Here is a 72,089-nt window from a genome sequence, read left to right as displayed (position 1 = left end):
ATATGGTTCTTATAGACAGTTTTCATAGAAAAATACACAATTCTCATAGAAAAATACACGATTTTCATAGAAAATACACAGTTGTCATATATAATACACAGTTCTCATAGAAAATATACAGTTCTCATATAAAATACACAATTCTCATATACAATTCTTACAGAAAAATACACAATTCTTATAGAAAATACACAGTTCTTATGGATAAATACACAAATCTCCTAGAAAGTACTCATGAACTATGGTTACAAGAACTGAGACTATGAGAGCTATATTTTTAAAATCAATTCCTGAATCATATTATTTCAGACAAAAATACCATTAGATATGTGAACTGGCTATGAGAACTGCCAAGTCTCATAGTCAGTTCTATGAGAACTGTAGTTCTCATAGAGAACTGGCCTTGTGAGCTGAACTATGAGAACTGGCTATATAAATTGTCAATTTTCATAATCAGTTCTATAATAACTGCTAGTTTTCATAGTGAATTATATGAGAAGTAATTATTCTCATAGAGAAGCTTTGTAAACTGGTTATGAGAATTAGACTATGTGAACTGGCTATATGAACTAAAAAATATATATTTCACATAGTCTTACGATACACTAAAATACACAGCTCTCATAAAAAATATATAGTTCTCATAGAAAATACATTATTCTAATAGATAATTCTCATGGACAATATACAGTTCTCATAGAAAAATACGCAGTTCTCATAGAAAAATACGCAGTTCTTATTGTCAGTTCTCATGAACAACACACAGTTCTCATAGAAAATATACACACGAATAAAAATTGAACAAAAATAAAAAGGTAATCAAATCAAATATAGTTATAAATGTTCTCACCGTCATGTCTTCAAAAAAGTAATCAAAGTAAAAAAAGTAATAGTTCACATAGGTAATAAATTGATTTAGAATTGAATTTTTAACTGTCAAGCCTCATAGAAAAATACACAGTTCTCATAAAAAATACACATGTTTACATAGTCTCACCACACACTAAAATACATACTTCTCATAGAAAATACATAATTCTCATAGAAAAATACACAGTTCTCATAAACAGTTCTCATGGATAATACACGGTTCTCATAGAAAATACATAATTCTCATAAACAATTTTCAAAGAAAAATACACAGTTCTGATAGAAAAAATACACAGTTCTCATGGACAATACACGATTCTCATAGAAAAATACACAGTTCTCATAGAAAAATACACAATTCTTGTGGACAATATATAGTTCTCATAGAAAATACATAGTTCTCATAGATTGTTCTCAAAGACAAATACACAGTCCTCATAGAAAAATATACAGCTCTCATAAAAAATACACACGAACAAAAATTGAACCAAAAAAAAATAATCAAATCAAATATGAGAGGTTGAAAATACATAAATTTGACATTTAACAAAAAAAACATCAACAAAAAATTGACTGTCATTGATGGATGGTCCAGCATTCATCAAAAAAATCGACTGGCATTCAACAAAATATCTAATCAACAAAGATTTCTACCCTTGCTCTGGCGTCTCCGACGTGGATCTCAAAAAATTTGGGTTCTGAAATTAGATCGGAGAAATACCAGTGGGCCTCCGTCTCGTACGTCATCTTCATGTTCATGCTTCAACAAGAACCATGGGCAAAGCGATGATGAACTACGTACAGTTTGTGAAATTGAATTGAAACGGATCTAACGGTCGATCGGAATTGGAGAAGACGGCCGGAGTGGAGTTGATTCCTGGAGAATACGGATACGTGATCCTTACCCTCGTCCTCTACTGCTTCCTTAACATCTGGATGGCCGGACGAGTCCTCAATGCACGCAAAAGGTATGCAACTTTCTTGATCTAAATCATATCAATGGTACTATTGATTTGATAATGAAAAATCTCTTTATCCTATTGCATCAATTCAATAGAATACAGATCGATGATGGAGAGAGAGAGAGAGAGAGGAGGTTTATCAACTTCAGAGGGAGGGAGAGGGAGGAGGAATGATTAGATTGAGTTGACGATGCGGACTAAAATGAGTAAAAAAGTCATAAGATAACATATCCAAGCCTATGCAGGCTTGGGAATAATATTTTGGGTTGGGATCAAACCAAGCCTAAAAATCAGGACCGGCCTCTAATTATCTATTAAATTAAGGCTGCTGATTTTGCTACTCCTTTTTTTGTTAACTCCACTCCCCTGCAAGTGTATTTTTTCACCAAAAATACAATTGCAGGGGAATGACGTTAACAAAAAAGAGAATGGCAAAATAATTTACCTAAATTAATTATCACAAAGTCAGCAACTTACTACGACTCAGTTCTCATGGTTCCGGAAAAGAGTTGTCCAGCTTACCACCCTATCAATGTCAGCCTCACTGTGCGTTGCATTTTACTGATGATCCTATTCATCTTGTTCGGACATTGATAGATATATAAAAAATTAAATTTGTATAAATAAAATGGAAAGTTAGTAAATATAACGTTAAAACTATCTATGACTGTATATTTTACAAAATAAAATTCAAGTTCTGATGTATCTATGATCAATATCCGATTAAGTAAAATTTCTCGATGGATATACTACTCTATGGGCAATACAAGATAAACAATTCAAATTGAATGCATATATAGTGAGAACCACAATGGTGTTGGAAACCGTGGGATTTCCAACTTAGGTTAAAAGAATTTGAAAGGTGGAAAAAATTTAAACTCTTCGAAAAAATATTTAGCGTCGCAATTGTACCGGACATTTGGTTATTGTCTGCACCATGTAAAGCTTGTCATCATACCCTTATCCTTCATAATTAGTCACTCTTTTTTCTGCCTATCCTCTCACGTTATGAGAAAAAACTTCCGAAAACTGAGTTCACATATATATATATATATATATGTGTGTGTGTGCGCGCGCGCGCGCGTGTGACCGCCACATGGCTCGTGATAAGTGAAATCCGTCGCTAAACACTATCTTCATACCACTAGTATCCAAAATTAAAGGGGTAACTCCTAGATTTTAGTTCAGTAGTAATGGTAATCAAAACGTAAAGAAAATAATATTTTTGACATGAAATTATATATAAAATAAACAAATTTTTTTTTGGTTGAAAATTAGTTAGTCTTAAAGTATTTAACTTTGTTGAGCTACGTTATCTTGTACTCACAACTTTTAGTGAATTTTCTTTTATTTTGGTTACATATGAATAAACGATGATAATATAAAAAACATTGAAATACATAAAAGAAATATCGATCAACTTATATGATTTTTTTAAAAAAAAATGGTAGTGCATTTATTGAGCCCAAGTGTCGGTTTGAGCCCTCAACCTGTAGTGCGCCTGCCCCTGAAAAATTTAATCATTAAATATGATTACTCTTTCCATTGGTAATGCATTCTTTAATTTGAGAGTGCGACATATTTGATAAAAACTTATCCACGTCGCCACGTCGCTCAATGCGGGACCTTTGTCAAAAAAATATTGATCAAATGTGCATCCTGTTGGAGGAGGCTCTCTCTCTCTCTCTCTCTCTCTCTCTCTGTTCATCCTGCTGGAGGAGGTTCAACCGGGGGTGTTCTTTCTGAGTGCTGCTATTGGTACATATAACATGTACATATAATGTACATATAGATTTTGTGGGGTCCAATTCGGGTTTCATAAAGATGATTCGAACCGCTCATTATTTTTAAAACATCTTTTTATGGAGCCCTGTAAAAAATCAGCTCAACCCGATATCGGTAAGGATTTTTTCTGAATTTGTAGGGGCGAAACTAGGCAGTTAAGTAGTTTCGCCTCCACAAATTAAGAAAAAATCCTTATCGATATCGGGTTGTGCTGATTTTTTACAGGGCTCTATAAAAAAATGTTTGAAAAATAATAGGTGGTTTGAATTATCTTTGTGGAACCCGAGGTGGGCCCCACAAAATTGATATGTACATAATATGTACATTTCATATGTACCCCTAGCATTTTTGGTTCTTTTTTATTTGTTCTTTGTAGGCATATATGCACCATTATTTATTTTGTCGATTCGTGTAGATTTTTTTGGCTATCATTCATTGCTTAAGAGCAGCTCCAACCGGAGCTTTTAACTCCTTAGTGACACCAGCAACGTTTGAAGTGGAAGAATGCTCTAATTAAGCCAGATGCTAAAAAATTTGACACCTCCGAATTCACAAAGCAATGTCAAATTTATGTGGCATGCCATATCGATGAATTGACATTTCAATTAACTCATATCATAACGTGAAATTTGAAATGTGAAAAGATGTCAAATCTTTTCTTTGGAACATTATTCGATACAAAGGTGTGTATCATACGCATCTATTTCTGTAATTCTTACTGTGCCACTTGATAATAAATGATAAAGAGAACCAGTCAATTAGTAAGTTATCTATACAGATTCACAACTTTATTACAAGGAATCAAAAATATTTTGGTGTGTTTCAAAATAAATTGGTGCGCGTCATGATTTGTGTATATTATTGTGCAGTACTTTCAAAGCTGAAAAAGTTATATAAAAGCAAAATATTACAGATTTATGTTCGTTGAATATATTAAAAAAGAGATTTTTATGACTACTTACGGTAGGTCTATTTGCAGTACTTTCAAAAATGAAAAAGTTAAAAAGCAAAATATTATTAGATTTATGTTCGTCGTACAAAATTTATGATCATATTCATTTTGTCCCTTGTAAACTCAAGCTATGTGTATGTAAGTACTAGAAGCAAGCCACCCGCATCATCAAGATATATATTAGTTCCTCGCACAAAACTTAGGTTTGACTCTCCATAGGTACTTGTTGGGGCTGTACATACTCTTTTCGAGCACAATGAGATCACCGAATGACAAATGGCTCTATGGTATTGAGGGCAATAATTCTTGACACTTATCTGCATATTCATCTTTTTAGATAAACACGAAAGAAGCAGGCCACGTACCCACATCAAGTAGCTAGGTGGACCATTTCAATTATATATAATCTCTAGCTACCACCTTGAGTTTGATTTGATTGCCATCGTCCAAACTTCATTAAATTCGCTATTTTAGGAAGTGGACAAAATAATATCTATTTCTAGACATGAAAAACCAGTTTTTCCTTCTTCTTTTGATTGAGATATGTCAGTTTGGAGTGATTAGCAAATGATGGGAGAAATTATTGGGGCAAATTTGACTTAAACCCCGTGGTTTGATCGATGTGCGAATGGACTCCCTTATCTTCATTTATTAGCGTAGAAACCCTCGTGGTTTGTAGACCTATGTGCACCCACTAACATCTATTTTGCTTATAAAATGATCTTAATTTACTCACCTTCTTCCTCTCTTACACCCCAACACTAATACTTCTATATAAAATGTTGGTGTTATTGGTGTTTTTCAGATACTGATGACAAACCATTGGAGTATGTAGTTTATTCTCTTATTTGTACATCATGTAGTCAATTCTTGATATCTTTATCTTCTTGCCAAATTCGAACATCACTACAACAAAAAAAACCTTTGGTGACAAAATCCAATTTTCGTCACCAAATGGTATTCATGGGTGATGAAATTCAATTTCATTTAGGCGAAATTCAATGTTTCTCGCCAAATGTACCTATTGGCGACAAAATTCAAATTCGTCGCCGAATAAATGGTACTCCCTCAATCCCAAAATTTTTAGACTTTTTCAATATTCGCACCGTTCTTTACACTTTTATATCTCCCAATTTATGATATTTTTCATAATTTTGAAAACTTTGTATTATAGATCTAATTAAGAATTATCAAACAAGATCTATATTGCGTATTTTTGAAGATTCATATTGAAAGATATAAGAGTTCAAAGAACGGCACCAATATCGAAAAAGTCTAAAAATTTTGGGACGAAGGGAGTACCTTTTGACAAGGCACATTGAATTTCGTCGCTGAAAAAGTACCTATGGGCAACAAAATGCCAACGTACTAAGACTAATTAGTTTTTTATTTTCAAATATTCATATATTTTAAAATAAATAATCTACGTCGTCATATATTATACATAGATTACTTAAAAATTGTTAAAAAATAATATATATTAAATTTTGCAATGTAGTAAACGCACGGAATGTTAGTGGGAGTGGTGGTTTATAAGATTAGGAGGTTCTGAGTTCGAGTTGGATCAGTAACAAAGTGCAAATAGTTTTTCTACATGGCGGGGGCCACCTTTAAAATCTGGTACTAGCAGACTGATTGGGCTGCATAGAACTAAGTGCCACACTATGGCCATCAGGGGAAGGTTAATGCTGGGCCAATGCAACGAGGGCGTTGCATCATAAGATGGGGAGATTGTGAAAACTCACTTTGGTGGGAGAGTCCCACATTGCCTAGTAATAGGAAAATGATATGGTATATTATGAAACACGACTAGCTACTCTATAACTTAGGGTTAACCTTTTGAGCCGCATGATTAGACGATTGGTTAGCAGGTCAGCTAGGACAGATCGTTACAGATCGATGCATCAGCAGCTCACATCGATTAATTGGTTTCTCCTCCGCGCCACACCACACCTGGATAAGACGGCAAGTACTCCCTCGCTCCTTCCTCTCGCTGTAATCTGTGTGTTTGTGTGTTCTCTCAGTTCAATTGGTTCTCCACTATAAAAAAGTTGGTCTATGGTGACGAAAATTATTTTCGTCGCCAAAGGATTGCTTTTGGCAACGAAAAAAAATTTCATCGCCGAAAAATTCGTCGCCATAGGGGCATCTTTTAGCAAGGAATCCAAAATTTGTCGCCATAGGAGTAGCTTTTAGCAAGGAAATTTCAAAATTTATTGCCATAGACCAACTTTTTTGACTAATTATTTTTTTATTTATAAAATCCAAATTATTTAGCATATAAAATATACTCCCTCTGTCCCAAAATAGATGTCATTTTTTACGCTTTTTGCCATCCCAAAATGGATGTCTATTTTGAAAAGTAAAAGCATGAAAACACTTGATTTTTCCATTTTGCCCTTGTCTTAAACTATTCAAATTACTTTAACAAAAGGCCAAAAAGATACTCCCTCCGTCCCAATTTAATTGTCCTTTTGGGAGTTTGTGCCACTTTTCAATTAATTATATCTTGTAATTTATAATATTTTATGTAATTTCGAAAACATTGTATTTTATAAAACTAATCGAGATCTATCAAATAAGATCTATATCGTTATGAAATTTATTAGGGATCTTAAGATATAATTCAATTTTTAGTCGGTTAAAATAGAACGAGAAACAATTAAATTGGAACAGAGGCTTTGCTGCCAAGATTTTCTTACTCCTTGGATTAATCCGGGAGTTTACTACTCACAGTTTGGTTGCCAAATGTGAGTTGTTTTTAAAATGAAAAGGTATTTTTGGAAAGTTTTATTAGAAATGGTGTAATCATTGTGTTTGCCCCCAAATTTGCCATCCAATATGGGACGAAGGGAGTATATAATTATATATTAAATAAAACATGCGTATATTAATTTAAAATTTAATCATAAAAAGGTAATATATATCAAATTTAGGAGTATAAGTAATGAAGTGTTATATTGCATAGTTGGTAGAGGCTGTGTAATGAATACCCAATGTTGTGAGTTGGAGTGATGGAAACTATAAAGCGCAAATAATATTTTTCGTTTTGGCATTTAGCGACGAAAAAATTCGTCGGCAATGAGAATGCTTTGGCAACGATTTTTTTTTTTGTCGGCAATGCTTACAGCAACGAAAATGTGCTAGTTGGAATTCGTCACCATAGAACAAGTGGGGGACCAAATTTTTTCCTTTATAGTTAATTGTAAGTTCATACAAATTTCAGCGGTAATGTTGGAGTATTTTTTATTTAAATTTCAAATGAAATAAAAATTAGGAATTTATTAAAATGAGGTGGTCCTTACGGGAGACGGATTATATATATATATATATATATATATATAGAGAGAGAGAGAGAGAGAGAGAGAGAGAGAGAGAGAGAGAGAGAGAGAGAGAGATGTGTACGAGTATTTTTATTTCTCGAATGAGAAGACTTGATACAATGCATAGGTCCGAAAATAGACAAAAAATTATAAAGAAGGAATGGTGAGTGGTGGACTATTTGTTGGAAAGTAACTAGAATTTTTTATTGGAGTCGGTTTAGGCTTATGTGATCACTGGAATTCTATGCTAAGTCTGTTTAGAATTATTTAGTACTTTCCTATAATAGGGACCTTGGGGGTTCCTGACTTCCTGAGTTCCTAGGATTTGTCCCTTTTGTGTTTGTTAAGGAGAGACTCCTTTGCGAAGCTTTCTCCTTGCCTCATAATCTGGGGTGGCTTTGCTTCTTTGGGGTGGAGTCTTGGTGGAGTGTGTCTTGGTTTTTGGGTGGGTGGGGTTTCTTTGGTTTTGGTGTCTTTGTTAGTGGGTGTGTGGGGGTATTTTTCTATAGTTTTGGTTTCATCGGGTCCTTTTGGGGGTGGCCCTGTTGGGCGTTGTTTGGATTATCTTCTTGTCAATCCTTGGAGCTTAATTTCTTTTTTAATATAATATCCCTTTTTCGCTATTAAAAAAAAGAGAGGAGAGACTCCTTTGGGTGTTATTGTGGAGTTTTTCAATCTTTTTGTTGTTGGGACTTGATATTAGAGTTATGTGTTGTCTCTTTGGGTTCAACGTACAACGGTTTGTGCTCTCTTTCGGGTTTCACCAGAGAATTGTCTCTGAATATCGTTTGGTGCTTCATTGGGAGTTATGGATATAACCGGCTCTTTGTAATCTCTTGTTCATAGTAAATCCTCTCTCGCTCTTCATCCGTGAAGTATGTTCTTGCTTTGTACTTGAGCGAAACCACTTATATATTTGTGTTCTTGTTTATCGCTTCTTGGTTTGTTGTATTCTCACTTTCGTGTTTGGCACAGCAAATTGGTACATGCAAATCTCCATGATACCGTAAATCCTAATGAGCAGAGGCGTTCAGTAGTAGTACACTTTGCTGGAGTAATTTTTTTTTTTTGACATGATACCTGCGAAACATTGAAACATACAGTTTGCTCCTTGTGCTTTAAAAATTAAAACATTACCATCGCTCATGGTATGCGCGCGAGATTAACACAAAGTGAAAACCAAAAACAGATAAATACAAACCATACCCTCACAGATCGATGATCGAACTACTACATTGACTATCAATCTGAAAGGCATAATCGGATATCCTCCATTATTGATACATATTTTAACTCGGTGCACGGATATCATCAACAGCACCTAACATACAATCTTAGTTGCCACCTCAAACACCGCCACCACCACGTCCGCCTCGGCCTCCCTTGTGTCCACCGCCGCCTCCTCCTCCTCCTCCTCCGCGGTTGTAACCCCCACGTCCGTCTTCATAACCGCCGCCACCACGTCCGCCTCGGCCTCCCTTGTGTCCGCCGCCGCCTCCTCCTCCTCCTCCTCCTCCGCTGTTGTAACCACCGCGTCCGTCTTCATAACCGCCACCACCATGTCCGCCTCGACCTCCCTTGTGTCCGCCGCCTCCTCCTCCGCGGTTGTAACCACCACGTCCGTCTTCATAACTGCCACCGCCGTTCTTGGCGTCATCTACCCCATTAGTCTGTTCAGCTGCACAAAGGATGTGTATGTTTGAAAAGTTTATAGGTGATTATAAACTTAAATGCCAATTGCAATCAACATAAACCATTTGATCAGTCGTTTTAGGTTTACTGGTACTCCACCTTTCAATTATAGTGGGCATGGCATGGACCCATAATTGATGCTTTTTGGGCATATATAAGCAGGGTGCATATTAATGATCAGAGACGATCGGTTTGTATATATAGCTCATCCTAAACAGTATGTGTCACCAATTATAAAATGAACCATGCTCCTTTTATCTCATTAAATTTTCTGTCCAATTATAGCCGAAAAACAAGTTGAAATATGACACAGATTGTGAACGAACCAAATTAAGGCAAATCGATCTATGCATTAAATAAAAAGTCAATCTATGTAGTACTTAGTTTAAATAAACTCACTGGCTGTGATCACCTCCGAGGTAATGAGAAGAACAACGGCAAGAAAAAGGCCAAGGAAAACAATTGCTTTGGAACCCATTTCTTTCCCTCTTTGGTTGATTGGATTATGGAATGATATTGATGCTAAATTTTGATGCCTATTTATAGGCTCAGATGGGAGTGGATATATGTGACACGTGAGTCACGATGTGATTGGCTGTTGGATTATCTCTAAGTCAGTAACTTTCTACTCGAGTGTGAATCCTTCTTCCAAAAGTTTCAATTTCGCCTATCATTTTTCAACGTCATGATAATTATGTATTTTCACAATTATATTTGTGGTTCGGCTATGATTCGATTCCGGTGCAGTTACGTATCATATGAAATCGAAACAAAAACTGAACCACCGGCCGGCTTTTTCAAATCAAAAATCAAAATAATAACCACAGTTAAATAATTAGTTAAAAACCGTCTCCATTGACTCGGCTCTATTCGGTTTATTTAAGCTCAAGCTATCTTTATGTATGTTCTAGAACCAAGCCACCCTCATCAATCACCACCAAGATGTTGGTTCAATGGGCAACTGTGCAAGTATTTGGGTTCCTTGCTCAAAGCATAGGCTAAGTCATCATAGTCGCATAGTGGAGCTAAATATACCCTCTATCGTACCTATAACATGCGATCAGAATATGATGTAGTAGCCAAAGAGGAGGAGTTCCACTTTAGGCATTTCAGAGCCTATTTCCACTAGTCGATATTTTCATAAATAATTGATCGAGGAATTTGGCTTTGGGCTCGCTTGGGTTTGATCTGAAATGGCCCGATGGTCAGGACACAGAGTCCCGGCCCTGTGCCACATGTTTTTTAGCCTTCTGAGGCAGTTCAGGCCTCCAAATGGGCCTTCGACCGTTTTTGGGCTATTTTTTATTTCTCTTATAAGGCATCCGTTTCAGCCAATTTTTTTTCCATTATTCTTATTTGTCGCTCTATTTTATGGGTCTGTAATAATATTAGTATGGTGGCTCTATGTTTTCTAGGGTTAGGGTTGCGTCCTATTTATTGAGTTGTTCGCCTATTGGGTTGACGCAGTTGATTATTGATAAAGAAAAGAGTCAGAGAGAGTTTTCTCTAAACTATTGCGTTTGTGATTGTCCTTACTGCTCCGTTTTCAATTTTTTCATACGCTTCCCTGCATCGGAATATTTTACATTCGATCTCAGCATAGAGACGATGAGATGCCCGGCCTACAAATATCTATATATAGTGTTGACAGCATTAATCTTGACGGATTAACTAGGGAGTAATTTAGAAATAAGTGTGGTTTTGTTTTTTTTTGGGAATCTTTAGGGGAAACTATTTTGGACTTGCTCAAATGTTCATGTACATCCAACACAGTGGTCCCGCTGGACTATTAACCATGCATTTAATTTTGACCTGTTTTTTTTTTTATAGGCAACAAAATTTTACTAAAACTCGACAAATGGTACATCGAGAGAAGACCAAATACTAGCCCCATAGATTGAAGCATAATTTCGACGTGTTCTGCCAAAAGAAAATGAATCTTCCCATGATGTGAGTTCGTGTTCTGAATTGTTTGTGGATCTTGCTAATTAGTAGTAGTACATGATGACTTCCTCTTGTGGCTTTCATCTTTAATCTCTTTATGCATGTGGCCATCCTTGTAGTCAGATTCAGATATTAATGCATGTTTTCCTGATATAACGTACTTAGACTCCTGATCAATTCACATTATGGTGATGAGAAGCTAATCTAAACCTTCCACGGGTACCCATTACAAAAATTGATCCTAAGCAAAAAGATAATCCTTGGCCCACCTTCAAGCCCAGGACAGCACCCAGCTCTATGTTGAACTGTTAATTCCAGGTGACACCACTAACATAAGTACTAAAAAAAAAAATGATTCGATGGTGACAAAAAAGTTATGACTGAGTTGTCACTAAAATTGTGTAGCTAAAAAAAATTAGTGATAGTTTTTCACCTATACTGACAGTTATTTATACTAACAATTATCTGTCAGTATAGGTGAAAAACTATCACTAAATATTTTTAGCTACGCACTTTTAATGACAATTATTTTAGAGTCAGTTACAACTTTATTGTCACTATAGCTCATTTAAGCTTAGAGCATTTTTCTGCTTTGATAGCACATCACATAATATCACCCTCTTTTACAAAAATGATTGAACCCCACACGTTTTGCACACAAAAATGCACATCAGACTCAAAAACACTTACGGAGTAGCATTCTTCCACGCTTTGCACTTGGGTACCCTTGTGAGTCTGCTGTGCATTTAAGTGTGCAAAGCGTGTGTGGTTCTAGAGTAGATGCCTGGTTTAATTTGACAGTTCAACATATGGATGAAAACCTATCCACGTCGATCGGATATAAGCATTGCATGTACGTGAAGAACAGTGCGGTAAATCTGGATACATCCTGCCATCCTGGTGGAGAAGGCTTCATCCGGGGGTGATGTTTTTGGGCACAATTATTTTCTTTTGTTTTCTTGAAAGGCAAAAAAAATTACTCCCTCCGTCCGGATTTAATTGTCTATCGTTCTATTCTAATCGGCTAAAAAATGAATTATATTTTTAAATTCGTAATGAATTTCATATCGAATATGGATCTTGTTTGATAGATCTTGATTAGTTATATAATATAATGTTTTCAAATCACATAAAATATTATAAATTACAAAATACAATTAATTGAAAAGTGATACAAACTCCCAAAAAGGACAATTAAATTAGGACCGAGGGAGTATTGATCTTTGAAAATAAATTACAAATTAAAGATTAAACGGACCATAAGTAACATCAAGCCGAAGAAAGAGAAAATTCACAAGGAGAAACAACAAATTCCAGCAATCATAAGCAAAGAAGGACCCAAAGGGAGAGAATAACAAACCAAAGTGGGCAAGAAGCTAACAATGACAGAGCAACACCAATCCCAAATGGACACCTGACGCCTAAGACCCAAAAACAACACCTTAAAAAGATACATCCAAAGATCCCAAAAAGAAAACACTCCAGCAATTGCCTAGGTGAGTTGATAAGTGAAATTACCTTCTTGACCTTCATGAAAAAAAAAAAAAAACACTTCAAACAACACCGAAAGAGACAACTAAGAGTCAATCAACGTGTTGAGAAGCATGACCATTTGTCCTTTCCTCATCTTTGGCTTGTATAATCGCGATTTCTTGATTTTTTTGGGGGGGGATATAATTAACGGAGGCTCCGTGAACAGGTTGTTCTATTCACGAAGCGGCGCAATCTCATCTATTCATTCGCGCAACGATGGTTGACATTTGTTTTCAATTTTAACCGATCATAATTAATTTTCAATCTGAATCGTTCAAAAATATTTTTGACGTGCGCGATTGGCCTCCGTCTTTACAAAATGGTCCACAAATAAAATTTTCTCTTTTTTGGGGTACATTTCTTCAGGTAACATCAATTGTTTAGGAGCAACTCCAATCGGAATGGTTAATTCAAGGTTACACCGTTAACCTGGGCAGTCTAAGCACTAAGCCATTAAAATTTGGGTTGAAGATCTCAAATTTTGAGATGTTTCGCTTTCTTTTTTCTTTTCTTTTTTATGTAAACTGATGATTCATTAATAAACCAAAATTAAGTGCTTATAAATCTGGGATATTTCATCCCAATGAAATCTACATTAAAAAAATAGAGGCAATACACCTAGGAATAGAAGGGTAGATATATAAATCTTCCACCGAAATCGGGGCATCCTTTGCCCATGTTGGATTTGCTTCTCGATAAATATGCTTGATGGACACGGTATCATATTCTTTCTTCAAGAACCTGCAATCGAGTGAAATGTTACCCATGATGATTAATCGAATTATTATCATTAATCCATATGGCTACCCTAGTCTTAATCCAATCCACAACCTCAATTTCATCCGGAATCTTGATATTGAACACAAGATCATTTCTTGCAAACCAAAGAGATCGACCAGAGTATAGCTAGCAAAGAATCCAACCTTCCACAATGTTTCTCCAAATTGCAAAAGCCATTATCAAATCAAAGCTAATCGGGAGATCGACAAAGGGCTCAACATGCAAGTATTTGGATTCCATCTTTCAAAGATTTGGCTCAAGTCTCTATATCTATAGCCACTTCGTGGGCTAAATATACCTGTAAGATTGATACAGTAAAATCTTAGCTATGGTCCTTGCATAGGGCGGTGCGCTTCCTGCAAATGACTATAAAGTGTTGAGAGCAATAAATCTTGACGGATTTATGGAGTATTTTTATTTTTTATTTTTTTTATCGCATATTCAGATTTTAGATAAAACCAAAAGGAGCAGGCCACCCACGTGAAGTTGGTGTATGGACCATTCAAGTAGATTGCATATTTAAGAGTATTTGGTAACTTCCGACACAAAGGTCCCGGTACGTGGATTATTAACCACGTGTTTTGGACATGTGTTGTGTTTTGGCAAATGGTCCCTTAGAGGATCCACAGTGAAATAATTAAAAATGAATAATCAAAAGTTGCCACATCATTTTTTTGATTATTTATTTAATGGATTGCTAAGATTAGTAATGTAGAGATCCACAATGGTACAATCAAAATTGAGTAACCAAAACTTGCCACATCATCTTTTTAACTTATAAAAATCTAAAAATTGTAACTTTTAAAAATTTAGAAATTGTGACATAGAAAATAATTTTTTTTAAATAGCTTTCAAACTAATAAAAATAGGTTATTAGAAAAAGAGAAAATAGTTTTTTGAAAACTTTGATTAAAAAAAAACTTTTCGGGAAAAAGTTAAAAAAAAAAAAAAACTTTTCAGTTTTTGAATAGAAAAAAGTTTTTTTTTTCAAAAATAAAAAAACTGTTTTGAAATAAAACTTTTCAAAAAAAAAATTGGGAAAAACAGTTTTAATAAAAAAAAACGTGTAAAAAAACTGTTTTTGCAAAAAAATAAAAAACTATTTTTAAATGTTTTTTTTATGTTATAAACATGTTGAAAATAGAAGAAAGAATGTTTTTGTGTAATGATGGTGTGCTTAATTGAGGAAATATGAAGACAATTAAATTTGATTATTGGCAAAAGATTGGTAGTTTTGATTATTCAATTGCCAAAATTTGATGAGTTACTAAGATGTTTCTAAGTTTGGTTATTCCAATGTGAGTTCTTTTTGAGCAAATATTGCTAACCTTATAAACCTTTTTGTTTTGATTACACCACTGTGGATGTCCTTAGACTACTATACCCAAATTATGTGGACAGATCCTTTTTGAACTAGCTCGTACAGCTCTATTTTGGACCTATTTCGGACTCCTCAAAAATGGTCAGAATCGTTCATTTTGTTTAAGATATTTCGTTCAAGGTCCATGTACAAAATTCGGGTTCCTCAAATATGGTTAGAACCGCTTATTTTGTTTAAGATATTTCGTTCAAGGTCCATGTACAAAATCAGCCTAATCGAATATGGACAAGAGCATTTCACGAAACATCCAATTTTTACATGTAAATACAATTTTAGAAGCTGCCACTTCGTTATTCATGAGAAATCAGAAACCTTAATTCGTGTTAAGGTCGAAGACCATACATAGTCGGTATGGGATAGCTAAATCATTTATTCTCGGTGACTGATTTTCAAACACCTACGTACATATACGGGGTGTAGTGCTGAACTGGATAAAGCAAAATATGGGGAATGGTAACTCTACATTCCTTTGGTTGGACAGGTTGAACAATTTGCAGCCAATTGATAATATTCGCGTAGTGGTCAGGGCTTGAGACTTATGGATTTACTTTCTCCTAAGATTTTAGGCTCGAAACATTTTGGGTGCTGCGTATTAATTTCGTTGGGACCAATCCATACACAGTTTGACATGCAATCTGGTTCATTAGTCCTGTTATCAGTTGGCACAACCTTAGAGCCCGTTCCAGAAATGAAATAAGAACTTATTTTTTGTGTAATAAGAAGGCTTGTTCCGGAAAATAAGAAGGCTGCTACTTAGTTTGGAAGAATTTATATAGGTACCGACCGACCGGGGAGGGAAATCGTACCGGCAACCGGGCCGGGCCGTCTCCGGCCACCGGACGGCCGATCCGAGCCGTCCAAAAATTCTATAAAAAAAAAACAAGGGGGCCCTAGGCGGGAATCAATGGCATCCAAGGTGTGTAGGGCGCTTGATCCGAGCACCATTTTTCCATGTAGGGTGCTTGATCATATATACACGGAAAAGGAGTGCTCGGATCAAGCACCCTACACACCTCGGATGCCGTTGATTCTCGCGCAAGTCCCCTCATTTTTTTTTTTTAGAATTTTTGGACGGCTCGGATCGGCCATCCGGTGGCCGGATATGGCCCGGTGTGGCCGCCGGAACGATTTCCCTCCGCCGGCGCCATTATCATAGCAACAGTCTTATTTTTTGTATAAGGCAACTTCAAGCTAAAAAATTATGTGTTTACGCAAATAATTTTCTTACCACTATGGATCTTGTTTGATAGATTTCATTGAGATCTTTAATACGGTGCAAAAAAAATTGAACTTTTTTTTTTCATTTGCATTATTTTTGAGTTTGAAAATGTGAAAGGAACTTTTCATTTGAATTTTGTGAAATAACCCTTCTTATTTTTGAATGAAAAATAACAAAATAAATATTTATTTTTTAAAAAAATTTCCAGAACGGAGCCTTAATTTGGTTCAATCACTATGTCAAAAATGCGGCTGTTAATCAATGGCCCTTGCTATTCAAGGTAGATCGGCCACAAAAGATCGGCCACAAAAGATCGGCTATCTTTGGATGCTCTTTTCCGGTCTGGTTCGGTCTCAAATCTTGGGAAATGGAATGGACATAGGGCCCATGGAGATTAATGATGGGAAAATGACAGGACAGTGGTGCTCAGTCTTAAATATTCACCGCGTAATGCCGTAATGGTACTGGAGCTCTGAAATCACGGAAAATATGACAGGACAGTGGTGACGCTTTGCAAGAAGACGATTTTACCCACTTCTTACTTGAACAACCAACTTCATTATTCTCTCTTTTCATTTACTGCCTTAGAGCATGTACATGAGAATAGCAAAAATCACCTTTGTAGCTATTTTACCTAATCAAAGGTATCAAAACAGCTTACGGCAGCTTAGGTAAACAAAAAGCAATTTTACCTCAACCCAAAAACCTCTCCAGATATACTAATCTACTGTTCACAAGGTATTCAATAAAATATTATTTTTTCTCTTTCCTTCCTCATCCTGTCTTCATGGTCCAGACTCCAGACCACATCTGACCTTCTCCAATCCTCATCGGCTCGATTCCAAGTATGCCGTGGCCGTGCTCCAGTAGTAGACAAGCTGCGGAGTAAGAATTGGGCAGCAGCGGAGAGGGTTTGATTGGGGAAAGAGAAAGGGGAGAGCAGCAACGGGGAGAAGGATCGACGTCAACGGGGAGAGCAACAACAGACAGATCTGCAAAACGATCGACGTCCATCTTCGTCCATTGATCTCGTTGGAGTATTTCTCTGGTTCTTCATCTCTGCAACGAACTATTCCTTGGGCTAGCTCCGATGATCGACAATGAAGGAAGTCTGGGAAGTGGGTTGATCTCCGGCTCTCCACTTTTCGTCCATTCATCTGTTGGAGTTTCTGGGTAAATTTTAGGACAGTTTCTTTTTTTTTTTTAGAACTTCTATGATAGAGAGTCTGGTGTAGAGTTAAAGGAAAAAGTGCATCGGGAAAACATAAAAGCACCTTTTTGGGTAGGTAATTTTGCTAGGCTTGATGTACATGCTTTTAGAGCATCTCCATCAGCCACACCAAACCTCTGATTTTGGCAAATAAGCGAGAACGGCAGCCAAAAGAAGTATCCAGCAGCCTCAAGATGGAGTCGCCATTTACTCCGCCGACTTTTTCCCTCGCTTCCTGTGGCGAGGTAATTTGACTCGCTTCGCTTCGCTTCACCTCTCTCTCTCTCTCCCGCTACAGCTCTACCTTGATTGGGTTTTCATCGTCAACAGCTTCTCATCGTCAACGACGGCGGCAACTGCAAAATCGATAGTTGCTACAGCTCTACCTTGTTTGGGTTTTCATCGTCAACGACGGCGGCAACTGCAAAATCAAACGCGACGGTGGTGGAAACGAACAACTCGACGACGGCGGTGGCAGCAAAATTGTTTGGGTTTTCCGATTTGATGTCAGCGTTTGGGTGTTCCGATAAGAGCTTAGAGCATCTCCAGGAGACTCAATAGGATTCTAAGCAAATTGGCTAGAAAAAGTGCAAATTTTCCCTATGGCTAGCCACCAAATAATTTCACCACCCAACAACTTAACCAAATGGCTATTCAAATCACAAAAAACCCAATCGGAAACCACCCAACAAAACCCAATCGGAAATCAGACAGACAATCAGAAAACTCAATCAGAAAACCCAACAATACTACAATCAGAAAACTCAATCGGAAAACCCAAACAGATAGAGCTGTTATGCTTTGATCGGAACACCCAAACGCTAACACCAAATCGGAAAACCCAAACAATTTTGCTGCCACCGCCGTCGTCGAGTTGTTCGTTTCCACCACCGTCGGGTTCGATTTTGGAGTTGCCGCCGTCGTTGACGATGAAAACCCAAACAAGGTAGAGCTATAACGGCTATCGATTTTGCAGTTGCCGCCGCCGTCGACGATGAAAACCCAATCAAGGTAGAGCTGTAGCGGGGGAGAGAGAGAGAGAGAGAGAGAGAGAGAGAGAGAGAGAGAGAGAGAGGTGAAGCGAGGCAAATTACCTCGCCACAGGAAGCGAGGGAAAAAGTTGGCGGAGTAAATGGCGACTCCATCTTGAGGCTGCTGGATACTTCTTTTGGCTGCCGTTCTCGCTTATTTGCCGAAATCAGAGGTTTGGTGTGGTTGATGGAGATGCTCTTACAACATCTCCAATAGCCTCAATGAGATTATAGTCAAATTGACTAGCAAAAGGGCAATTCTTTACTTTAACTAGCCCCAAAAGAGCCTAGCTTAGGCTATTCAAATCCACTAAAACTTTTTTTTTTTTTGACAAGAATCCAAACATTACTATTATACACAATATATATTCTTTATATACAACATATATACTCCATACATATACAAAATTAAGGAAGACAGACCAACTGAAACCAAATCGACGACCACATCCAGCCTTCCACAATGATTGCGGCCGCCTTTCTTGCCGTGGCCTTCGGAAAAGCCAAATAGAACATTAGACGACGACTGTAGTGATTGTGAAGGCAAGGGAAAAGAAGAAGGGAAGAGAGGGGGAGGGGTAACCTTTCTTACCTTCGCGGCTTCGCCGAAGCCAAACGACAGCGACGACGCCAAAAACGCCCAGATCTGGTGGTTGTGAAGGCAAGGGGGAAGAGAGAGAGAGAGAAAATCGCTGGGAGCGAGTGCTACAGTAGCATGTCAGGACCAACGAGCTACTGAAGCGGCTGCTTTGTTTGACGATCGTCGAGCGAGGTTGTTGCGTTTGTGTTCCAACCGATTTTGCTCGGCAAAACCTCCCAACACCTCAAGTACCAAGGCTATTGGAGATGCTCTTACACGTCTCTCTCCTCTTTCAACATACAACCAAAACACTTCATTAAATTTCGAATTACTTTTTAGAATGTCCGCTTTAAAAAATAAACAGCTTATTTTCTCCATTTCCATCAACAAAAAATACTAAAAACTTAACGCATTTTACCATATCGTTTTAACTAACAAAAAACACTAAAAACTTAAAACGCATTTCACCATTTTGTTTTTACTAACAATTTTTTTTTTACCAACTCAACAACTTTTTCACTCACATACTTATCAAAAACTTATTCACTACCGAAAATAACTTGACATTTCTTAACAACTTATTCACTACCGAAAATACCTAACAATTTTTCAACATAAATTTTTTTCTACAAATTTTTCACTACCACAAACACCCCTTTACCATTTGAATTACTCTTTTTTTTTGCCTTTATTCATGTAATTTTTTAGCATTTATTGGTTTTGTGTTTTTTTTTTTGCGAATTATTGGTTCGTCATGACAAGAAGAATCTAAAGTGTAATAAATATTGTTCAAATTTTTTTTCCATGAAAATAAAAATGAGTTGAAAATGAGTATGTTTTAGATTATTTTTTACTCCTACTTTATTCAAAAATTTTAATTTTGAACATAATTTTTTACTCTTTTTATTCTTCTCATTAGGACGAATCAATAATTCAAACATTAATGCAAAACCAACAACTCTGTATCTTTTATTTATGTTCTTCTTGTTCTTGACTTGAACAGCTCTGTATCTTTTATATCCGATGTAGTCATTTATAATTAAAATGGAATGGTCTAAGAAATTTATGTTACCATGTCTTGGTCAATATTATTGTAGATGTCATGTATTGGGGATTTCAAAACTACATCTCATGAAAGTGGCAATTAAGCCTTTTGTACACCACGTGCCAGTCATTTTCCCAATGATGATCAAGTGTCCCCTTGGTTTAATTGGTAAAACAGTGGTAATGAGGCAAGAACTACGGTGTTCAAGATTTCCCTGCAGCTTCTATATATGTATCATTTGCATTCAAAAAAAAAAAATTATTACAAAATTCTACTTATGATATTTTATGTTAGAGTGAAAAATTTGTGCCATAATCATCTAGATGAAAGGGAAGAAATGACATGTTTTGATTTAAATGTTGCACTACGTCATTTGGGCTTAACCAGACTCAATGATAAGCCGATCTAAAAATAACTCAGTGCCCAAGTTTAGCACATCCCAGGGTTCAAAAGGGCGTCTCATCGAGTTCAAACTATCTTCGTAGAATAAGGTATTAAATTTTGGATATTTGTAGACAAAAAATAAGTAACCTTTCCTTAGAAACAAAACTCTTATAAATCATTTCATTTCTATTTTAATTATGTTGGAAGTACGTCTAAAAAAAATTGTCATACAGATCATAACCTAGGCCAGGTTGTGGGACTTCGTATACTGGGCTAGATGGAAGCCTACTCAAGCCTTTCGGCTTATATGAAGATTAGTCCATTTCCATTAGTCGTTTTAAATGGATTTAAAGGTTGTTTCCCTAACTTTTTTGCTCCAAGTCTTTACCATATTCTCTTCTTTAAAATATTTAATTTGTTTGACCAAATATGACGCGCAGATTACATATTTGACGCTTGAATTAATTTTATATGGTGCAAATTAAATGCCGTCTAATATGCCACAATAGACAAGATAAACATGCAATGTCACAAGAGTGATAAAAATATTTCTCACTATTAGTCGAATAAGATTATATTTCTTATTTTCTTTTATATATAGTCCAGCCAATCATGTGTGCCATTTGAGTACTTTTACCATTTTCAACACAGATCCTCTAAAGAACCAATGATCGGGCTCCAAGCATTAAGCTTGGGCTTGGCCGTGGTTTGGGTCTACAAGATTTAGATTCTTCATTATTGCTTTTGGATTTTAGAATTTATACTCGAAACATAAGAAGTGTTTGAAAAAAAAAAATTGAAAACGAGAGAGGATGCATGTTGCATTACACATAAACCGACGCAGGTCTCACAATTTCGACTATGCATGTTGTAGTTGGCAAAGCATGAAAAAAGAAAAAATACTAGAAAACATATTAATTCGAACTTATAACTGCTCCTTGTGCTTCGAAACATACCAATATTATTACAAGACTTTACACAAGTTGAAAACCAAACAAAGAAAAATACAAACCTTGCCTTAACAGAGAAACCGCCACATGGACTATTAATCTGAAGGGCTTGGTTAGATTTTCTTCATTATTCATACATACTTTACCAAGGTGCACAGATATCTTAAATACTAGCACCTATAAAGTTAATTCCCTTCTTCGTATCCGCCGCCTCCATGTCCACCTCGGCCACCCCCGTATCCTCCTCGGCCTCCTCCGTATCCGCCGCCACCATGTCCACCTCGGCCACCTCCACCTCCATATCCTCCTCGGCCGCCTCCGCCTCCATATCCACCGCGTCCGCCACCTCCATACCCGCCACCACCATATCCACCGCGCCCACCACCTCCATACCCGCCACCTCTATATCCTCCGCCACCACCATAATACTTGGCATCATCAAACCCATTGGTCTGTTCAGTAGCTTCCGCTGCACAAATGATATATATGCTTGAATAGTCTAGGGGTGATTAGAAACAAGTGTGGCAACAATTATATGAACAAATTGAGGCGAAAGGTCGAGTTGAAAATTGAAACTCATTTTTAATTCTAAAACTGAATTCATCTTTAATTGCACGTTCTGCCATGAAGAGAGGGAACGAACTAGAGGAACATATATTACTATGGTTACAACATTTCTTTTCAGTAATGGCAAAGCGAAAAATTATATCTCATTCAAGGTTGATGTGAGAATTAACTTTGATAAAATAAAGGCCTAAAAATCATAATATACTATTTTGTTGTATCAAACAAACTAAGCAAGGGTTTATACATTGGAAAAAATACTAATAAATAAAAACAAACGAAGATATTCAAGGTTTATATTGAAGATGTATTATGGAACGTTACGGTTCTCCAAATTAACCATATCACAAAAGTTTCATTTTTAATTCTCCTTTTTCTCTCATTTTCTGTCCAATTATAGCCGAAAACCAAGTGGAGAAATGACAGAGAATGAAACCATTAAAGGCAAATCCAGGCCTTAATCAAGGTATAAAATCAATCAATACTCACTTGAAGTAGTAGAAGGGGTAGTCTCAGCCAAATCCCTGGCTGTCACCTCGGAGGTGATGAAAAGAACAACGGCCAGAAAAAGGCCAAGGAAAGCAATTGTTTTGGAACCCATTTCCTTCTTTAGTTGATTAATTGGATTGGATGGAATGGAATGAAATTGAAGTTCAATTTTGATGTCTATTTATAGACTTGGAGTGGTTGCAGTGGCTGTGAGTCCACATTAAAAGGTCTTTGACATATGAGGCAGAATGTGGTTGGCTGTTGAGTATAGTTGGGTCATTTAATTATCGGTCTTGCTCTGAGCTGATCGACAATAAACACACTAGAAGATAAGAAAAATACGTATTTCTGTGTACTTTAACATCCTTTAATACATATTCACACACTTATTATTATCAGCCTATTAGGCTGATTTTAGAATTTTTTCCTTTAATTATCACAAAGTCCGCAACTTGCTACTACTCACTCTACTCAGTTCTCATGGTTCTGGAAAAGAGTTTAAATTCTGTCGACCTTACCGCCACCATCAATATGCATGGGCCTCACTATGCATTGCGTTTACTCAACTGTTCAATTTTTTAGAGTCTCTAGAGTTGTTTATTTTTTCAACAAGTCAACTTGATCGGACATTGAAAGATATTTAGAAAATTAAATTTGGGTTTTCAAAATGGACGGTTAGTAAGTATAAAGTTAAACTATTTATGACTGTCTATATTTTATAAAATAAAATTCAAGTTTTGATGTATCTATCAATATCTGATTAAGTTAAATTTTTGCGTGAATATGCTACTCTATAGGCTATATAAGATGAATAGTTCAAATTGAATGCATAGTGAGGCACACAATGGTGGTGGAAACCGTGGTGGTGGAAAGAATTTAAACTCTTCGAAAAAATATTTAGTACCACAATTGTACCGCACATTCGGGTAGTCGAGTTGTCTGTAGCATGTTAAGCTCGTCATCATATATACCCTACCCTTTATAATTAGTCACTCTTTTTTTTGCTTACTTGCTCACGTTATGAGAAAAAATCTCTGGAAACTGAGTTGAGATATAAATGTGACCCCACAAGCCCCGTGATAAGTGAATTCTGTCGCTAACCACTATGTTGATAGCACTAGTATCTAAAGTCAAAGGGGTAGCTCCAGGATTTTAGTTCGGCGATAACCAAAACGTAAAGAAAATTTTTTGTTGGTTGAAAATTAGTTAGCCTTAAAATATTTAATTTTGTTGAGTTGCATATGTGAATTTTCTTTTACTTTGATTGGCGACAATATGAAAAAAATTGAAATACATCAAAGTAACACCAAATTATATGAAAAGAAAATTATAAAATAGTAATGCATTTATTGAGGCCAAGTGTCGGCTTCAGGCTTGAACCCTCAACCTGTAATGCGCCCGCCCGTGGAAAATATAATCATTAAAAATTGGATTACCTTCTCAATTGGCAATGCGTTCTTTAAATTGAGAGTGTGACATATTTGATAAAGGCAAATGCTTAGGAATGCCCCTGGGGCACTTGATCAAGTGCAATTAATAATGCATTTATTGTTAATGGTTAATGCTAGTTTCTTGTTCCCATGTTATTAGCTTCACCAATTTTCATTAACTGTCACGGTAGAAATAATTTTAAGTACTAACTATGTCATTGCTTGAAGTTTTTTTCCGATGATAATGAATGCTTCACATTTCGATTTCAAATAAAAAGTCAATACCATAGCATATTGCAGTAACAAAAACTGATTTTCTTTTTTTGTAAATAAAAGCTCACCCTTCGTCAAAAGTTGGGAGAGAAAAAGAAGAGAAGATAGGATTGTTCCTCCAATTCACAGTTCACATTTTCCAATTCCTATTTTATTCATCTAATGTGTATGTGATATTTAAAGCCTCATAAAATTGTTATTATTCCAAAGATTTTTGCAATACCTGCAACATAAGATCCATATTCAACATGTTATAGTAAAAACGAACCGGAAAAGTAATCACTTTTATCCATATATATTTTGAAATATTCAAGATAAAGCCAATTTTTTGCACTTTTTGGGCTTTATTTTGGATATTTTCAAAAATAATTGGATAAAATTTATTCAATTGTTACTTTTTTGATTCCTTTCGTCAATAATCAACAAAAGGTTGTTGCAAATCTAACCAACGTGATTTTTTTTGAATAAAAACAATAAAAAAAGCCCAAAAACATCCAAAAATCTCTTACCGGAACGCCACTTGAATTTGAGCTGACTTAAATAGAGCATCTTTCCAAACCAATTTTTCGTTTTTTATGCTCCTACTTATTATTTTGGCTTCTAAAACAAAAGCTATTCTAAAGGGTAATGTTGGCAGCCAAGATGATGCAATTAATGTCGCTAACAGAATCTAGGAAAGTGCTTCCTACTATGCAAAATTTTAATGCGTAGAAATTCGTCGAATAAGATAAAACATTATTAATTACAATTAAAGAGGTGCCCCTAAATATCATTAACTTCAAATTACATCTTTAATTGCTATTGCCCCTAAGCAGATGCCCCAGGAGCACGTATTAGCTTGACCGTTTGATAAAAACTTATCCACGTCGGTCAATGCGGGACGTTTGTCAGAAAATGTTTATCAAATGCTCGTCCTTTTAGAGGAGGTTCAAACACACTCTCTCTCTCTCTCTCTCCTGTTCATCCTGTTGGAGGAGGTTCAACCGGGGGTGTTCTTTTTTATTTGTTCTTTGCAGGCATGCACCATTATTTCTTTTGTCTTCGTGTAGATTTAATTTTTGGGTATCATTCATTGCTCAAGAGCAGCTCCAACTGGAGCTTTTAATCCCGCCCTAAGTATTTGGGTTTCTCACTCAAATCTTAGGCTCAAGTCATTATAGCCAGCAGCAAGGTGGAGCTAAATATGCACCTATTGTATCCGTAATATGCGATCAGAATATCTTACATTCGGTCTCAACATAGGGACGATGAGATGCCTTGCAAATAGCTACATATAGTGTTGACGGCATTAAATCTTGACGAATTAATTAGGAAGTAGTTTACAAATAAGTATTTATTTTCTTAAAAATCCTTAGCGGAAACTATTTTGGACTTGCTCAAATGTTCATGTACTGCCGACACATTGGTCCCGCTAGCTGGATTATTAACCATGCATGCATGTGTTTAATTTAGACGTGTTTAATTTGTCAAAAGAAAATGAATCTTCCCATGATGTGAGTTCGTGTTCTGAATTGTTTGTGGATCTTGCCAATTACTAGTAATACATGAGTTCCTCGATCTTGTGGCTTTCATCTTTAATCTCTTTATGCATGTGGCCATCATTGTAGTCAGATTCAGATAAGGCGCGCATGTTTTCTTGATATAACTCAGATTCTTGATCATTTCACATTATGGTGATGAGAATTTAATCTAAACCTTCCACCAGTACTACATATTTTTAGCTACCCATTTTTAGTGACAACTATTTTGGAGTTAGCGATAACTTTATTGTCACTATAGTTCATTTATTTTGGAGAAATGATTTGTCACTTTTTTTTTGTTAACGCCACTAGCCTGCAACTATATTTTTGCACTAAAAATACACTTGCGGGAGAGTGACGTTAACGAAAAAGGAAGTGACAAAATCATCAGCCGTGCGTTTAAATTTGAAGTGGAAGAAGAGAATAAATTTTTTACATCGTCGTGTGAACATTTGTTTCCTTCAAATCAATTATATTGCGCTATGTTGCAAAACAGTAGTTCTAATCAATAAAACATGGTGACGTGGCGCAATATAATTGACTTAAAAAAAATAAATATTCACACCGACAATGTAAAAAATTTAATCTCGTGGAAAGATTGGACCAAGCTACATGCGAAAGACCCAAAAAATCTTTAGTAGATGCCCTTTGTTTAATTTCGCACGTGGATCGGATATAAGCATTGCATGTATGGGAAGAACAGTGCGGGACGGGTCCAAAAACCTACCCATGTGGATCGGATAAGGTTCATTCGGCGGTGTTGTTTTTTGGGCACAATTATTTTCTTTTGTTTTTTTCATAGGCAAATAAATTTATTAATCTTTGAAAATCTTGTGGACAAGGTTCATCCGGCGGTGTTGTTTTTGGGCACAATTATTTTCTTTTGTTTTTTTATAGGCAAACAAATTTATTAATTTTTGAAAATAAATTACAAATTAAAGATTAAACGGACCTCAAGTAGCATCAAGCCGGAAAAAGAGATAACCCATAAGGAAAAACAACAAGTTTCAACAATCATATACCAAAAAAGACCGAAAGGAAGAGAATAACAAACCAAAGTTAGTAAGAAGTCAACAATAACAGAGTAACACCAATTCTAAATGGACACCTAACACCTAAAACCCAAAAACACCCCCTAAAAGATACATCAAAGATCCCCAAAAGAAAACACCCCAAAGAGCACCCAAAAGAGACAACTTGAAGTCAAATCAACGTGTTGAGAAGCATGACCCTTTGCCCTTTCTCCATCTTCAGCTTGCATAATTGCGATTTCTAGATTTTTTTTTGAGAGGTAATTCACAGAGCGTGAACAGGTTGTTCTGTTCACAGAGCGGTCTATTCATTCGCGCAATCGATGGCTAAGATTCGTTTTCAATTCTGACCGGTTATAATTAAGTGTTACCGGTCATAATTGATTTTCAATCTGGACCGTTCAAAAACACTTTAATTTGGACATTCGCGATTAGCCTCCGTAAAACCTTATTTACAAAATGGTCCACAAATAAGATTTTCTTTTTTTTTTTTTTGGGTACATTTCTTCAGGTAACATCAATTGTTTAGGAGCAACTCCAATCGGAATGGTTAATTCAAGGTTACACCGTTAACCTGGGCAGCCTAAGCACCAGGCCATTAAAATTTGGGTTAAAGATCTCAAATTTTGAGATGTTTCACTTTCTTTTCTTTTTTCTTTTTTTTTTTTCCGTAACTGACGATTCATTAATAAATCATTGTCATTAATAAACCAAAATTAAGTGCTTACAAATCTGGGATATTTCTTCCCAACGAGATCTGCATAAAAAACAGAGGCAATACACATAGGAATAGGAGTGTGTGTGTGTGTGTCTATATATATATATATATACTAAAATCGGGGCATCCTTTGCCGATGCTAGATTTGCTTCTCGATAAATATGCTTGCATGAAGGACGCAACATCAAATTCTTTCTTCAGGAATCTGCAATCGAGTAAAATGTTAGCCATAGGATGATTAATCGAATTATTATATATATATATATATATATATATATATATACTAAAATCGGGGCATCCTTTGCCGATGCTAGATTTGCTTCTCGATAAATATGCTTGCATGAAGGACGCAACATCAAATTCTTTCTTCAGGAATCTGCAATCGAGTAAAATGTTAGCCATAGGATGATTAATCGAATTATTATCATTAATCCATATGGCGATCCTAGTCTTAATCCAATCCACAACCTCACTTTCATCTGGAATCTTGATATTGAACACAAGATCATTTCTTGCTAACCAAAGAGATCGACCAGAGTATAGCTAGCAAATAATCCAACCTTCCACAATGTTTCTCCAATTGCAAAAGCCATTATCAAATCAAAGCTAATCGGGAGATAGACAAAGTGCTTAACGTGCAAGTATTTGGAGTTCCATCTCTCAAAGCTTTGGCTCAAATCTCTATATCGATCTCTAGCCACTTCGTTGGCTAAATATACCTGCTAGATCGATGCAGTAAAATCTTAGCTACGGTCCTTTTATAGGGCTGTGCGCGCGTATTCTACAAATTACTATAGAGTGTTGAGAGCAATAAACCTTGTCGGATTTATGGAGTAATATTCTTTTTTTTAAGCGCATATTCAGTTTTTAGATAAACCCAAAAGGAGTAGGCCATCCACGTCAAGTTGGTGGACCATTCAATTAAATAGATTGCATATTTAATTTCCTTGATTCTTTATGCCAATTCGCAATGACTACCGACACTAAGGTCCCGGTAGGTGGATTATTAACCACGTGCTTTGGACATGTGTTGTATTTTGGAAAGGGTTTAGGTATAGACAACCCCCTTAAACTACTATACCCAAATTACGTTGACAAATACTTTTTGGACTAGCTCGTACAGCTAGCTCTATTTTGGACCTGTTTCGGGTTTTTTAAAGATGTTCAGAATCGCTCATTTTGTCTAAAATATTTCGTTCAAGGTCCATGTACAAAATCATGATCAGCCTAATCGAATATCGATAAGAGCATTTCACGAAACATCCAACCTCTTACATGAAAATACAATTTTAGAAGCTACCACATCATTATTCATGGTAAATCAGAAACCTTAATTCGTGTAAGGTCGAAGACCATACATAGTCGGTATGGGATAGCTAAAAAATTTATTCTCGGTGCTGATTTTCAAACACCTATATACATATACGGGGTGTAGTGCAGAGCTGGATAAAGCACAATATGGGAAATGGTAACTCTACATTCTTTTGGTTGGACAATTTGCACCTAATTGATAATATTGGCGTAGTTGTTAGGGCTTGAGACTTACGGTTTGCTCCCTTCTCAGGTCTCAGGTTCGAAACCTTTTGGATGCTACATATTAATTTCTTTGGGACCAATCAATACACAGTTAGGCAGGCAATCAGGTTCATTAGTCATGTTATCAGTTGGCATAACATTAGGCCCCGTTCCAGAAACCTTTTTAAAAAATAAACAGCTTATTTCACATTTACAAATTCAAAAATAATGTAAATGAAAAATGAATTTTAATTTTTTTTTGCATCATATAAAAGATAAAAAAAGATTCATATTATATATTTTTAGATTTCAATAAGCCCATAATTTTTTAGCTTAAAATTGCTTTCTTAAAAAATAAGGCTTTTTTAGATTTCTGGAATCCACTCTTAGTTTGGTTCAATCATTATGTCCCAAAATGGGGCTGTTAATCAATGGCCCTAGCTATTCAAGGTAGATTGGCCACAAAAGATAGGCAATCTTTGGATGCTCTTTTTCCAGTCTGGTTCGTTCTCAAATCTTGGGATATGGAATGGATATAGGGACCTTGGAGATTGATCGAGTGTCCCCTGGTTTAATTGGTAAAACAGTGGTAATGAGCCAAGTACTTCGGTGTTCAAGATTCCCTGCAGCTTCTATGTATCATTTGTATGAAAAAAAAAAATTATTAGGAAAAATACTTATTATATTATATATTAGAGTGAAAAATTTGTGCCATAATCATCTAGATGAAAGGGAAGAAATGACATGTTCTGACTTAAATATTGCACCGAATCATTTGGGCTTAACATGATTCACTGATAAGCTTACCTAAAAATAACTCGGTACCCGAGTTTAACACATCCCAGGGTTCAAAAGCGCGTCTCATCGAGTTCAGGTATCAAATTTTGAATATTTGTAGACAAAAAATAAGTAATCTTTCCTTAGAAACCAAAATCTTATAAATCATTTCATTTCTATTTTAATTATGTTGGAAGTATGTCTAAAAAAAATGGTCATACAGATCACAACCTAGGCCAGGCTGTGGGACTTCGTATACTGGGCTAGATTGAAGCCTACTCAAGCCTTTCGGCTTATATGAAGATTAGTCCATTTCCATTAGTCGTTTTAAATGGATCGAAAGGTTGTTTTCCTAACTTTTTTGCTCCAAGCCTTTACCATATTCTCTTCTTCAAAATATTTGTTTGACCAGATATGATGCGTAGATTACATATTTGATGCGTGATCGCTAGATTGAAGTATGTCTAAAAAAAATTTGATGATGCCAAGTATTATGGTAATTTCTTGGAAGTATGTCTAAAAAAAATGGTCATACAGATCACAACCTAGGCCAGGCTGTGGGATTTCGTATACTGGGCTAGATTGAAGCCTACTCAAGCCTTTCGGCTTATATGAAGATTAGTCCATTTCCATTAGTCGTTTTAAATGGATCGAAAGGTTGTTTTCCTAACTTTTTTGCTCCAAGCCTTTACCATATTCTCTTCTTCAAAATATTTGTTTGACCAGATATGATGCGTAGATTACATATTTGATGCGTGAACTAATTTTATAAGGTCCAAATTAAATGGCGTCTAATATGCCACAATAGGCAAGACAAACAATATCGTAAGAGTGATAAAAATATTTCTCTCACCATTAATCGCATGAGATCATATTTCTTATTTTCATATGTAGTCCAACCAATCATGTGCCATTTGAGTTTTACCATTTTCAACACGGATCCTCTAGAGAACCAATAATTGGGCTCCAAGCATTAAGCTTGGGCTTGGCTGTGGTTTGGGTCTGCAAGATTTAGATTCTTCATTTTTGTTTTTAGATTTTAGATTTTTATACTCGAAACTTTAGTGTATGAAAGAAATATGAAAAAGAGAGTTATACTTGCACTACATGAAAATCGGAATCTAGCAACGGTCAAAAGCGTCACTAAAGAATACAAAAAGCGTCGCTAAAGGCTATACCAACAATTTACCAACCTTTGGCCAAACCGTCGCGAGATATCCGTCACTGTTGGAAGTTCAATCCAACAAAATAATTCCAAATATATCCCACATTCTCCATTTATGATGGCAATTTGAAAACTGTAGTTGATTGATTGTAAGTTCATAAATTCTAGGGGTAATGTTGCCTTTTTTATTTTAATTCAAAAATAGTTTTGAATTAGGAAATAGTTTTGCATAATTGCTTAACATGCGAAGTAACTCAAAATGAATTTTTGGAGAATCCATAATCCAACCCTTGTGCGACATAAGTACGGAGGCCGGAAGGATCTATTCAGTAATTCATCGGTCCGGGTGAGATCATCTTTCTTCGGATTTATAAGTAGTCAATTTTGCCATGTTGCATAAGTGGCACATAAGCCGACGCAGGTCTCACAATTCCGATTCGACTAGGCATATGTTGTTGTAGGCAAAGCATGAAAAAGAGAAAATACTAAGAAACATATTCGAACTTATAGCTCCTTGTACTTCGAAACATACCAATAATATTACGACTTTACACAAGTTGAAAACCAAACATAGAAAAATACAAACCTTGCCCAAACAGAGAAACTGCTACATGACTATTAATCTGAAGGGCTTGGTTAGATTTTCCCCATTATTCGTACGTACTCTACCAAGGTGCACGGATATCTTAAATATTAGCACCTATATATAAAGCTAGTTCTCTTCTTCGTAACCACCGCCTCCATATCCACCTCGGCCGCCCCCGTATCCTCCTCGGCCACCTCCGTATCCTCCACCACCATATCCACCTCGGCCACCTCCATATCCTCCTCGGCCGCCTCCATATCCACCACGTCCGCCACCTCCGTACCCGCCGCCTCCATATCCTCCTCGGCCACCACCTCCATACCCGCCGCCTCCATATCCACCGCGTCCGCCACCTCCATACCCGCCACCTCTGTATCCACCGCCACCACCATAATACTTGGCATCATCAAACCCAGTGGTCTCTTCAGCAGCTTCAGCTGCACAAATGATATATATTCTTGAATAGTCTAGAGGTGATTAGAAACAAGCGTGGCAACAATTATATGAACATATTCAAGCTAAAGGTCGGGGGGTTTTTTTTTTTGAACGGCCGAAACATTTTTTTAAAACTTTCAAAACTCAACATATCGGAGTTACAAAGATTAGAAAGCTGAAAAGGCCAGGTGGGAACCAGCCCAACTGACAGTGACTGTTAAGACTCCCCTATGAAGACAATGCAAGTGAGGTGGCTTGCGAAGTATTAAAATTAATGAGATTATCCTGCTATCACCTCCTCTAGTACAATATATGAGATAATAATGAAATTAACTGCAAGCACATGAGGATGCTATTGGATTAGGTTTACATTGGTTTAGCCCGTTAAAAATAAAAATGAATTCATCTTCTAAATGAGCGATGATGACAAAAAAATTATCACTATAAGTGAAAAGCTGTCAATAAAAATTTTTAGCAACACATTTTTACTGACAGCTTAGTGACAACTTTTTTGTCACTGTCGCTCATTTTGTTTGTTTACTATCCATGGTTATGACATTTCTTTTTGGTAATTGCAAAGAGAAAAACTTCTCTCATTCAGAGTTGATGTGAGAATATATTAATTAACTTTGATAATATAAAGCCGTAAAAAGCATATATTATTTTGTTGTAAGTTCTCCAAACGATAGGGGTGCCAAAGTGGAGAGCTTTCAGGTTCTGTTTGGACGTACACAATTCCGCCATTGCTTTCATTATGCTATATATATTAATAAAGCACACAAACTATGGGTAGCAATGGAGATTTAAATAGTTCGTTTTGCAATTATTTTGCTATATAAAAGAGAATTAAACCAACATCACACAAGTTCATTTTTTATTCTATTTTTTCTCTCATATTCTGTCCAATTATAGCCGAAAACCAAGTGGAAAAATGTCATAGAATAAAACCATTAAAGGCAAATCTAGGCCTTAATCAAGGTATAAAATAAATCAATTCGGTTAAAATATACTAATAAACTCACTTGAAGTAGTAGAAGAGGTAGTCTCAGCCAAATCCCTGGCTGTCACCTCGGAGGTGATGAGAAGAACAACTGCCAGAAAAAGGCCAAGGAAAGCAATTGTTTTGGAACCCATTTCCTTCTTTAGTTGATTGGTTTGGATGGAATGGAATGAAATTGAAGTTCAATTTTGATGTCTATTTATAGGCTTGGAATTGCAGTGGCCGTGAGTCCACATTAAATGGTCTTTGACATATGAGGCACAATGTAGTTGGCTGTTGAGTAGTTAATTGGTCATTATATTAATTACTATCACAAAGTCAGCAACTCATTACTTCTCACTCTACTCAATTCTCATGATTGCGGAAAAAATGGACGATCAATACGTAAGTATAAAGTCATACTGCTTATTACGTACTTTGTATTTTACAAAATAAATTTAAGTTTTGATGTATCTATCAATATCCGATTATGTTTTTTTTTGCGTGAATATACTACTCTATGGGATATAAAAGATGAACAGTTTAAATTGAATGCATAGTGAGGTCCACAATGGTGGTAGAAACCGTGGGATTTCAACCTTGTGCAGAAAGAATTTAAACTCTTCAAAAAAAATACTCCTTCAGGTATTATTCGGGTTATCTGCAGCATGTTATGCTCGTCATCATTTATAACCTATCCTTCATTGTCACTCTTTTTTCGCCTACTCTCTCACGTTATGAGAAATAACCTCTCGAAACTGAGTTGAGATATTATATGTGACCCTACATGCCCCTTGATAAGTGATCTCCGTTGCTAACCACTATGTTGATACCACTAGTATCCGAAATCAAAGGGGTAGCTCTAGGATTTTAGTTCGGTGGTAACCAAAACTTAAAGAAATATTTTTAATATAAAATCATATATAAAATAAACAAATATATTTTGGTTGAAAATTACTTAACCTTAATACAGTTAATTTTGTTGAGTTACGTTATCTACGGACTCACAACTTTTAGTGAATTTTTTTTTACTTTGGTTACATATGAATAATTCATTGGTGATAATTAATATGGAAAAAATTAAAATACATAAAAGAAACACCAAATTATATGGAAAAAAAATTATAAAATGACAATGCATTTATTGAGCTCAAGTGCCGGTTTGAACCCTCAACCTATAATGCACCCGCCCTTGAAAAATATAATAATTAAATAGGATTACCAACGCCATTGGCAATGCGTTATTTAATTTGAGAGTGCGACATATTTGCTAAAAACTTATCCACGCCGGCCAATGCGGGACCTTTGTCAGAAAATCTTGATCATTCAACCGGGCCTCTCTCTCTCTCTCTCTCTCTCTCTCTCTGTTCATCCTGCTGGAGGAGGTTCAACCGGGGGTGTTCTTTTTTATTTGTTCTTTGTAGACATGCACCATTATTTCTTTTGTCTTCGTGTAGATTTTTTTGGGGTATCAATCATTGCTTAAGAGCAGCTCCACCTGGAGCTTTTAATCCGGCCCTAATTGACAAGCAACGTTCAAGTTTGAAGTGGAAGAATGCTCTGAGCCGGCCAGATGAGGAAAAATTTGACACCTCCAAATTAACAAAGCAATGACAAATTTGCATGGCATCCTAATTCGACGAATTGACATTTCAATTAACTCAAACCATAACGTGAAATTTGAAATGTGAAAAGATGTTAAATCATTTCTTCGGAAACATTATTCAACACGCATCCTTTGAAGGTGCACATATCATTGGCATGTATTGTGCAGTTCTTATTGTGTCACTTCATGATAAATGATCGAGAATCGGTCAATTAGTAAGTTATCTATAATGATTCACAACTTTATTACACGGAATCAAAATATTTTGGTCTCCTCCCCCGGGCTCCTCCTACCCTTAATTCCTTCCCTAAAACTTTCATGTTCGGACTTGTTCTCCTAACCCTATTGCTACATGTTCAATCTTCTGGCCTCGTCCTCCTCCTCCTCTCATTGGCCATCCGCCGGTTTTTTCCACTTGGGTAACCGGTTCGGCCTAACGGCGAGGGCGTCCGATGAGGGGGATGGTGATGAGTATCGTGACGTCACCCATCGTGATTCTACTCCTGGGTAGTCACGGTTTGGGCTTAACGGCAAGCAGTGGCTCACGTCTGGTGCATGGATTTGGATCGAGTCTTAATGCCTGGGAGTTCGAGGGTGGTGACTGTTGGCGTCGCTTGGTACCACCGTGGTTGGTTTCTTAGGTCGTTTGTGGGAGCCGAATCGACTGTGTCTCGGCGGCCATTGATGAGATTCCGGCTGCGCACGGGGGCTCTTGCCGACGAGGTTGCCTGCTGGCGCTATGGTGGTTTGGTCAATCCGGGGTGGGTCTTTTTGGTGGGGTTCGGTGGCGCCGAAGAGGCTAGACGGCGACTTGTGGTGCTGTGGATGTTTTCTATTTTGGGCTGCTTTATGGTTAGGTTTGGGTTTTTTTGACTCGGCTTGCTCCTTTGTGGGCTTGCTGCTTTGGGCTGATTTGAGTTGTTCTAATTTGGGCATTTAGGCCTTTGGATTTTCAGAAATGATATTGGTATCGACGGGGTCGGTACCGAAATCGTAGGGACGGCCATGCCGGGCAGTCTCCGGCCACCGGACGGCCGATCCGAGCCGTCCAAAAATTTAAAAAGAAAAAAACAAGCGGGCTAGCGCGGGAATCAACGGCATCCGAGGTGTGTAAGATGCTTGATCCGAGCACCCTTTTTCGTGTATATACGAAAAAAGGGTGCTCATACCGAGCACCTTACACACCTCGGATGCCGTTGATTCCCGCATAAGGCCCCCTTGTTTTTTTTTTTAGAATTTTTGGACAGCTCGGATCGGCCGTCCGGTGGCCGGAGACGGCCCGGCGCGGCCGTCCCTACGGTTTCGGTACCGACGGGGTCGGTACTTGTAGCATCACTCATGGATTTTATTGAGCTTGTTGTTGTTTGATCTGGGCGTTTTAGGCCCATAGGGGTTGGGGCTTGTCTAGGTTTTCGAACATCGCCCGATTAGGTGTTTGGGCCTCGGCTCAATAGGTGTTTTCTTTCATACAGCCTTTGGTTGGATTTCCGTCCCTTCGCCCCCAACTTGATGTACAATTTTTCAAGTTTTCTTAATAAAACTTTGTTGCCTCTATCCAAAAAAACAACTTGTAACTTCTCAACAATAGAGAATTCGTGTCCACTTTTGAAGCTATGAGCATGTCCACTTTTATCTCAAATATTGATGCCTTGTGATATCGGAACGAGCTGAATGATGAGTTGGTGTTTTTTTTTTTATCAGCAAAAATTAATTTCATTAACTCATAAACACGAAGTTACAGAGATAATAAGAACTTAGATACACTAGCCTGACCATCCAAGACCCTTCTCCAAACCACATGGAGGAACTGAGATAGGCCCAACAGGCTGAGCCTAAACTAGAATACACCTATTGAGACAAGTTCACACCTAAAAAAGGCCAAAAACCCAGATCAATACAAATCAGCACAAACAAAAGCCAAGCCCAGAATACACCTATTTTGATTCTTGCTGATATATGTTTGCTGGGAATCTCATGATCTAATGGGAGTAGTTTGCTGCATTTGTTGTTAATGGTCCTAATCTGAAGGATAAGCTGAAATCTGCAGCAATCTTGCTCAAGTCTCCTTTCGAGTTCAATTTTCGACCTGAGCTGAAGGATGATCTGAACGCTGAACTCTTGCTGAAGTTTCCTTGTGTTTGAGTTTATGATCTAATGAGATTGCTCCTGAGAAATCTAGTTTGACTGATTGAGACTTATTCAATCTTCATTGAATGTAATTTTCTTCTCTTTTTTCTTTTCTGTAGGTTTTTACAGTACCTCTTTCTTTAAGGTTTGTATTTGGTATTTTCTTGACATACCCTTTGTCAAGTTCTTAATAAATTTTGTTGCCTATCAAAAAAAATAGAGAATTCATTACATTTGGTACGTCTCATAAATTTTATATTTAAAACTCATAACTTTTCAATAATAGAATTCATAATATTTTTTTAATAAAAATCATAACATTTTGGTATGCTTCTTAACTTTTATACTAAACATCGAAAATTTTCAGCAATAGAATTCATTACACTTTTGCTAGGAATCATGAAGTTTTGGCTCTCTTAAATTTTATACTAAAATTACGTCAAAATCACGTCACTTTTAAGCAGTAGAATTCGTATTGATTTTACTAGTTATCATAATATTTTGGTTCGCCTCGTTATTTCTTACAAAAAAAAACCTGAAACTTTTCAATAATAGAATCCATAACAATTTCATTAGGAATCATACCATTTTGGTTCAATTCGTAACTTATAGATTTATGTTTGTTGTATATATTAAAAAAGATATATTTCTGACTACTTACGATAGGGCTATCGTGCACTACTTTCAAAAATGAAAAGGTTAAAAGCAAAATATTATAGATTTATGTTCGTTGTACAAATTTATGATCATGTGTTTATTTTGTCCCTTGTAAGCTCAAGCTATGTTTATGTATGTACTGGAAGCAAGCCACCTGTATCATCAAGATATATATTAGTTGTCCATCAAGTGTTCTTAATAAAACTTTTGTTGTCTATAAAAAAGAAAGATATAAATTAGTTCCTCGCACAATTTTTGGGTTCAACTCTCCATAGGTAGTTGTTGTGACTATACATACTGTTTCATGCCCTTAGAGCACAATGGGATTTTGGCTTCAACGTCAATATAGGTGCGATAAGATCACCTATAAATGGCTGTATCCTCTATGGTATTGCGGGCAATAATTCTTGACAAATTTGTGAACGAACCTCGTTCCGCTAATATTTTTATTTTGTAAGTACGTATTTATCACTTTATGAGATAGGTCATTCTCTTGCAATATATTGCATTTAATTTAAAAAATAAATATTTATTTTTCTTAACGGAATGGACCCGTGGAGTAACGTACTTATCTGCATATTCATCTTTTTAGATAAGCACGAAAGAAGCAGGCCACCCACATCAAGTAGGTGGACCATTTCAAGTGTATATAATCTCTACCGCCTTGAGTTTGATTGTTTGCCATCGTCCAAACTTCATTAAATTTGCTATTTTAGGAAGTGGACAAAATAATATCATCTTTTCTTCTCTTTTATTTTTTTTCAAAAGTGAGAAGATTATATTGATAAACGCTCAGCGGCACAAAATAGTGACCATTACAAAGAATTTGGACAAAGCCAAACTAATCGTCTAACAAATAAAAACGAGTAAGTCACAAGACAATCGATATCTTTCTTCCTAACCTAGGCATGACCTGACGCAACAGCGATACTTTTAAACTGCCTAACATCTAATTAGGAGTCTCAAAAGAGAAAAAAATGCAAAGTTAAGGATAAAAGACACCAAATATCCAGACAATCAGATGCACTCCAACCAAGGATGAACGCACCAATGAACTCCCAAGAACTACAGATCTGTCAAGTCGCCACGAGTTGCCCCGCCACAGACATCGTGTAGTGATAGAACATTGAAGAACAAAATATCGTTGATTCGTTGTAAAGCAACCTTGATTGAGAGAACCTGATTTGTAGACAAAATTCATCCAAAGACGAAACTAACAATTCTCGTAAAATGAGAGACAAACTCTCGTTAAACAAGAGACAAAACTCTAACAGATCAAACGAAAAGTCGTTGATCTGGAGAGACGGAAGAGAAAAAGAAAAAGCAAAGAAAACGAGTCAGAATAGTACCATGGTCTTCCCATCCTGCCGCCGCACACGGATATGGAACCCACAGGGAGAGGGGAAGGGAGAAGAGGAGTTGCGGTGGCTAGGGTTGAGAGAAAGAGGGGGAGAGAGATTGGGTCGGCAAAAAAGGAGACTCGATAATATCCTCTTTTCCGAGACATGAAAAACCACTCTTCTTCTCATTTAATTTGTTGATTCCTTCCCTTTTTTTTATTGAGATATGTCAATTTGGAGGGAAAGTTTTCAATACACATCCTTTAAGGTGTGTACCATATATACTTATTGTGTGGTTCATTTTAATGCCGCCTTATAAAAAATTACTTGTAGAACCGGTCATTCATAACATTTTATTTCCTATCGTAAATTTTATACAAAAAAATCGTAACTTTTCATTAATATGATTCGTAACGTTTTAGTAATAGATTCATAACATTTTAGGAATCATAACATTTTGGTGTGTTTCAATGATGGTGCATATGATACACACCAAAATAAGAGGGTGTATTGTAGTACTTCCCCAATTTGGAATGACTAGCAAATGCTGGGAGAAATTATTAGTGCAAATGTCGATGTGCGAATGGACCCCTGATCTTCATTTATTAGCACATAAATTAACCCATATAGTTTGTAGACCTATGTGCCACTAACATTCGTTCTGCTTGTAAAATTATCTAAATGTACTCATCTTCTTCATGTATCTTACACCCCACGCTAATATTTCTATATATAATGTTAGTATTATTGACGTTTTTCGAATACCGACAAACCATTTGAGTATGTAAATAAATGTTGCCCGATATATCCCACAATAAGTGAAATAAGCAATATTATAAGAGTGATAAAATAATGCTCTCACTATAAGTCGTCTAACGAGATCAATCTTGTATCAGGTTATATAGCCCGATCTGATCAACCATATTAATTGTCCATTAATTTGGTCCGGGTGAGATTATCATTCTTCGAGTTTATAAGCAGTCCAGCCATTTTGCCATGTTACATAATTAAGTTGGCACATAAGCCGACGCAGGTCTCACAATTAATTTCGACTAGGCATGTTGTAGTTGCCAAAGCATGAAAAAAGAGAAAATACTAGGAAACATATTCGAACTTATAGCTCTTTGTGCTTTGAAACGTACCAATAATACATGATTTTACAAAAGTTTGAAAACCAAACATAGATAAATAAAAACCTCACCCTAACAGAGAAATTGCTACATAACTATTAATCTGAAGGGCTTGGTTAGCTTTCCTCCATTATTCATACGTACTCTATTAAGGTGCACGGATATCTTAAATATTAGCACCTATAATTAATTCCCTTTTTCGTAACCACCGCCTCCATATCCACCTCGGCCGCCTCCGTATCCGCCGCCACCATATCCACCTCGGCCGCCTTCATATCCACCGCGTCCGCCACCTTCATACCCGCCGCCTTCATATCCACCACCGTGTCCGCCACCTTCATACCCGCCGCCTTCATATCCACCGTGTCCGCCACCTTCATACCCGCCGCCTCCATATCCACCTCGGCCACCACCTCCATACCCGCCGCCTCCATATCCATCCCGTCCGCCACCTTCATACCCCCCACCTCTGTATCCACCGTCACCATCATAATACTTGGCATCATCAAACCCATTAGTCTGTTTAGCAGCTTTAGCTGCACAAATGATATATATACTTGAATAGTCTAGAGGTGATTAGAAACAAGCGTGGCAACAATTATATGAACATATTAAAGCGAAAGGTTGGTTTTTTTTTTGAACGGCCAAAACTTTTAATTAAAACTTTCAAAACTCCTACATATGGGACTTGAGAAAATCTTATTTCCTTAACATGTGCTTATAGCACTCAATCATGATTGTTTAAAAGTGATTTGGACGGTCAAGATGTTAATAAAACTTTTTCCGAAAAGAGTTAATTGTGACCGATCATAATTGAAAACGAATCTCAACCTTTAATTGCGTGAATAGACGGTTGTGATTGATTGGTGCCGTAAACACACTCTTTACAGCACACTCTCATCGGAGTTACAAAGATTAGAAAGCTGAAAAGGCCAGGTGGGAACAAACCCAAGTGACAGTGACCGGTAAGACTCCCCTATGGTAAGCTGGATGGAAATTGAAACTCAATCAAGACAATGCAAGTGAGGTGGCTTGCATTGATTAAAATTGGTTTAGCCTGTAAAAAATAAAACTGAATTCACCTTTGATTCTTTTTTTTTAGGGAATTGATTTTGCGAATTCCTTTTTGTTAATGTCACTCACTTTCTCTCACAAAACAAATCATCTAATAAAGCTACAAAGGGGGAGTGGCATTAACAAAAAGGGGAGTGGCAAAATCACTCCCTTTTCTTTATATCAGCAAAGAAAAAATTTCCATATCATTAAAAATTGTTGGAGTTTGTTCCACATTGGTTAATTATCTTCTCCAAAACTCGTATATAAGACTGGGTGGCCTCTCCACTCATTGTCAATTGGTCTTGAGTTGAATGCTTTAACATGATATCAGAGTTAGAGTTTCGGAGAATTTGTTCTACCTTATTTGTGTTATAAGTGCACCATTATTTGATAATTAATTATTTTCTTAAAAACTAGTATATGAGCCTGAGCGATTTTTTCACTCATTGCCAATTGGTCATGAGTTAGATGCTTTAACCACAATGAAGAATTATCTTTAATTCTAAAAAACCTTTTAAGTAGAGATTCATTGTTTTACCACACTACACTTGCATTCTTGAAATCGTGAATTTGTAGGATTTATGATAATAATGATGCACAAGCAATCTCAAAAAGTAATATTAGAATAACTAAAACACCTTTACGTAGACTTTTTTCTTACGGCACATAACCAAGATTTTATTGCACGTTCTGCCATGAAGAGAGGAAAAAAACTAGAGGAATATATATGACTAACTACGTGCATGATTATGCCATATCTTTTTGGTAGCTAGTAACTGCAAAGAGAAAAACTTTTCCCATTCAGAGTTGATGTGAGAATTAACTTTGATAATATAAGGCCGTAAAAAGCATATACTACTATTACTAAAACACAATTCCGCCATTGTTTTCATTATGCTATTAAAACACACAAACTATGGGTAGCAAATGGAGATTTAAATAGTTCGTTTTGCAATTATTTTGCTATATGAAAGAGAATTAAACCAATATCACAATTCACACACGTCGCTGTTCAAAAAAATAAAATAAAATCACACACGTTCATTTTTATTTTTTTCTCCTTTTTCTCTCATTTTCTATCCAACTATAACCGCAAACAAAGTGAAAAAATGACACAGAATGAAACCATTAAAGGCAATTCCAGGCCTTAATCAAGGTACAAAATCAATCAATCCGGTTAAAATATATAAACTCACTTGAAGTAGTAGAAGGGGTTGTCTCAGCCAAATCCCTGGCTGTCACCTCGGAGGTGATGAGAAGAACAACGGCCAGAAAAAGGCCAAGGAAAGCAATTGTTTTTGAACCCATTTCCCTCTTTAGTTGATTGGTTGGAATTGAATGGAATGAAATTGAAGTTCAATTTTGATGTCTATTTATAGGCTTGGAGAGGAGAGATTGCAGTGGCTGTGAGTCCACATTAAAAGGTCTTTGAAATATGAGGCACAATGTGGTCGGCTGTTGAGTAGTTAATTGCTCATTAAATTAATTATCACAAAGTCAGCAACTCGAGAAATTTTTCAGTGCCTGGTAGGCACGGGTCACATGGTGCCGAGCACGTATTTTGGCCGTCCAAACGTGTTTTGGACAGTCCAGATTTGTTTGGATAATTTGTTAATTTTTTAGTATAAAATTACCAAAATACCCTCTCAAGCCTAAATAAATCTGGATTGTCCAAAACACGTTTGAACAGCCGAGATGGTACTCGGCACCACGTGGCCCGTGCCCACCCGGCACCACGTGGCCCGTGCCCACCCGGCACTGAAAAACTTCTCCAGCAACTCACTACGATTCAGTTCTCATGGTTCCGGGGAACCGTCTAAATTCGGGACACCTTACCGCCGCCCTCAATGAGGGCCTCACCTGGCGTTGCATTTTACTGAACTGTTTATCTTGTAAGTGTGAGTGTTTATCTCTTTAAAAGTCTGTTTGATTGGACATCAATAGATATATAAAAAATTTAATTTGTGTTTATAAAATGTACAGTCAGTAACTATAAAGTTAAACTGTCTATGGCTATTTTATAAAATAAAATTCAAGTTTTGATGTATCTATCAATATTCGACTGCCCGTTTCAGAACACCTTCTTAAAAAATAAGTGTTTATTTCACATTTTCAAACTAAAAAATAATGTAAATGAAAAATAATTTTTTGATTTTTTTTTTGCATTGTATAAAAGATCTCATCAAAATCTTTCAAACAAGATCCGTTTTGCATATTTTTAGATTTTATTAAGCCCATTATTTTTGAACTTGAAACTACCTTCTTTAAAAAATAAGTACTTAAAACCCGTTCTGGAACGGTGCTGGCTAAGTTTCGCTAAGGAATGCTTGGGATTTTTAGACTTTTTCTTGTTTTGTTCTTATTCAAATATTGAACAAAGACAAAAAAATTCCAAAAATTTTAGTGAAACTTAGCCTAAGCTAAATTTTTGCGTGGATACACTAGTCTAGGGGCTATATAAATTGAACAGTTCAAATTGAATGAATAGTAAGGCCCACAATGGTGATGGAAAGCGTGGGATTTTTACCATAGGTGAAAAGAATTTAAACTCTTCGAAAAAGAGGATTCGTACATAGATAAATTACGGGTCAGTCCAAAAACAGTCCCTTAATTTCTATTTAGAAGTATGACACATTTTTATTTCTTTGCAAGTATAAGTAGGAAAGTGTGGGCCTCTCATTAATGGTGCATTTTTAGATTGGGCTAAAGTTTTGAGAATATGGGCCAATTATTTGGATTGACCCGTAATTTATCGTTGGTACATTCCATGACTCTGTGTCCATGAAATTGAACATGAAAGGTAATTAAAGGTCTAGATTCATAGTGATGTGAATTTAAACCATTCATTACCTTTTATGTTTTGTTTCATGGACTCAGAATCATGAATCCTAATATTTATGTTTGAAAAAATATTTAGTGCCGCAATTGTACTGCACCTTCGGGTATTTAGGTTGTCTGCACCATGCTAATCAGCTCGTCATCATACCCTTAGGCCTTATCCTTTAGGGGGAATTCGTGTTCAGTGGAACTAGGGGAAAAAAATTCTCAACCCATGAATAGGTTTTCTGGAAATTGCCCCAATATGAAACCGTAAAAAACAATTTCTCATACATGGAAAGATGATGTAAAAAGACTAATATAACCCATACACATTTGAAAAGGACGCAGGGCTCTAGTGTGGCTCGTGGCACAGGGACCCACACAAAAAAGGGTATCGTTTTTGGAGGAAAAAAAATTTTAAGCTTCATATTTGCAATCCTATGAAGCAGAAACGTGATTATAAAAGCCTTAGAGATAAAATTTAATTATGTCTCTTTAGAATAATATGATCAGAATAATAATACCCCCTTATATATTATCTTATTTCCCTCCATAAAGACTTTGAAGGATTCTATTTTCTACAGACAAATACAAGATCACTAGTTTCCAACCCACTTCTTAATTTCTCAATTTGATTAGTCGATCCGTGAAATTTGGAACATGTAACATGCAGTCTTGGGGCATTGTCTCCGGAATTAACGAAGAAAAAACGTACTGTAGTTTTGACTAAGAGGTAGTGAGTGAAGTTACTAACATTAATGTGTACGCTTTGACCAGCATCCAATTAATAATGGCCATGTTGGCAGCCAAAATCTCTTTTTTTTTCAACCGGATGTCTGAGCCAGTAGCTTGCGTGCATCTCAACTAGTTTCGGGGCCTTCAAGTTAACAACCGGGCAAACCCTCTAGTGGCATCAAAATTCGAAATATTTGGCCTCTGTAGGATTCGAATGTATGACCTTATAAAGGACAAACACTTATTACTTTCTTATACTCACTTGACCAGCTCATTTGGTTGCCATAATGCAATAGTTATAGTTGCAAAATGCAGAGTGTTATGGTCTATGCGCAGTACTGGAGATCCAAAGCCAAACTTTCTTTTCTTTTTTCAAGTCATTTTCTTTAAAGGGAATCAAGAGATGTCCGAAACTTCAAATATGCAGGAGATAGGGCTAGCTTGATCTTTGAACATCTTTAAGCATGCAGAGCCCTAGGCAAAACCAAAAGATCGAGTTGGCCAGATGATCACTACCAGAGCCTTGAGTTTCAGATTTGAAATCTCTTGCGTGTTGCTAATTCTAGTGATCTTGTATTTGTCTGTAGAAAATAGAATCCTTCACAGTCTTTAAAATTTAATTATGTCTCTTGTATTTTGTTCCCTTTTTAATATCACATTCAAACCAACTACTTTTCTATTCACCCTTTATAAAAATCACATTAATGTGGATCCACCCTCCATAAATAATACCCCCTTATATATTATCTTATTTCCCTCCATAAATAATACCTCAAAACTCACCTCGCATTCAATCGAGCCCATGGGGAAAACCTCCAGAAACTGAGTTGAGATATATATGTGACTCCATATGCCACAGTGTAAGTACTCCGTCGCTAACCACTATGTTGATAGCACTAGTATCCTAAATTAAAGGGGTAACTCAAGGATTTTAGTTCGGCGGTAACCAAAACATAAAGAAATATTTTTGATATAAAATTATATATAAACAAATTTATTTTGGTTGAAAATTAGTTAAGCTTAAAATATTTAATTTTGTTGAGCTACGTTATCTATGTACGTACTCAACCTGTAGTGCGGCACCTGCCCCTGAAAAATATAATCATCAAATATGATTACCCTAGCCATTGGATTGGTAATATGTTCTTTAATTTGAGAGTGTGACATATTTTTGATTAAAAAAATTATCCAAGTCGGTCAATGCGGGACCTTTGTCAAAAAATCTTGATCAAATGCACATCCTGTTGGAGGAGGTTCAACCGGGGGGTTTCTTTTTGGGTGGGCACAATTATCTTTTGTCTTCGTGTAGATTTTTTTTTTTCTATTCAAGTGAAAGAACAAGATATGCATTATAAGAGTAAGAAAAGTACGTATAATTGTGTTGTCGTCGTTACAATAATAAAGACACATCAGTGACGAGCGAAGACCAAAACATTGGAAACAGAACGCAACATACGAATCCGAAAAACACAAAATACACAACTATGTTAGATAAAGGTTTTTTTTTTTTTGGGGTAAAGTTCATTGTTTAAGAGCAGGTCCGACTGGACCTGTTAATTACCGATCAAAAAAGGAAAAAAAAAAACTGGAAACGTACTAAACCCAAAAAGAGATTACACATCAAAAAAACTTTTGACATATGAGGCACGTGGTTGGCTGTCGAGTAGCTGGTCATTTAAAAAAAATCAGAAAAAATTAAAATACATAAAAGAAAAACCGATTTTTATAAAATAAAAAAAATTTAAAATGGCAGTGCATTTTTTGAGCCCGAGTGTCGGCTTGAACCCTCAACCTGTAGTGTGCCTGCCCCTGAAAAATTTAATCATTAAAATATGATTACCCTTATCCATTGGTAACGCGTTCTTTAATTTTTATTCTTTGTTTGTCGTCCCATGTACGAATTCTACGACTAGTACCGACAATTTACGGAAAAATTACTCAAATTCATGCGCATGTAGTTGAAATTCCGAGACAAAGGTCCCTGTGTTTTGAATATGTGGTTCCTGTTGATTGTTAATTTATATATCCACTATAATTGAAGTCGAAGTGCAGGTAAACTTAAAAACGACTGATTAAGTTGTTAATTAATCAAGTGGTTCATATCTTTTGTCAATTGGTCGTAATCTTTCTGCCTCATTTTGGGGTGGGATCTTCCCGGTCAAAGTTTTGGACAGGAAGAAAGAGTTCAAATTGGGACCATATATATATATATTGGCTTAATCAATACTTCAGATTTGTTCAGGACCCGGTAAGAGTCTCTGAGCAAATCTGAACCATTGATTGCAGGCTTGCAGCAATAAATGTACGGTTCGTTTTTAGACTGTCTCCTTGGATAAAAACTCGGACGGAAGAGTATCGAATACTTTGAATTGATCTCTTCTAAAAACCAAAAAAAAAAAAAAACTCATCAGTTTTGTTTAAAGTGATTTGTATACCTGGCACAATTAGGGGTCCCTGGCTCTATATATATACTTGAAGTTGAAGGACAAGTAAACTTAAAAACGATTAATCAAGCGGTTCATATTGATTTGTTTAGGTGATCATTTCGTAGGGTTTGGGAAGCTTGATTTGGTTTGGGTCGTGCTTGGCTGAGAGTTAGTGATTAATTTGACATGGGTATTATGGTAACTAGTGATGTAAATCTTGGTATAGAAATTGTTGTTATACACAACAGTCGATATAAGTGCACTTTATTCATTTGATACATAATGAAACTGGTGTGAGTCATGGATGTACTCAATAAATTATTAGGAAACTACATAGAAATCGTATTCTTTCATTGTTAGATGAAGTTGATTTTTAGAATAGACAGAGACAGACTTACTAAGGGGCACGTGCCCCCACACCATTCCATACTATTTTTTTCAACTAAAGTTCTTTTGTTTGATTTAGGGGTGCAAAGTATATTTCACATAATTATGAATCTTTTCCCGATGATCCAAGACGTGTATAACGTAGAGATTGTCAAATAATCTGTCCACACAAAAAATCAAGTTGATCGGACACTGATAACAACTTTGATAAGAACATTTCATTTATGCAAAAAATGGTTAGACCGTGTATTTTTTATGAGTATAAGTATTTTGATGGAGTTGTTTCAATTTAAAGTCTAATCAACATAGATTCTAGGGACAATTTATATGACAAGTCCTATCATATGAACGGTTCGGATTGACGAGGGGAAATATACTTGTGGACAAATTAAACTTGCAGGGAATTTGTTGGGTCCTTTTATTAGGTTAGGAAAGAAAAACAAAGTGCTTAAGAATAACAGAACACTAAAATAAAATTTTGGAAAAATGTATTTTGCCACTTCACCACTCATATGAAAAAAAATCTAGCGGAGGATACATACGTGTGGATATGTTTTAAAAAAAAATTTGGAATGATATATAATTGTAGTTAACGGTAAAATTATTTAAGGCTATGAATGATAATGAACCCCCACTAAAAATAATTCTGGAGTCCGCCACTGAGTATAGATATACATAAATACTTCCAGATCAATCAATTCCTACGCATGCATAGGCACAAAGAATATAGAAGGCGAAACTATTTTATGTCTTTGTCACGCTTGAAATTGAGTTGGGGTATGTGACTCTGTATGCCCCGTGATGAGTTCGCTGCTGGCTACTTGCCAATAACGCGTAACATGCATAATATCCAAACTAGATATAATCATTAGGTATCGATCACCCTCTCTACAAAGCAATGTCTTGTTTAATTTCAGAGTGCGACACGTATATGGATAAAAACCTATCTACCATCCACATCGGTGGGATATACTATGTATTTGCCCGAAAATCTGGACCAAATGCGCATCCTGGTGGAGACTTAAGGTTCAACTGGGTGTACGTGTTCTTTCTTGGCACAGGTAGTATTTCTTTCTGTCTTCATGATTAAGACAAACTTCATCTAGATTTTTTTAGGTACATTTCTTTAGGTAACATTGATTAATTAATTGTATAAGACTCAGATCTTCTTTTTTTTGAACGGCGAAAAATGGATATTATATAAAAAAAGAAGAACAAATAAGAGAGCATGCTAATCAAGTTCTAAGGATTAATAAGAAATCAATCCGAACTACGCCCAACAGGGACACCCCCAAAAGGACCCAACGAAACAGCACCAAACTCACATGAATACACCCCAAACACCCACAAACAAAGACACCTCCACCTCCCACTCAAGACAAGACACCTTCCCACCCAAAAACCAAGACACACCCCACCAAGGCCCCAACTCAAAAAGCAAGCCAAAAAAAACCAACCTGCAGCTTCAAAGGCGACAACTACCAAAAACTCAATGAATTAGAAGACTCAGATCTTTTTGATAATTCATACAATATGTAACCCTATTATCTAACCATTCTTTATTCTTTATGTCAAACGTAGGATAATATAAATTCTTTAATTATGCTGTGGGTGCATTTCCGCAGTATCATTTCCTTTAAGCTAATAATAATAGTCAAGGTGTTTCCGCTAAATAGCATTTTCGTTGATGTTTCAGGAGACTGACTTGTCTAAAAGTTCGTATGCGAAAACATGAGTCACTACAAGAAATTTGGGATCTCCCAACGGTTTTTTTAGTAACGGTTGAAAAAACCGTTGGTATAGATGGTGTTTAGCAATGGTCTGCAAAACGTTACTAGAAACAGGACTATAGCAACGGTTTTCATGCAACCGTTACTAGATTACAAGATTATAGCAACGGTTTTCCATAACCGTTATTGAAAACCGTACTATAGCAACGGTTTTCTATAACCGTTACTTAAAACCGGACTATAGCAACGGTTTCCATAACCGTTACTAAAAACCGGATTATAGCAACGCTTTTTCATAACCGTTATTAAAAGCCGGACTATAAAGGCGAAAAAATTAGCTTATTGGCTTATTTTTTGTTTTTATTCAAAAAAATTAAGTTTTGATCAAAATTTTTTAATTTTTAGATTCCTCTCGTCATGACGAAGCAATAATCCCAAAAAAATTGACGAGAAACTAACAAATGCAAAAAAAATTTGAATAAAGACAAAAAATAAGTCACTTTGACTTATTTGTCCGAACAAGCGTAGCTATCTTTATTATGTAAAAAATAGACGGTTCTAATCGGGAAACAAAAAATAGATGTTTGTATAGTATAAACCGAATTTAAAAACTTGGATTAAGAATAAATCGATAAAACTCTAGTGACATAAGTTAGCCCAACCGGTTTGCATAGTATAAATATTAAAAGGCCCTCCATATTACACAAGTGCTGGGCTAGTCCAGCAGGTTCGCACTCGCGTGCGGACGGACGCCTTAAATTAAGAAACAACCGTGTGTTGCTCTGTTCTGTTGTCTGTCATCCTTTTCCGAAATGACAATCTTAACCTTCCTTTTCTTTTCTTTTTTCTTAATAAGGCAAAAATAACCTTATCTCTCTCTCTCCCTCTCCACAATAATGGCAGCGAAATCCTTCCCAATTCTGGGAAAACCCTTTTTCCGCTCCCGCTTTTGATGAAAAATCTCAAGCCTCTTAGCTCTCTTTTCCCAGATTCTTTCAAAACTTAATTTCTAATTTTTTTTTCCCCCAAATCCTTTCAGAACTGTGAGATAGTCGAATTATAGAGCCAAGTTGCCCACAATCAGTTCATAATTGCGACTAGCAAATCGAAAAACAATTAGAAAAAAATTATATTGCCTCAGATCATCTCCATTTTAACTGTTTTTTTTTTTTTTTTGGGGGGGGGTGTTGTGTGTGTGTGTGTGTTTGATTAAATTAAATACTAGTAGGTAATTCCGAAAAGCAACTAGGAGCAAAAAAAAGCCGATCAAAAGAAAACTAGGAGCAAAAATAGATAAACCCACCAAACTGTGGTAAACAAGAAGAGTATTTGAAGAAAGCTCCAAGACTTGATCTTTGGAGGAGACAGAGGGTCAGTAAATATTGGGCAAATTGTTACAGTTTGGTTTCCATCAAAGGATGAGACACTCTTCTCTCTCTTCAATACTGTTTTCACTACTACAAAAATAGATAAAGATCTCGATCATTTGGTGTGATCTTTTACTTTTAATCTCGCATTCAAAACCGTGGTCTATCAAGGTGTAACTAAAAGTCTCTATCTTTTAACCACAGGATAAAAATCGTGATTAAAACTCATTTAAACCGTGACTAGAAACATAAAAACTATGATTAAAATGATAAAACCGTGACCTTTAATAACTTAACATCTCAGTTTTATTATAAAACTGTGGTTGTTTAGAGATAAATAATCTCAGTTTTGGAAAAAACCAAGATTAAAAGTGGTGTGACCTTTAATAACTTAACATCTCAGTTTTATTATAAAATTGTGGTTGTTTAGAGATAAATAATCTCAATTTTGGAAAAAACCGAGATTAAAAGTGGTGTTTTCCTAAGAGAAAAAATCCTACTCTATTTTTCCTGTTGGGTTTTGAACTCAAGTCTCTTGAGTTTTATATAGAAGACTTAACCAACAACACCAAACACACTTTTCAATGTATAATTGAAATATTTAATATATAACATATGCTTTTAACTTACGACCTCAGTTTTTAGATGACTGAGATTAAAGATTCTTTTTATCTCAGTTTTTCTGAAATGAGATATATTTTTTCATATACAATCTCAGTTTTTCAAAATAGAGATCTATTCTTTGAGTTACAATCTCACTTTTAAATTACTAAGATTAAAAAATGTTTTCATCTCAATATTTTTCAAAACGAAATATATTCTTTCATATATAATCTCAGTTTTTTTAGAATAAGATCTATTCTTCAAGTTACGATCTCACTTTTTAGATTACTGAGATTAAAAAAATTTTCCATCTCAGTTTTTTTGTATAACTGAGATGAAAACTATAGTCTATAACATTTTATTACGCTTTTACAAAAAGTGAGATCTTTTTAGTTTTTGTATTTTGTAGTAGTGTTTGTCTTCAACCTCTGTCATTGACTCATAATCGAAGTTCAAAAACTGAAGAATACAAAATTTCAGAGAGGGGGAGGCCGGAGAGAGAGAGAGAGAGAGAGAGAGAGAGAGAGGAGTTTCCGGGTTTCTATGAGTCAATTGTCTGGGAATCAGTACACGATAATATTGTCATTTGGCCCAAAAATTTCAATCAGTTTCAATGGGTAACGTCATGCATTGGAACTCACAGAAAACAGCTCTCAAATGGGCGCGTGAACTCGCGCTTGCATCCTACTATTGTCAGCTCTTTAGGTTGTTGTTAAATTTTTCCTTGATCTAATGGAAAACCCTCCTCAGCAAACTCAAATGTAAGCACAAATGCACATGTAATAACATTGTTGTAAGTTTGGGATGAGAGAAATAACAATGCATTTGGGCTTCAATGAATTTGACATTTGGGCTTCATTGACACAATATTGATGATCACCTAGATGAGATGACACAAATGTGAGTGAAAGTTCTGATTTAAATTTTTTTCCCCTTCATTTGGGCCTCATTGACTACATTTTTCCAAAACTTCAAATGTAGTCAAACCCCAGTCCGTTACTATAGATATATCACCATATATCGACCACGTACCAGATCAAAATCAGTCAACTTAAACAAAACATTATTCACAAAAAAAGACTACGAAACATTAATTCAAACAGCTCCTTCTGGTTAATTTAAAACATACCACTAATAGTACGTGAAAACCAAACACACAGTCACACACAGATAGTACAACTTAACCATGCCCTCCCAACGAGCTACTAGCTACATGACTAGCTATCAATCTAAAGAGCACGATCGGATATCCTCCATTATTATTCATACTACATATTTTAACCCGGTGCACGTACAGATATCATACGTAGCTCCTATCCCGTTAGTTCCCTCCTCAATAACCGCCACCGCCTCGTCCGCCTCGGCCTCCTTCGTGGCCCCCGCCACGGCCACCATGACCGCCTTCGTATCCTCCGCCTCGGCCACCTTCATATCCTCCGCCATGGCCGTGTCCGCCGTCATAACCGGCAGCACCATACTTGGCGTCTTCCACACCGTTAGTCTGTTCAGCTGCAGAAAATGATGTGTATGCATGCATGTTAAGTGCTCTAACCTTTTATTAAGGATATAGAGTATTAATCACGCGAACAGTCTTAGGAAGTACCTTTTCACTGTAGTATTATTAATTAGGCCCACTTAACTATTCAAATCCTCTATACCCATATTGCTCTACATTTGTTTCCCTATTATATTACATACTGTATGAAAATAGAGGGAAAAAAAATATACATATGTTCATGTTCGTATTCCTTTTCTTTCATTCTCTGTCTAATATTGGCTAACCCGAAAAATCTGAGTTATCAAAAAAAAAAAAAAACACTCATATAAAGGCATATCCTGCATTACTCAAGGTTTTATGAAACCAATCAATTCAGTATTTGGCTAAACTCACTAGAAGTGGAAGTCTCTGCAGCCAAATCCTTGGCTGTGACGTCCGAGGTGATGAGAAGAACAATGGCGAGAAAGAGGCCAAGGGAAACAATTGCTTTGGAACCCATTTCTTTCACTCTTTAGTTAGATTGGTTGAATTGGTTGGAATGAAATTGAAGTGCAATTTTGAAGACCATTTATAGGGTGAGAGATTTCGGTGGATGTGAGATTGGGATTTCACATTCAAAAGTGTTTGACATATGAGGCAGGATGTAGTGGGCTGTTGAGTAGTTATTATAAAAAAAAAAAGTCACTAACTTACTTCTACCGACATAGTATTTTTTTTACTTAATAATCTAAAAATCAATCTGTTTTGAATTATTTTGTCGTTTACTGAAGAGTGAAAGTAAGTTAGTGACTTTTGAGCCCCCCTAAAGTAGAAATCTTTTCATGGATGGCCATCCAAGATAGAGTTGCCACGAGGTCGATTCTTTTTGATAGAAATTTAATCTCTGAGTTTCAATTGGCAATGTGCCCCTTATGTGATCTGCATGTGGAAACACCTCAACACTTGTTCTTACATTGTCAATTTTCGTGGGGAGTGTGGTCACAAATTCTGGCGTGGTGGAATATTCAATGGGTATGTCCATCTTCTCTAGCAGAGTTAGCACCATGGTGGTTTGGGAGCAGGTTCCGAAACTTGGAGAAAGTTATTTGGGAAGTATGTTTTTTTGCAACACTTTGGTCTATCTGGTTAACGAGGAATGGGTATATATTCAATGTGGCAACAACTCAAGTTTCAGAAGTGGCGGATTTAATTAAAACGAGAGTAGCTATGTGGATAAAGGTTAAGTTTGACATCAAGATCTACACGGTGGAGGATTTCAAAGGTTATTTGGATGGGATTCGAAAAGTGAAGGTGTAGTTTGGTGTTCTATCCAACTTTGGTTGGATATGTTCTATGGTTTTAGTCCTTTGTAGTGTTTATTTTCCCCTCGATGTATCCCTTCGAGTTTAATAAAAATTCCTTTTGCCGAGCAAAAAAAAAAAAAGATAAAATAAACTAATCCTTGATGATTATTAAGCAAAAATAGGCCGCGTCTCATGGTTTCACAAAATTATTCAGTGCCACAACTACACTGCACATTCGGATGGTCTCCACTACGTTAAGCTGTGGCCCCGTCATACCCTTATCCTTCATAATCTACAGAGCTTTACTTTTTGGCCGCATCCCTGGCTCACAAAGAAGATTTCGAGTCGTTCATCGTGCGAGCACGGATTCGTATATTACAATTAATCAACTTAGGGCTCGTTTGGATGCAGGATTAAGTTTGGGGGTATTTTGTAAGAAAGGAAATTGGATAGTGGGGGTATTGGTTAATAAGGGATGACCTACATTTATGGAGGGAATATTAAATAGTACTGGGTTTGGATGAGGTATTAGAAATGAGGAATAAAATAGTATTTGGTTTGGATGAAGGATTAATTGGGGGTATAAGGAAGGGGGATTGATGTAAAAAGCTGTTAAATAACTTTTTTGCCCTTATGCAGTGTATTATAACAAAATTTGTTAGTTTCATTATAATTAAAATAAATACGTGTTGAGCAAAAAAAATTAAGTGTCCCAAATTTTAATCCGTTTGAATGGGTGAAAAGATTTTATTTTTCTGATCATTTAATTCTAAATGATCATAATTAAATTTTGACTATAGGGCTCTCGTTGATTAGCCCTAAGAAAGTCGTAAAACCAAATATCTTTTAGAACTAACTAATGAGAGCCCTGGAGCCAAAAATTAATTATGACCCTTTAGAATAAAATGATCAGAGAAATAGGATCTTCGTACCAGTTCAAACGGATTGAAAATCAGAGCACTTACTTTTTTAACCATATTTTTTAATATATAAACTATATGATGAAAAATTAAGTGTTCTAATTTTCAATCGGTTTGAATCGGTGCAAAGATACTATTTCTCGGATCACTTTATCCTAAAAGATTATAATTAATTTTTGGCTTTAGGGCACTCGTTGGTTAGCCCTAAAAAATATTTAGTTGTATGACTTTCTTAGGGCTAATCAACGAGAGTCCTAGAGTCAAAATTTAATTATGATCACTAATGATAAAATGATCAGAAAACTAAAATCTTTCTATCGGTTTAAACGGATTAAAATTTGGAACACTTAATTTTTTTTGCTTTTGCTCAGTTTTCCCTCTCGTCTCTCCGAACAGAAGTAGAACAACTGCGACAGAAATGGCAAGCTTGAGGCTAGCTCGGAGAAGGGGGATAAGGAAGGGTGTTCTCATCAATTTTTGAGGGGGATTAGGGGGTATAAGATATGAACACCTCAAACCCTACCCATCAGCAACACCCCCGAATACCCCTTCTCCAGTGTTAGTGAAGAACAGGAAAATATAATCCCAGGCGTCAAACTGCTTCCCAAAGCAGTGCTTCGGCTATGGGACCAGGCTTAAAACGGGGTATTGTTAACACCCCTTGGTAAGCCGACATCCAAACGACCCTTTAATCGGATGTTGATAACTTCATAAACATAACGCTTCAAGTGGTTAGATTTAGTTTTAAACCATATTCACCACTTGTTACTCCCTTAGTCCCGTAAAATTGGCTCTCTACGAAATTACGTGTAATTTTTCAGCTTAAGAATAATGTACTTATCAAAATAAATTTTTGTGCAATATGCGAGAATCTTGTCTTATAAATCCCGATAAGATCTTTTGAACGGTGCAAAAAAATTACAGTAAAATTATTCAAGTAAAAATTGATTATCTTCAAGTTTGAAAACTGCATGTATTTTCGCAAGATTGTATTGATAAACGCCCAATGACACTTACAAAACGGAGATCATTACAAAGAACTTGGACAAAAGCAAACTAATTGTCTAACAAATAAAAATGAGTAAATCACAAGGTAATTGATAGTATCTTTCATCCTAACCCATGCATGGCCTGACGTAACGGCGACAACTTTTAAACTGTCTAACATCTAATTAGGAGTCTCAAACGAGAAAAAATGTAAAGTTAAGGATAAAAACACCAAATACCCAGACGATCAGATGCACTTTAATTAAGGATGAACGCACCAATAAACTCTCCAGAACTATAGATCTGTCAAGCCGCAACGAGTTACCCCGCCAAAGACATCGTGTTGGGATAGAATGCTGAAGCATAGATATTATTGTGAAGCAACCTCGATTAAGAGGACCCCAATCTGTAGACAAAATTCGTCCAAAAACGAAACTAACAACTCTTGTAAAACGATAGACTCTCACAGATTAGAAAAGTTATTGATCTGGAGAAACGAAAGAAAAAAAGAAAAAATCAAAGAAAATGAGTCGGAATAGTACCATGATCTTCCCCTCCCGCCGCCACATACGGGAATGAAACCCACGGGAGGAGGGGAAGGAAGAAGAGGAGTTGTGATAGCTAGGGTTGAAAGAGAGGAAGAGAGAGAATGAGATAAGGTCGGCAAAACAAAAAAGAAGCATCCTTATCGCTCTCTCCAAATTTTGATCCAAATTAATCTTCAAAAATCACTTTTCTCATTCAGCTAGTCACTTTTTCATAATTAAACACAATCAAACTCTCTATTCTAGCAGTACTGTATTAAACTATTCTTTCTTTCTAATTCTATTTTTCTCCTTTTTAAAACAAACGGCCATGGAAACCAATCATTGTATTATAATAATAGTACACTACTTCATCCGTTCAAATTTGTTTGTTTAATTTTGGGATTCCAAATTATTTAGGAAACACAATGATTGCACTCAAAGTGTTTTTAGTTTCCAAAAACAAAAGTGCTACGGTTGTGTAAAACACAACACGCAATCAATCTCTAGCCGTCCATTATTGTAATAAATGGTCAGGATTCGCTCAAATTTTTTTTCATAAAAGTTGAACTTTTCCTTGGAAGAGTTTTTATAAAATCTAGACCGTCCAAATACATCTAGACGGTCAGAATTACGCATACAACTAACACAACAATTGTGCAAGTAGTATTTTTGTTCCAAAAATACACTCACTTTTTGAACAATTAATGAGAGTGCACATTTTTCAATACATGATTTTTTGAAAAGTGAAAGAGCATTAAAGAAAATTTTCCTAGTCAACTTCTATTTAGACAAACAATTTGAGACATGTTAAAGTCAAAAAGTAGATAAATAAATTGGAATGAAGGGAATAAGAGCCAGAGCTACTGTGGCAATTTCATTTGGCAGCCACGTGGAAGCGAGCCTGGTGCAGGTCAATAATGGAGGCTTTTTTTTTACCTCTCTTGTGTAGCTAAAGGGAAGGAGCAGAGATCCTGATAAGGATGCTCTAAATACTTAATTTTACGAAGTGGGGGTCGTTGAGAAATTTTGGACTTTTTTACGTACTTTGGCAATTGAGTGAGTGATTTTGGGCCTTTGTATGGTACTTTATTTAGTTAAATAAATAAATAAATTTGACAAATGGATGAGAGTATTTTCCGCGTTCACATCTGTTTTTTATTTTTTACTATACTTTTTGCTCAATAAAAAGCAGTACTAGGGTTAATCCAGTCACATGGATTCAACTATACAAGGTGCATATCAATGGGCTACCACTCCACTTTACTTCGGCCTCCATATCGATCTTGTCACAAAATCGAAGTCTATAAGAACAACTTTAAAAGTACACAACTTTAGATACAATTATGTCTTGAATCATTTGATGCATGTAGATCTATATACATTGAACGGCTCTGGATATATAGTTTGTGCAGAGTTTTGTTGGTAGGTTGGCTCATGATCATCATGTCAATGTTATCGACTCTAGAAAAAATTGAAATAGCATAATAAAAAATATAGTAAATGATGTTTGTCATTTGCACATAAAATACGAAAAAAGATTAATTTTAATTTTAATTTAATCTATCTACTAAAGTGAGGTGTCATGAATTATATCCAATGCTCTTTCATGTCTTACCTTATAGAGTACTTTGCAAAAAAAGCAAAGTGTGGAGTTTTTTTTATTAAATTTTTTTGACTAACTTTTTTTCTTAATTAGATTTAGACCTCATCATTTATATTATTTCACTTTGGCCTATTGAATTTAGTCTTGAAATACTTTTTTTGAATCTCTTTTCTTGAAAAAAAATTACAGAATTAAGGACTAGTATATAGCTAAAAGTAATTAAAAAAATCTAGATTTTTTTGGGTACATTTGTTTAGGTTCGTGACTTCAGCATGGATTCAACACTACCACGTTTGTTTGGGTAGGTGACTCCATATGCCCCTGCATTACTTCTTTTGTCTCCATGATGAAGACGACTTCGGCATGGATTCAACACTACCATTTTGAAGGCAATGAGTCAATGACTAATCTCTCTTTATCCACTGTCCATAAAAATCACATCAACATAGATCCGCCCTCAATAAATAATACATCTACCACCTTATCCTCCATCCAAAAATAATAACCCCATAACTCATCTCGCACCCAATCGGACCCCAAGTGGGGAAGCTTCCTATAAATATTGTTTCTTTTCCGAAGTTAGAGTAGCTATTACAGAACCACTACTACTTCAATAGCCTTGTCATATTGCAAGGCCCTTACTCCAATTCTTTCTCAAACTTGAGTAAAAACTTCACTTGGTATGAGACACTCCCATAGGGAAACTCAAATCTAAGCACAAACGTGTGTAAAAGCTTCATTAATGGCATTGTTGCAAGTTTGGGATAAGAGAAATAACCATGCATTTGGGCTTCATTGACTACATTTGGGCGTCATTGACAATATTCATCACCTAGTTAGATGAGATCATGACACAAATGTGAGTGAAGTTCTGATATAATTTTTTTCCTCTTCATTTGGGCCTCATTGACTACATTTGTCCAAAACTTCAAATGAAGTCAACCCAGTCCGTTACTATATCACCATCGACCACCAGATCAAAATCAGTCAACTTAAGGACTGCTGTTTTTTTTTTTTTTTTTTTTTTGATCCGCTTATGGACTGCTGTTGAATGCATGGAGCAGGCCTACTTTCAATGACGGGAGAAGTGGGGACAATTTTCACAGAGACAAAAGTCACTTGTAATGTGAAGAATTCTTATTGCCACCACTGATATGTCCAAGATTGATAGTTCTATTCAACTCAATATCAATAAAAAACTTTACACAGTGTGGATTAAAGAGGACTCTTCTAGCTAGTCACATTCCTTTTACTGAATTGGAGATTAATTTGAAAAAAGATGCTGGCTCTGCCTTGAAGAAATCAACCATAGATTAATTTGAAAAAGGATGGTGGATGCATGTGCAGGTCTCTAACGAGCAGGTGGATGATGTTTCTGTCTTTCTGACAAGGATGATGATGTGGAAATCGGTGAGGACTTGACAATCAACGTGGAGGAACGGGCGCCCAATGAGAAACAAATGTTTAATGAACCAGTATGTGGCGTCATTGATATACACCGGGAACTTAACAGGCAAGGTGATCTTGAATTAAAACACATATTCCATCAGCGGCTCAATTATGCCCAAAGGAGTTGGGGAATGTAGAGGCTGAAGTGGGAGAATCTGGACATTCTCTAAGCAGTCTGGAATCTAGAGTGGAGGACTCATTGGGCTATGAAGTGATTGGTAACACAGATGGACCCTTGTCCCATCCTGAAAATGAAGCAGTTGAAGATACTTTGGGCTCAAATTTGGGCCGTAACATTATTCCTCAGGCTGTTGAGGATAACGAGCATAACGGTGGTGACCTTAATTTGGACCAAGAAGACGATGATACATGTTCTAGTCAGTTTCAGCTGCTGCACTTGAAAAGGAATTCACAAATGGAGGAGCGAGACAGAGAGAGATTTTGTCCCTTTATTGAACCTAGTGGTTCTTGGATCCCAGAATAACTTGAGGGCATCCCAATTGGAAGGAATCGATCACTTGGTAGATTTAAATCCGAAGGATACCATGAGAAGAATAAGAAGTCAGTCGTACGAGAATAGCATATACTCTGAGGACAGTGAAAATACCTTCTTTTCTGGGATACAAGGACAGATTCAAACTGGGGCTCGTAATGAACTTCAACTTACATCTTCTGTTGGCAATCATTTGGGAATAGATTTTGATGACAACGATGTGGAACGTATGAAGAAAATGATCGAGAGTGAAGCTAAAGAGTATGCCTTATTATAGAGAGAGATACAAATATGCCGTTTTATGGGATGTAAAGACGAACGAGAGGTGTGTATTTCTAAGTGTTCTGAACTTCTGGTGTTTGTTTCATTATTTTTTTTGGAGGTATTGGGGTCGGGTCTTTGGTGACATTTCTTTTTGTTTTTGAGAGTTTTGTACGAGTGGGGGCAGATGTGAGGTTGTGGACTTGTGGGGTGTATATTTGGGGTTTTGCGAATTCCACGTAGTCATAGGTATGACCCCTTAGGTGTTTTTCGGGCTTTATACTTTGGGTGTTTGTATTTTTGCTCTTTTGGCGGTCCGTCTAATTTTTTATTGGATGTTCGGTGTACCCTTTGTCGAGGGTTATTAAAAAAATTTTGCCGATAAAAAAAAAAACCTTAAATAAAACATTATTCAGAAAAGACTACGAAACATTCAAACAGCTCGTTCTGGTTTAAAACATATCACTAGTAGTACGTGAAAACCAAACACACAGTCACACAGAGACACAAATTAACATGCACTCACAGATGAACTACTACATCACTATCAATCTAAAGAGCATGATCGGATATCCTCCATTATTTCATAGTACATATTTTAACCCGGTGCAGGTACAGATATCCTAAACAGCACCTATTCCGTTAATTCCCTCCTCAATAACCGCCACCGCCGCGTCCACCTCGGCCTCCTTCATGCCCGCCGCCGCCTCGGCCTCCTTCGGAGCCTCCGCCATGGCCACCACGACCGCCTTCATAACCAGCAGCACCATATTTGGCGTCTTCTACACCGCCACCACCTCGTCCGCCTCCATGGCCTCCTTCGTAGCCTCCGCCATGGCCGCCATGACCTCCTTCGTATCCTCCGCCATGACCGCCTTCGTGTCCTCCGCCACGACCGCCTTCATAACCACCATACTTGGCGTCTTTTACGCCGTTAGTCTGTTCAGCTGCAGAAAATGTACATGCATGCATGTTAAGTGCTTTGACCTATATTTTGAGCCGTTGGGTGAAGTTAAATTTTCTTTTCACTGGAATCCTCGCATGATCCCACAACCAAAAAAACACTGGTACGTGGGTACACAGAATTTTCATTAAAAATATGTTATATACATAATATACTGTATGAAAAAAAAAATGTTCATGTTCGTATTCCTTTTCTTTCATTTTCTGTCTAATGTTATGCGGAAGTAAACATATGGAAACTAAAAAGAAAATCATATAAAAGTGCATATGCTAATCCGAACAACCTGAGTTATTTAAAAAAAAAAAAAAAACTGACACAAAGGCATATCCTGCCTTAATCAAGGTTATATAGAACCAGTCAATTCAGTATTTGGCTAAACTCACTAGAAGTGGAAGTCTCACCCAAATCCTTGGCTGTCACCTCCGAGGTGATGAGAAGAACAATGGCCAGAAAGAGGCCAAGGAAAACAATTGCTTTGGAACCCATTTCTTTCACTCTTTTAGTTGATTTGGTGGAATTGGATGGAATGAAACTGAAGTGCGATTTTGATGCCCATTTATAGGCTGGGAGAGATTTCGGTGGCTGTGAGATTGGGATTTACACATTCAAAAGTGTTTGACATATGAGGCAGGATGAGTGTGGTGGGCTGTTGAGTAGTTGCTCATTTAATTATAAAAAAATGTCAGTAACTCTACCGACTTATTTTTTTCACTTAATAATCTAAAAATCAATGGGAACTTAAATAAGGATCCTGGCCTAAATAAATACTTATGTCCCAATCCTGGAGGGTTTGAAAACTTATGTTGTCATCCTGAATTTTAAATAATACCAAATTTACCCTTAATATTTGCTTTTCTACGTTTTTTTGGTTAAACATAGTTCAAGGGATAATTATCTCAAAACGACCGGACCAAAATGTTAGATGCAGGTCCTATAATCATTAGTAAAACTGATTATATAGATAACTATTCCACCATCCCTATACACGGTGAAACAGTTTGGTTTAAGTCCCACCATCCCTACTTCAACACTCCCTGCCATAATTCCCTGGCCGTCCCTTGTTGATCAAAACAGAAAAATAGAGGAACTGTTTTGTCCTCTGTCAGGCCGTTTACAACCTGTACGTTCTGGTGAAGGAAAGAGAAAACCTACACTCAAACTCACATTCGGGAGATGGTCGCCCTGACTACACTAACCCAACCAAGCACAATCACTCCTTCCAACGATGTCAGTTCGAGAACCCTAGACGGTGACACAAATTTGGTCATGATGTCGATGTTTGTGTTTCGATTTCAAAAAAAAAATTGTCCTGATTTTGATCTATTATATTCAAGAACTTGCTGATAAAATATAACTGGGGTCCAAGTTCTACGTAATTGGTGTCTCATTGGGTAATTACCGCACCTAGAGTTGCCTCAATCGATTACCACACAGGCAAAAAACACTCATTATAGAATTTGTCATTCTGTCTATTTCGTTCCAAATCCTGAATCACTGATTGGGGGTTCTAACCTCAAAGGTGAAGTTTGAGAAATCTTAGATATCCGGGTGGTCTCCACTATGTTAAGCTTCGGCCACATCATACCCTTATCCTTCGGAATACAGAACTTTACTTTTTGGCCTAATGCCCGGCTCACGAAGAAGATTTCGAGTCGATCATCTTGCGTGCACGATATGTTTATTAAAATCAACTTGATGGGATGTTGATAGCTTCATAAACACAAAACGCTTAAAGTGGATAGATTTAGTTTTAAACCATATTCACCACTAGTGATATAAAACTCTCTCTCTCTCTCTCTCTCTCTATATATATATATATATATATATATATATATATATATATATATATATATATATATATATATATATATAGTATTTGATAAAAGTTACTCCTTCCGTCAATTAGCCCCCTACGAAATTACGTGTAATTTTTCAGCTTAAGAATAATGTATTTACCGGAATAATTTTTTGTCCAATTATTTAATAGATTTCGATGAGATCTTTTAGAATGGGGCAAAAAAATTGAAAATTATTTTTGTAAAAATAGATTATCTTGATATTCGAAAACTGCACGTATTTTTGCAGAAAACCAACTTTACAGAGTAATTTCTTACACATATTCTTAGAGCCGAGACTTACAAGATAAAGGATCCTGACTGCTTCAAATTTGTAAGCTGGGGCCGTAAGAGTAAAGTTACGTAGAGCTTGGAGCTAGTGAACCTTACATAATCCGGGGTCAAGATGTATTGTACGAGACATACCATAGAAATTACTCCCTAGCATTCCTCTCATATCAAAATCCCTGTCAGTTAGAGCATCTCGTAGAGAGTAAGCAAAATTCTCAATCAAATATTTACTTTAGTGATCTATGTGCGAAGTTGAAGAGTCATGTGATATGATGTAAGTGCACTCTAAGAAGCTCTTTCAATATAACTATCTTATTCTCTCTATTCCTTTTTAAATGTCCTAATTTAAAAAACACACAATTTTATGAGTCAACTTTCACCTTCATATACTTTTTCTATCAACTTTTCTCTCCACTTTACACTTTTCATACAACTTTTATCTCCACTTTTCAAAATTATCCTCTACTTTTTTTTTTGATGGGCAAAAATAAATTAAGCTTCATGAACTCATAATACGAAGTACAGAGCTAATAAGGTCATGGATATACCAGCATGACCATCCATGACCGTCATCTCCTAACCACACGGAGGAAACTGATCTAAACTCAATAGACTGAGTCCAAACCAGGGCAAAAACCCAAAAATGGTCTGGGTTGGAAAGGAACCAACCTAGCCCAAACAACCAAACCTCATAGCCCAAACAGAACCTACACCTGGAAAAAATAAGAAAAAAACCCTAAAACCTAGCCAACCTATAGCCTCCACCGGACCACCCCTGCCGCCACCACAGCCCACTAAAACCACTGGACAGCAGCACCCAAAATTCCAGCCAAACCGCAAATCCTCCAACCTCCGACGTCCAAAACGCCCAACAACCACATCCCTCCTCCATCAGCAGCCACCAGAGCCGAAAGGACATCTATTTTCCAAAACGCCCAACACCGTGCGCGTTTTGGATGTTTGGAACAATTCAAAATAGAATACTGGACATTTAAATAAGAACGGCGGAAATAATTCTTTCTTTTGACTCCAAAGGTACCCACTGTGCCAAAGCAATCAATTAATTCACTAATCAAAAGTAGTATAACTAATGAGTAGTTAATTTAAAGATCTATTTTCCACTCTTCAAACTAGAAGAGAGAGAGAGAGAGTGCGCGCACGAGTAACACCCCTAAAAATAAACACTATTTTTACTAGAGTGAGATAAACATGGATACTATAGGTGAGGGAAGATAAAGTTAAAATTGAAAACTAAAAGTGCAGTGTGTACAACGTGCAGGCTGGAAAAGGGTTTATAAGCAAAATGTGAACTTATTAGTCATTTGATGGTTGTACACGTGGTATTCTAAAAGGATAAGACTAGTTCACTAGACTTTGGTTTAAGTAGAATTATTTGTAATGCTTTACGGAAATACTTCATTCGTCCATATTTAATTGTCTATTACGGTTTTACATGTACTTTCAACGGCTTATATCTCTCAATATATATTATGTGTTATGTTTCTAAAATCATTGTCTTATAGAAAAAATTGAGATATATTAAACAAGATTCATTTTGTATATTTTTAACAATATATGTTGAAAGATATAAACCGTTAAAAATACACGCAAAACTATAGTAGACAATTTAATAGGAACAAAAGGGTAGGAAAAACGAGAGGGGCAGTAGGTTTTGTAGCATGGCAAGTTCTTCACAATAGCTTTTGTGAGAAATTCCACGACGAGATGTTATTCAGGTGTAACTTGGGGTACCGGGTATTATGCAATACATTTTTAGTTAAATCTCTTTGCAAAGGGTATTCTGTTTATTCTCTCATATTTGTACTCATTTAATTTCTAAGCTTATTGATTCGATTATTGTCACTTTTTGTATCATGATAAAGAAAATATTTGGCTAAAAGCCATGAAGTAGATTGATATATGTGCAAGCCCATTAGGCCAGAGAAGTATAAGAAATGCACGTTGACTGCCTTATGGGAAGTCCAAAGAATTTATGGGTCCCAGGTGGCCTATATAGATTTTGACCTGAATGGTGCTTGACATGTTATTGAAATGAGCTGGGTGCTAGGCTACAAATGAAATGTTGTTCGAAATGATCCAGTTTGACTTCTTATCCTTGTTTATTGAGTATATTCTTATTGCTAGCCATGTTATTGTTCTTGTATTGCATATACTACCCGGCCCATTTTATATCTTTTAGGTGCGGAGCAATTAAGTTAGTGGAGATCTGAGTTGGAGCATTGAAATATTTAATTTTTAGAAATCTGTATCATTTTGGAGGTTTTAGGACCCACCATATATATTTATCTTGAAGACTTGTAAATATTGAAAATGTTTTTATTTTGAGGCAATGTAAAAATTCCGATCGTCACGCAGAGAGATTGCGCTACACCTAAATTTTCTAGCAAATTTTTTTTTTTTTTGATACTTAGGAATAATATTGCGTAACAAGTTTGCTTCTTCCTGTGGAGAATATTTGGATAACATGGATCTTCAATTTTGTTGGTTTTGCTTTTGTTACTCATTTGGAGATGCTCTTAGAGTATTCAAAGTGTACTATTTAAAATCAAAATGTTGCTAATGTTAGCAATATTTGCTCAAAAAATTGTTCACATTGGAATAACCAATCTTAACAACCTCTTAACAACTAATAAAATTTTGTCATTAGATAATCAAAACTAGCAACCTTTTGTCAATAATCAAATTTAGTGAACCTCAAATCTTTCCAATCAAGTACACTCATTATTATCCAAACACACAAACACACACACACACAAACTCTCTCTCTCTCTCTCTCTCTCTCTCTCTCTCTCTCTGTAACGCCCCGATTTTTTAAGAAATTTCGGAAGTATTAACCCAAAAATACACTGAATTTTACAAATTATTAGGCCCCTATTTATCCTTATACAAAAATTACAATTTCAAAATAATACAAAAATTTATGTACATTTGTTTAATAAAAGCAACTTCAGACTGACTCTAGTTTTGACATGAATTCCAAGCAACGTTGGGCCAGACTCCTTTCCAGGGAGTCCCACCTGTATCAACTGCTCCACTGTGAAATCCTGCACTCTGGTAAATTGAACGCCGAAGCAAACGATTTGCCAGGATACAAACGTATCCTGAGTGATAATTCACCAAGTAGAAATCCTAAAACCCAATACCACAATATGCAGATCAACAATATAATAATTAATAATACACAAAAGGTACAGAATAATAACACATCGTCTTTTTCTTTACTATCCATCATCTTACATGTAATCTAAGGATCATCTCCGCGAAATCCTTTCCTCCCACATCCACTAACTACAATCGTCTCATGGGTCCACCATTCCTCTTACTTATCCTGCACCAGAGTCCTAGGTGAGCGCAATTGAGTTATGTACCGAGTATGTTCTCACTTAAGACTAAAACAGGAGGGTCGAGTCATCCCATGACGTATCGTACATTATGGTCGGACATCCATTACCCCACACTAACTATAACCGTCTCATGGGACTCATTCTCTTCCTCAAAGAGAAACTTTCCATGACGTATCATACATTAACGTCTCACTAACTATAACTGTGACGACCCGAATTTTTACATTGCCTCAAAATTAATACATCTCCAATAATTACAAGTCCTCAAGATAATTATACATGGTGGGCCTAAAACCTCCAAATGGATACAAATTTCCTAAACAATCTCTAAACTGAGTCTTTCAATATTTCAACTCGGGTCCCCACTAACTGATCGACTTTGCACTTGAGAAATAAAAACGTCCGGGTAGTATATGCAATACGGGGACAATAACATGGCTAGCAATAAAAATATGCTCAATAAACGAGGATAACAAATCAAGTAGGATCATTCGGAACGCTTTTCATTTGTAGCCTCATACCCGGCTCATCTCGGTAACATGCCAAGCACCACCCAGGTCAAACTTCATATCGGGCACATGGGCCCCATAAACATTCTGGACTCCTCGTAGGGTAGTCAATCATACATCTTTCATACTTCTGTGATCTGGTTGGCTTGTACACGTACCAATCTGTTCCATGGCTTTCAGCCAAATATTTTCTATGTCACGATATAAGAAGTGACAATAATCGAGTCAATAAGGTTAGAGATCAAATGAGTACAAATTCGAAAGAATCAAAGAACACTCTTTGCAAAGAGATTTAGCTAAGAATGTACTGCACACTACTCGGTACCTCAAATTACGATCGTTGTCGTAGCCCATGGAATATTTGGACCCAACCTTTAATAACCTCGCAAAGATTACGCTAATCAGACTTCAAATCACCGTTGGTCTAAGAACTCCAGTTCATATATCCTTTTAACTGTTTTTGGTTTCTTCCTTTTCAAGCATCCTCTGATGAAATGGGAGGGCACCCATTTATACTACAAAGAGGCTTGTATTTCATGATATCTCACAACTCTCGGTTCACTCTTTCCAAGGAAAATCCCACTTGGCAATAGTAAGGCTCCTCTCATGGACCCATGCAATACTAATACAAGCTGCCGACTCAATCCCATTTCTTTTATTCAATCACAAGACCTGTTATGGTACACTTGCCGCATACCCTACATGTACACCTAGCTTCTTTATTGCCACATGTCCGCCTCCAAGAATGACACTAGTTTTCTTTTCTTTTTTTTTAAAACAATAAATTATGGGTCACTACAATAACCGTCTCATGGCACCCATTCTTTTTCTTAAAGAGAAACTTTCCATGACGTATCATACGTTATTGTTACAACACCGGGCCCCTCAGGTAACCCATTTCAACACAGGGCCCCATAGGTTACCCTTGCCATCGCTATGGCTCAATTCATAATCCACACAGTACTCACACTTTCAACACTTTACCATTTTTCATTTACGTATCATCGTCTACATGATTCACTACTCGTAACCACCCCGGGAACCTATTTGTCCAATCTATAGTCACAACAAAATATCACACGATTTAACATTTCAACTAAAAGTACTAACAACACACAACCATGCGATAAAATTAATCATGTCATAGAATTAATCGTTCGAGTAACAAAATAATATTCAGTCAAACAAATAATTACTACACTTAAAATTAAGTCTATTTCTCTCGTTTAGAAATTTTATAAAACATTTCTATTATTTTAACATTTTCTTTAACTGTCATATTATTCATAGATTTTACAAAATAATTTTTTTATTGAAAAATACTTATTGCTAAATTTAGTATTTACTAACTATATTAAATATTAATATGAGATTTTCATAACAAAAAAATTATGCGAGGCTATTCTAGTCAATATTTATTAGAGTTAAAGATTAACTAATATACAATCTAAAATATTTCTTATTTACAATCTAAATAATTTTTTACTAGTAAAATATTCTTGTGAATATTTCATAAATATTTATCTACCCCAATAATTTATTAAACACGTAAATGTCCACTCAAATACAAATCAACAATGCATTATCAATAATAATTTCACAATCAAACACTTGTTAAACGATCATAAATTTTCACAGGGTATAACACTAATCATTCCAGCACAACCGGACTGAATTTTAATATAAACAGAACTAAAAATAAATTAACAATTTAACAGCAGGTCATCATATTCAATAAACTTTAAATCTAAGTCTTAACTCCATTAAAATGTAGATTAAAGTTTCGGATTTCCGGAAAACTACCTCAAACGCAATTCTAAGTCTGGATAAATGTTGTACAGTGTCCGTAGATCGCTGTGGTGGTTTTGAAATCTCGAGGCAGCGTCCGGCGGCACTCCGACATGGCCCGCAGCGGCGGTGTGCCCACGAAACTCACGGTGTGCACACACCCACGGCCACAACTCTCTCTCTCTCTCTCTCTCTCTCTCTCTCTTCTAGACTCAACAATAGAATTGAGAGCGAAATAATATACTGGTGTTCAATTTTTGGATTTATGTGGGTATGCATAATGAGAGAGAATAAGGTAGTGAGAATGTGAGAGGATAAGTGTAGAAGTGGTGGAATGAGGAAGGAGAGTGATACTAATAATGATAGAAAGATAGGGGACAAGTGCCACATTTGGGGGGGTTTTCAATTCTAATGTATGTGGACGCATGTATGTACATGGTGAGAATGTATCTGGACGCGTGTATGTATAGGATGAGAGATAGAGAAGTGGAGAGTTAGTTTGAATAGAGTTCTACTTAGGGTTTAGATAAGAAAGATAAGAGATGAATATGAATCCCTGATTCCTTGTATATCTAAAGTTTAAATACATATCTTATACAATAGTGCAAATAATATCAATTGTACACATAATAATATATTTTAATTATTCAATCTAATTAATTATTAAATTAAAAATTTAACAATATAAATTTGTATTAAAAAAAATTTGTGTCGAAAATTCGGATCGTTACACTCTCATTGTCAAAAAAATATTTTAAAAAATAGTTTTTTTAAAAAAAAAAATTTACGCAAACTGTTTTTTCAAAATAAAAGTTTCAAAAAATTTATTTTTTTTCAAAAACTGTTTTCTTTTTTTGAAAACTTTTTTTTTGAAAAATTGTTTTGGAAAAATTACTTTGTATTTCTAATAAACAATTTTATTAGTTTTAAAACTATTAAAATAATTTTTTATATTAATAGTTTTTAAATTTTTGTAGTTTGATTAAGTGATGTACCATAACCCCAAATAGAAAGATAGGGGAAGAGGGAAAATTTTTCTATATAGAAAATATAAAAACGGAGCATCGCAAGGAGATAGGGGAAGAGGGAAATTTTTTCTATATTAATTCTTTTTAATTTTTTTTGTGCTTCGTGTTATGAGTTAATAAAATTTATTTTTTGCTGATAAAAAAAGAGCATCTTTATCAGCCTCAATAAATTTTGAACCAAATTAATCTTAATTCAAAATTTACATTTTCTAATTTAACCAGTCACTTTTTCACAATTAAACAGACAGACTCTTTATTCTAACGGTACTGTATTAAACTATTCATTTGTTTTTTCTAATTCCACGTACTTTTCTACTTTTAAAAACAAAAGGCCATGGAAAACAATTATTGTGTTATAATGATATTATAATAAATGGTAGCCAGTGAACAGCGGCAAGGCAAAAAGCCCGAGCCACTACAGCAACTTTATGTTGCAGCCACGTAGAAGCGAGCCTGGAGCGGGTCAATAATGGAGGCTTCCCTCTCTCGCTTAGGAATATGCTAGTAGGATCGAGATCTTGATAAGCATATGCTCTAAGTACTTTATTATACGAAGTGGAGGTCGTTGAGGAATTTTGGGCTTTTGTACGTACTTTGGCAATGGAGTACTACTTTTGTATAAAAAAATTTGAGCATCGTCCCTTTTTTTTTTTGGTAAACTGGAAAAATAAAATAGAGTACACTCTCTCAAAAGTCACTCTCCTCGATCATATCTGTCTCTAGAAGGAGGATTATATCATCTGGTGGAGAAATGTGAGACGCCATTTTTTCTTCTTGCTCAACTCCCAAATTTGCAAGCTTATCCGCGACCTTATTGTCCTCCTTTAGCGTGTGATTCAGTGTGCATCCCGTAGCGGCCATAACAGCTTTGCATTCTCCAATGATAATTGGGTGAGGAGAGTGTACGGGGGGATCTCCATTGATCAAAGCAATTGTGGCCGTTGAATCGGACTCCACCTCCATGGCCTCCATTCCTTGACTCTAGACAAAATGGACAAGTGATTTTCCGCGTCCACATCTGGTTTTTTTTTTTTTTTACTTTACTTGTGCTTGATAAAAGTCGGTACTCGGTAGTGTTAATTGAATCACCATGCACTCAACTATACATATCACTGGGTTGCCACTTTACTTGTTTTGTCCTCTATATATATCTTGTCACAAAATCAAAGTCTGTAAAAACAATTTTAAAACAGAACTTCGAATACAACTATGTTTTAAATTGTTTGATGCATGAGAATTCATGTGCATTGAACGACTTCGAACATATGATAATTTATTTGGAGTTTTGTTGGTGACTTTGCTCATCATGTCAATATCAAAGAGCCGTTTGGAAGTTCCCTCCCTCGCAGGCGTCGTTACTTTTTGGGAAATGATACACCCACCGAAGGAACCCCCACTGCACCACCCACCGCACGTCGCCGGGCCCACTCCGGCCACCGGACGGCTAATCCAAACCGTCCAAAAAATTTTAAAAAAAAAAACCAAGTGGGCCTACGCGAGAATCAACGGCATCCGACGTGTGTAGGTGCTCGATCCGAACTTTCAAAAATCAAATGATCCGAGCCGTTAAAAATGAAAGCTTGAGTGTGTATCATATGCACTTCCCAAAATGTTATAAATTATAGAGAAAATGTTACGAATCGTATTGCTAAAAAGTTACGAATCATATAAAAGTTACGAGATACATTAAAATGTTATGAATTAAAATAAAAATGTTACGAATCGTACTGCTGAAAAGTTATGAATTCTAAAACAAAAGTTACGAAACACACTAAAATATTATGAATGAACCATAAAATAGGTACATATAGTACACATTTTTAATGAATATGTATTGTAGATTTTTCCTATAGTTTATTATTATTTTCTGATGATAGGTTTGAGGTTCTTGTTTAATCTTATTCTAGACTAGATATGTGCTTGTCTCGATCAATATCTTAGGTAGATCTTGGGAAAAAGAGGAGCTCCACCGAAAAACATAACTTAATTAAATGTCAGTGACTCGATCGCTCTGTCCCCCACGTGTACATATTGTTTTCGTGTCATTCTTTTTTATTGAATCTTCCCATAATGTGAGTTCGTGTTCTGAATTGTTTGTGGATCTTGCCAATTACATGACGACTACTTGTGGCTTTCATCTTTCCATCTCTTTATGCATGTGGCCATCATTGTAGTCAGATT

General features: G+C 36.2%; 4 protein-coding genes and 1 long non-coding RNA gene across 19 annotated transcripts; all 5 read right to left on the bottom strand.

The window, feature by feature from the left end:
• Window positions 1–8,986: 8,986 nt before the first annotated feature.
• Window positions 8,987–9,979, bottom strand: LOC131328951 (uncharacterized). The gene is made up of 2 exons (XR_009200583.1): window positions 9,466–9,979; window positions 8,987–9,366 (listed from the first exon to the last, which is right to left on the bottom strand). It is a non-coding gene; the product is annotated as an uncharacterized LOC131328951 (long non-coding RNA).
• Window positions 9,980–21,594: 11,615 nt separating this feature from the next.
• LOC131328942 (glycine-rich cell wall structural protein-like) lies at window positions 21,595–22,855 on the bottom strand. The gene is made up of 2 exons (XM_058361926.1): window positions 22,695–22,855; window positions 21,595–22,110 (listed from the first exon to the last, which is right to left on the bottom strand). Exons 1-2 carry the CDS (start codon window positions 22,804–22,806, stop codon window positions 21,827–21,829), a joined length of 396 nt encoding a protein of 131 aa, XP_058217909.1. The 5' UTR covers window positions 22,807–22,855; the 3' UTR covers window positions 21,595–21,826.
• Window positions 22,856–31,618: 8,763 nt separating this feature from the next.
• LOC131328939 (uncharacterized) lies at window positions 31,619–42,505 on the bottom strand. 13 transcript variants are annotated; one of them, XM_058361916.1, is made up of 5 exons: window positions 42,236–42,504; window positions 40,358–40,519; window positions 40,208–40,276; window positions 31,973–32,011; window positions 31,619–31,930 (listed from the first exon to the last, which is right to left on the bottom strand). In XM_058361916.1, exons 1-5 carry the CDS (start codon window positions 42,345–42,347, stop codon window positions 31,836–31,838), a joined length of 477 nt encoding a protein of 158 aa, XP_058217899.1. In that variant the 5' UTR covers window positions 42,348–42,504; the 3' UTR covers window positions 31,619–31,835. The 13 variants fall into 13 exon arrangements, with proteins under 13 accessions (XP_058217899.1, XP_058217900.1, XP_058217897.1 ...); XM_058361917.1 differs by lacking the exon at window positions 31,973–32,011 and having other exon boundaries at window positions 31,619–31,951; window positions 40,244–40,276; window positions 40,319–40,519; window positions 42,236–42,502; XM_058361914.1 differs by lacking the exon at window positions 31,973–32,011 and having other exon boundaries at window positions 40,208–40,519; window positions 42,236–42,505.
• A 9,692-nt stretch (window positions 42,506–52,197) lies between these two features.
• On the bottom strand, window positions 52,198–53,146 carry LOC131328950 (dormancy-associated protein 2-like). 2 transcript variants are annotated; one of them, XR_009200582.1, is made up of 3 exons: window positions 52,999–53,146; window positions 52,581–52,616; window positions 52,198–52,508 (listed from the first exon to the last, which is right to left on the bottom strand). XR_009200582.1 is itself a non-coding variant. In XM_058361936.1 (2 exons), exons 1-2 carry the CDS (start codon window positions 53,102–53,104, stop codon window positions 52,441–52,443), a joined length of 282 nt encoding a protein of 93 aa, XP_058217919.1. In that variant the 5' UTR covers window positions 53,105–53,146; the 3' UTR covers window positions 52,198–52,440. The 2 variants fall into 2 exon arrangements, 1 of the variants encoding a protein (XP_058217919.1); XM_058361936.1 differs by having other exon boundaries at window positions 52,198–52,616.
• A 7,430-nt stretch (window positions 53,147–60,576) lies between these two features.
• Window positions 60,577–61,801, bottom strand: LOC131328943 (cold and drought-regulated protein CORA-like). 2 transcript variants are annotated; one of them, XM_058361928.1, is made up of 2 exons: window positions 61,494–61,801; window positions 60,577–61,075 (listed from the first exon to the last, which is right to left on the bottom strand). In XM_058361928.1, exons 1-2 carry the CDS (start codon window positions 61,576–61,578, stop codon window positions 60,783–60,785), a joined length of 378 nt encoding a protein of 125 aa, XP_058217911.1. In that variant the 5' UTR covers window positions 61,579–61,801; the 3' UTR covers window positions 60,577–60,782. The 2 variants fall into 2 exon arrangements, with proteins under 2 accessions (XP_058217911.1, XP_058217910.1); XM_058361927.1 differs by having other exon boundaries at window positions 61,476–61,688.
• Window positions 61,802–72,089: the final 10,288 nt, after the last annotated feature.

This window comes from Rhododendron vialii, chromosome 6a (genome assembly GCF_030253575.1).
Source record: "Rhododendron vialii isolate Sample 1 chromosome 6a, ASM3025357v1".
NCBI classification, from domain to species: Eukaryota; Viridiplantae; Streptophyta; class Magnoliopsida; order Ericales; family Ericaceae; genus Rhododendron; species Rhododendron vialii.
Note: the sequence above shows the minus strand (reverse complement) of the source record. Positions and strands in the feature narration are given on the sequence as shown.

Bases quoted from the DNA above. Each gene is read 5' to 3' on its own strand.
- LOC131328942 (XM_058361926.1), bottom strand. From the start codon at position 22,806: ATGGGTTCCAAAACAATTGCTTTCCTTGGCCTTTTTCTGGCCGTTGTT. The intron at 22,111-22,694 runs GTGAGTATTGAT...TCATTTGTGCAG, and splicing joins TACCCCTTCTACTACTTCAA to CGGAAGCTACTGAACAGACC.
- LOC131328939 (XM_058361912.1), bottom strand. From the start codon at position 42,347: ATGGGTTCAAAAACAATTGCTTTCCTTGGCCTTTTTCTGGCCGTTGTT. The intron at 40,520-42,235 runs GTGAGTTTATAT...TCATTTGTGCAG, and splicing joins AACCCCTTCTACTACTTCAA to CTAAAGCTGCTAAACAGACT. The intron at 32,012-40,207 runs GTGGATATGGAG...GTGGTGGCCGAG, and splicing joins CGGATACGGAGGCGGCCGAG to GAGGATATGGAGGCGGCGGG.
- LOC131328950 (XM_058361936.1), bottom strand. From the start codon at position 53,104: ATGGGTTCCAAAGCAATTGTTTCCCTTGGCCTCTTTCTCGCCATTGTT. The intron at 52,617-52,998 runs GTGAGTTTAGCC...CATTTTCTGCAG, and splicing joins TGCAGAGACTTCCACTTCTA to CTGAACAGACTAACGGTGTG.
- LOC131328943 (XM_058361927.1), bottom strand. From the start codon at position 61,578: ATGGGTTCCAAAGCAATTGTTTTCCTTGGCCTCTTTCTGGCCATTGTT. The intron at 61,076-61,475 runs GTGAGTTTAGCC...CATTTTCTGCAG, and splicing joins GGGTGAGACTTCCACTTCTA to CTGAACAGACTAACGGCGTA.